The 70,925-nt window shown below is 44.6% G+C and overlaps 3 protein-coding genes across 10 annotated transcripts; 2 read left to right on the top strand and 1 right to left on the bottom strand.

The window, feature by feature from the left end:
* Positions 1-10,971: 10,971 nt before the first annotated feature.
* Positions 10,972-30,631, top strand: Pyroxd1 (pyridine nucleotide-disulphide oxidoreductase domain 1). 5 transcript variants are annotated; one of them, XM_035448822.1, is made up of 12 exons: positions 10,972-11,131; positions 12,986-13,066; positions 14,322-14,441; positions 17,677-17,805; positions 20,124-20,197; positions 22,482-22,642; positions 23,630-23,730; positions 24,485-24,617; positions 25,555-25,667; positions 26,144-26,266; positions 27,378-27,515; positions 30,499-30,631. In XM_035448822.1, the coding sequence occupies exons 1-12, from the start codon at positions 11,057-11,059 to the stop codon at positions 30,586-30,588; spliced, it is 1,338 nt and encodes a 445-aa protein (XP_035304713.1). In that variant the 5' UTR covers positions 10,972-11,056; the 3' UTR covers positions 30,589-30,631. The 5 variants fall into 5 exon arrangements, with proteins under 5 accessions (XP_035304713.1, XP_027285977.1, XP_035304714.1 ...); XM_027430176.2 differs by lacking the exon at positions 30,499-30,631 and adding an exon at positions 28,261-28,737 and having other exon boundaries at positions 10,973-11,131; XM_027430177.2 differs by lacking the exons at positions 10,972-11,131; positions 30,499-30,631 and adding exons at positions 11,402-12,274; positions 28,261-28,737.
* Recql (RecQ like helicase) lies at positions 28,652-51,294 on the bottom strand. Of its 4 annotated transcripts, none has more exons than XM_027430171.2 (15): positions 51,166-51,294; positions 48,969-49,082; positions 44,300-44,497; positions 42,873-43,052; positions 40,749-40,855; positions 38,698-38,896; positions 35,739-35,905; positions 34,964-35,045; positions 33,967-34,115; positions 33,758-33,875; positions 33,149-33,287; positions 31,925-32,016; positions 30,585-30,804; positions 30,131-30,260; positions 28,652-29,425 (listed from the first exon to the last, which is right to left on the bottom strand). In XM_027430171.2, the coding sequence occupies exons 2-15, from the start codon at positions 48,982-48,984 to the stop codon at positions 29,276-29,278; spliced, it is 1,947 nt and encodes a 648-aa protein (XP_027285972.1). In that variant the 5' UTR covers positions 48,985-49,082; positions 51,166-51,294; the 3' UTR covers positions 28,652-29,275. The 4 variants fall into 4 exon arrangements, with proteins under 4 accessions (XP_027285972.1, XP_027285973.1, XP_027285974.1 ...); XM_027430172.2 differs by having other exon boundaries at positions 48,969-49,016; positions 51,166-51,229; XM_027430173.2 differs by lacking the exon at positions 51,166-51,294 and adding an exon at positions 49,338-50,644.
* Positions 51,295-51,369: 75 nt separating this feature from the next.
* On the top strand, positions 51,370-64,915 carry Golt1b (golgi transport 1B). Its single transcript, XM_027430179.2, has 5 exons — positions 51,370-51,528; positions 55,939-56,030; positions 57,675-57,853; positions 60,532-60,613; positions 62,678-64,915. Exons 1-5 carry the CDS (start codon positions 51,504-51,506, stop codon positions 62,714-62,716), a joined length of 417 nt encoding a protein of 138 aa, XP_027285980.1. The 5' UTR covers positions 51,370-51,503; the 3' UTR covers positions 62,717-64,915.
* The last annotated feature ends 6,010 nt before the right edge of the window (positions 64,916-70,925 follow it).

Here is a 70,925-nt window from a genome sequence, read left to right as displayed (position 1 = left end):
ACCAGTCTTCCCATGGCAGAAAGCAAAGTGGATTGTTAGGTGGCATGGTTGCTGCTTGTTCCGAGTTGAGATTCTGTGTGGCTCCCTAGACCCCCGTACTGCCCTAGTACACACAGTAGTGAGCCAGACATATGTACCCCTCTGAAATTTGAATGAGGGTCTTGTGTATACACTCGGCACTGAAAAGCTCCTCACAAATGAGGGAGTAATCAAACAAAAAGAATGTTTGGGTACCTGGGGAAAGGAGGAATATATGTTACCCTGAATGTTGATCTTAGAATCATTAAGTGTATCAAATGTATCAAAAGGAGTTTTGTAAAATCCAGTGTAGGCTCTTGACTAATACCAAAATTTGGGAGGTAGAGGCAGGAGGGACACCACAAATTCGAAACCAGACAGATCCACACAACAAGCTCTCAGGCCAGCAGGATCCTGTCTCAAATGGCAACCCCAAATAAAGGAACATTGCATTGTGTATGTATTGGTACATGGGAAAATGAGTTCTGTATAGTGGATGATTTAAGAAAATTCCATCTCCTGCAGAGGCAAGCACATCTTTTTAGAAGGGCAGGAGCCACCTAGCTTTTATCTTTTTAAAATAAAAAAGGGAGTAATAACATGAGAAGCCAGGAAAATAGCTTCTAAGGAGTGGGATTTTAGTTTGTCGTGTTTTTAAGTCCTGTAAAATGATTCGATTTGTTTGATATCTGTAAAAGGCTAATTTAAAACAAGTAAGATAAATACAAACTATATCACATTAATAACATGTCACAACAAAGTAAGTACAAGGGTGGATGCGGCCAATATCACAAAGAAATTAAATCTATGTTTAGGAAGTTAAATGCTGGGGCTCTAAAGATGGCTGAAGAACTTGCTATTCTTGCAGATGATAGGAGTTCAATCCCGGCACTCACAGCTCACGGCTGCCTGTCACTCCATCTCCCCAGGATATCTGACAACCTCTTCTGGCCTTCAAAGGCACCTGCACACAAAGACAGAAACGTGCTCCCAAATAAAAATAAAAATAAATGCTTTTTAAAAAGGACATTAATATTGAGTTTACTAAGATGTTTGAGGAAATAGCAGAAAACACTTTTAGACCTTATTGTAAGTGTAGGTAATACACATATACTATAATGTACAGGTAATGGGCAAACTTGTAAATAAGATTCTGACTTGCCCTTTGGGCTGGGGCATTCCACCTTTAATCCTAGCACTCAGAAGGCAGAGGCAGATGGATCTCTGGGAGTTCGAAGCCAGCCTGGACTACAAGAGCGAGTTCCAGGACAGGCTCCAAAGCTACATAGAGAAACCCTGTCTCAAACAAACAAACAAAAAAGAAAGAAAGGAAGGAAGGAAGGAAGGAAGAAAGAAAGAAAGAAAGAAAGAAAGAAAGAAAGAAAGAAAGATACTGCCCTTTGCTCTAGCTCACATCTGATGAGGGCACTGTAAGGCCTCAAACTACAGGGCACATAGCTCCTTCCAAGAAAGCACACTTCCTGCACACTGTGGTTCTCCACAAAGGGGAGAAGAGAAGACTTACAGGATGGTAGGCCCTGCCCTCATCACAGGCTGCCTCTGGTTACTTTAAAGTGAGAGCAGTTTTAGCCAGCATTTAGAGGTAATGCCTTAGTCTGGGGACAGCAAAGGGAAGCTCGTAAAGGGCTCTTTCACAGAGTCAAGTACCCAGAGCAAGTTTCCACATCCATGTTCTGGGGGTCAGCAGAGACAGCAGGAAAATACCCATGTAGAGTGCAGTCCAGTGACAACCTCCACAGAGTGGGAAATGCAAACCTTTGGGATGGGAAGCAGAAGAGATAGTCAACCTGAGAACCCTTTAAGGGGTGAGAGGGTTTCTACTGAGGGCTGTTCTAGTCTAGCCGGCTGTGGTGATTTGAAAGAAAATGGCCCCCCTAGGGAGTGACACTATTAGGACACTTTGTTGGAGGTGTGGCCTTGTTGGAGGAAGTGTGTCGTTGTGGGGTGAGCTTTGAGTTTTCATATGCTAAAGCTTTGTCCAGTGTGATACACAGTCTCCTTCCCCTATCTGTGAATCCAAATGTAGGACTCTGGGCTCCTTCTCCGGCACCATGTCTGCCTGCGTGCTCCCATACTTCCTGCCATGACAATACTGGTCTAAAGTTCTGAAACTGTAAACCAGCTCCAATTAAATGTTTTCTTTATAATGGTTGCCATGATCATGGTGTCTCTTCTCAGCAATAGAAACCTAACTAAGACAATGGCATATTAGTGAACTACCAGTCTGTGGGCCATGTTTGGCTCATAATCTGTGTTTGTGTGACTTGTAAGCAAAGGACAGTTTTTATGACTTTAAAATAACCTTTTAAAAATATAAGACTAGTACTCTGTGGTCCAGAAAAATCACATTATGTGCACAGTGCTCTGTCTTTGGAAGATAAATAGGTAAGTGGATGGAGACATGTCAGGCCATAGAAGTGGCCTAATTTCTTTTGTTGTGTTTTGCTTTCTTTCTCTTGTATAACCAGTTTTTCTAGATAAACTGGGAACCCAAACATAAGATTGAGCACAGAAAAAAAAAAAAAAATTGACAAAAACATCTTTGTTCTCCTTAGCTGGAGGATCAGAGGAGGGGCAACCTGGCCAGACAGGAAACTCAGTGACATTTGCCTCTTTTCCAGATAAATACCAGAGAAATGGGGGTGACCACTGTGGTCAAAAGAGGTGAAGTAAAGATCCCAGCCTCAGTCCCTTCCCAAAATAATTCTCTTTGTGGTGGCATCACAGAAGGAAAAATGAGAGTCTGAATTGGCCACCTTGCCTGCCACCCATCATAGTGTCACTGAAGCCGGAACTTCCATGCCACACAACAGTAATGAACTGCTACTTTGTGTCTGTAGGCAAACCAACAGAAGCCTTGGGGCATAAAGACCTTCAGCATCTTCCAGGAGTACCAAGGCAACTCCCACTAAAGGAACCACATGGGAGCGGCAGCGTCCTTTCCCAACAGTAAGCAAGAGGCCCAACCCATCACCGAGCAACCAAGGGAGCCACAGGTGAGACTGATTTCATCTTGCTGGCTGTGAGTGGTAGCCATCCACACCTCTTCTCAAGGAGCTGTGGTGAAAACCATCTCAAACAACTATAACAATCAATTCATGCCAAAACCGAGACCTCCAAATGATTAAGGGAAGTGAAAGGGGGGCAATTCCAAAAGAGTATCTAGTTGCCTGATTCTATTTCTATAATATTGTGTGGCAGAATTACAAAACTAGAAAACAGATCGGAGGTTATGAAGGGCATGGACCAGGTGTGTGTGGACACGGCTATTAAACAGAAAGGAGGAATCGGCATGAGGAAAGTTTCAGTGCCTTGCTTGCACAGTTGTATCTGTCTGTGATGCTGTGCTGTAGCTTTCCAAATGCTCCCTGCAAGGAAAAGTGGGTAGAGGGAACATGGATCTTCAGAGAAAGCCAGGGAGGGGACGGGGGATATAGCCCAGGGAGTATACTACTCACTCAGCAGGGACAAAGCCCTGATCCCCAGCACTAGTATCCTTAAAGGCTAAAGGCATTGAGGTCCATGAGTGTAACCCAACACTTTCAGAGGTGGAAGAGGAGAATCAGAAGCCAGCCTCATGGCTACATAGCAATTTCTAGGACAGCTTGGGAGGGAGGGAGGGAGGGAGGAAGGGAGGGAGGGAGGGAGGGGGGAGGGAGGGAGGGAAGGGAGGGAGGGAGGGAGGAGGGGGGAGTGGGGGGGAGGAGAAAGAAAAATGGCCAATTATCTGTTTTTTGAGATGGGGTCTTTCCCTGGGACTGAAGAACCTCCTGCCTCTGCCTCCTGAGGGCTGATGACTCTATTTCATTCACTTACTACCCATGACTCTCCTTACATTTATTTCAATGACAGAGTCAGCAATTAATTGCCAGAGAGACAACATGGTTCTCCAAGCCACACAATTACTCTCTTAGCCTTTATTAAAGAGGAAATTGCTGATCCGTATAAATCAGATCAACACTGAACCCCAGAAATACGTATGTGTACATGCACATGCATGTCATACACACAAAAAAAAAAAATAGAAAAAGACAACAAAATGAAATGTGAACCCCTCTCCCATCATTAAATGATGTTTTTGTCCAGAAGATATTTTATTTTCATCTGGAGTAAACAGTGAAAAAACTGACCCATAGGGCTGGAGACAGGACTGAGACTTGGTGTCCAGCACCAACATCTGGTGACTCACGACCAGTTCCAGGGGATCTGATACCCACTTTTGGCCTCCACGGGCACTATTCACACATGGTGCACAAATGGACACACATACACATAAGTACAAAATATTAAAGTTTTAAGAAGAAAAACTGATCCATTTCTATCAGTTGTGGGTACAAAGTTCTAACTAGAGTGAATTTAAGAGAAAAGACAAAGAACGTTCTTTTCCAGGTCGGTATGAATGAGAATTCCTAGAAAAGTTGATTTGCCAATTGACGCTTCAACAATGGAAGCGGTTGGAATACCAGTTTCATAAAATATTAAAGTTTATCTTGGATAATCCTTAGCCTACTTTATGGCCATTCTTTGCTCCCCTCTGTGTGAAAATCTTCACAGTGACAGATGTCTCAATCATGCCGAGTAACCTCAATATAGAAAGGGTGGAAGAGTGGGATTTATGTTTCACAAATGGGCTATACCTTCGCCCAGTGTAAATCCCCTAACGGAGCCATTAACTCCAGTATGATCAAGGAGTACGATAAAGAAATCAAACTCATGCCATCAAGGTCATCACAGCCTTCCCTCAATACCATTCACATAATGGTGACTTCATCTATGTTTGTGAAACTCTAATCTCACAGGCACATTCCAGAGGGAGGAGGAAGCAGAAAAAAGCGCCAGGGATGGTACCTGGAGAGCAAAGGCTTCTCCTAGTTCCTGGCTCACACTCACTTGTCCATCAGGCAGAACTGTGCCATGTGACTATCTTAGCTAAAAGGGGGTGGGGGTAGTAGGGGCTGAGGCTACTCACACAGTTTTAAGTTCCATAAAACAGGAGGTGGGGGTACATACCTGTAATCCCAGCACTTGGGAGGCGAAGGCTGGAGGATCATGGGTTCGAGGTCAGTTTGAACTTTACATTTAGCTGCAGGAAGAACTGAGGCAAGTGCTGGAGGCCTGACTGATCCATGCTCTCAATGCTTCTGCAAGGAACCTAGATGTTGTCTATATTCTGACTTGAGGAAGGTGTAAGCGTCAAAGTTAACCTGTAAGCCCCACTTGCCCAAGGACAAGATGACTTCCTGGAATTACAAGCCATGAATTTTTGCTCCCCTAAACAAGCTTGTTTACCCTGGACAGGCTTGACTGGATGAGGGTAGGAGGTACACAGACAGGAAATGTCAGGATGTATGCTTGCCTCTGATTTGACCTCATGAGAAATGTAGTGAATTATGGATTTGGGCTCAAAATTGTGGAACTGGTTTTTCTCTGGAGAACCTGAGGATTAAGAGAAGCAACCTGGTTCCTACCGGTTAGCTCTGCTCCTGGGTGCAGCCTCTCCATCATGGATCTCTTCTCTGAGGATAGTCTATCTCACCAGACTTTGGCTGTTCCTAGAATCCAAAGGGACTGGAAGTTTCAACAATGGCTTATTGTTGTGCCCCAGCTTTGAAGGGAGCTGAGATATTAGATGAACAAACATTCCTTGAGTGACTAATACTTAAAGTATATAGAACAAGGAAGAAGTCTGACCCAAAGAAAATAGGCTCAGGAATCAGACAGCACAACAGGAGGCTTCCATACAGCATTTGTTACCCTATGAGCTCAAGTGAGCAGTCAGTTTTGTTGTTTTTAGAAGAATCAATTCCCAAGTGCCTGTTATAGAATGAGAATATTTCTTTTCATTTTTAATCATACTGTATTGAGTCTGGCATTCTCAGTGTGAATCAACACTATCGTATTTGTTAATTGTTGATTTGTTAATTGTTGACACCTAAAACTCAAATGTCTCACAAAATTCTGAAATACTTTTGTCTTAGTTAGGGCTACTATTGAAATGATGAAACACCATGACCAACAGCAAGATGGGAGGAAAGGGTTTATTTGGCTTACACGTCCACAGCTCTGTTCATCCTCAAAGGAAGTCAGGACAGAAACTCAATCAGAGCAAGAACCCAGAGGCAGGAGCTGATGGTCGTGGAGGAGAGCCGCTTACTTGCTTGCTCCTTAAGGCTTACTCACCCTGCTTTCTTATAGAACCCAGGACCATCAGCCAAGAGGTGATACCATCCACAATGGGCTGGGCCCTCCTCAATCAATCACCTATTAAGAAAATGTCCTACAGGTTTGCTGGCCTACAGCCCAATCTTATGGAGGCATTTTCTTAATCAAGACTCCTTCCTCTCAAATGAAGTTAGCTTGTATCAAGTTGACATGAAACTACCCAGCACAATTTTCAACAGTAAAAAGGAGAAGTATACTAAAATTTAGCATCTGTCTATGGAAACTTGAGAAAATACTCATGTTAGAACACTGTTACCTGAAACAAGGTCTTGCTCTGGTTTCCCTTTTTCCCAGGCCTTGTGACCTCGGTCAAGAGAACATACAATAAACCATGTAGAGTGGAGGATGGATGGAGTTTATTACAAGGTAAAGCTGAACACCATAAAGAACCAGAGTGAACAGAGGAACCACTGTGCCAACTTCCTGTTTAGGCTGGCCATCCTGAAGGGGTGCTTTCCCCCAAGGGACTGGCAGGCCCACTGGGACTCACTCAGGGGTGTGGTGCAATGATACGCTAAGCATCCTTCCAGTTATCCTATGACTTCCAGAGCAGCTCTGACTAGCATGCCTCCTCCCAGAGTGAAATGATACAGACCTCTTTCTGTAAAATTTATGGAAAAACCTATGTACCCAATATGGATACATCCTTTATGTATTTTTGTATTAAAATTTATCGACCTAAAGTGTTTATAAAATCTTTACTATTATTTACTCTTTTTTCCTAGTTTACTTTCTAGGTCATAGATTTCATTTTATTGATTTTTTTGTCATCATACAAAGTTATGCAAAGTATGAAATATTAATATATCTTTTGTTCCCATTTATTCCTCTTCCACACATACACTTTTCTTTTTTTCTATATAAATTTATTACTTTTCTTTCTTTCTTCTTTTTTTTTTTTTTTGATTTTTTGAGACAAAGTTTCTCTGTGTAGCTTTGGAGGCTGTCCTGGCACTTCCTCTGGAGACCAGGCTGGCCTCGAACTCACAGAGATCCGCCTGCCTCTGCCTCCCGAGTGCTGGGATTAAAGGCATGCACCACCAACACCCGGCCTTTTCTTTCTTCTTAACTTTCTTTTTTTATTATTCTGTCTTTCATATCGTGCATCTCAATCCCATTCATTTCCCGTGCCTGAGTATCTGCCCTCTGCCCTTGCCACCCCCTGCCACAGAAAAAAAAGAAAAGAAAAGAAAAGAAAAGAAAAGAAAAAAACAGAAAAGTGGAAAATCTTGTCATGGAAGCTGTAGTGTGATACAGTGAGTGACGGAGTAACCCCCTTTGTCCATATATCTTTACTGTCAAGTGCTCATTCCAAAGACTTATTGGTCTGGTTTGAGGCCTCTGGTTTCTGCTACACTATCGGTGCTGAGCCCTCACTAGGGCTTCTCTTGGAGATCTTGTTCTTGCCCTGTGTTGTGACTATCCTTCACATGTTCTAGCATTTCACAGATGGGGTGGACACTGGGGTGGGCCAACCCATAACCCTGGTTCGGGGCTTGGGTTGGTCAGCCCACTGGCTCTCCCTTGTCCTCACCACCAGGGTGAGCTCTCCTGCAATGCCCTGGCAAGTTCACCCCCTGCAGTGATGAGCAAGCAGGCAGGGCCAGCTCTCCTGCCCTTGTGTCCTCAGGGTGGGATCTCCCATACCCAAACCTTCAGGGCCAGCTCTACTGTGTTGTCCAGGCCTGGAGCAGGGGCCACTCTCCCAAGAGCAGCCACAATACTTTTATTCACAATGATGCCTGAGCCTCAGGAAGAGAATGATGACTGCAGATGGCACAATTGATACTGAGCTTGCCGTGTGTGAGGACCTAAGTTTGGATCCCTAGACCCCCAAATCTGGGTGTAACAGTACATTTCTGTAAACTCAGGGCTGAGGTTGGGGGAGACAGGCCAGTTCACTGGAGCTTAGTAGTTAGTCAGCTAAGCTGAATTGGTGAGTTCTTGATTCACTGAGGGATCCTCTCTCAAAAGTTAAGGTAGAAAGTGGTCAAAGACAAGAGCAGGCATTGAACAATGATCCTCACGCATGTGTACACACATGCATGTGTACCTGTTAAGAAAACTGAGGAAGGTCTGGAGAGATGGCTCAGTAGTTTAGAAGACTAGCTACCTTTCCAGAGGACCCAGATTCTATTCCTGGCACCAACATCACAGCTCATAACCATGTGTAACTGCAGTTCCAAGCAGGCAAAAGCCCTCTTCTGGCCTCTGCTGGCACTGCATGCACATGGTACACATAACATACATGCAGGAAAAACATAAATACATAAACAATGGAATTTTTAAAAAGCTGAGAAATTCTCTTTAGCAGCATAGCAGTATACACTTTTAAACGATTTTTATTTTCTGTATAAGTGTTTTCCTGAATGTGTGACCATGTACCATGTATCAGCTCCCCATTTTGGCAGCCATAACAGCCGAAAACGTACTTGCCTGACCTTGTCTTGGTCACTAGGAGGTCAGATGCCTGCCTCGTGGCAAGGAACCAATCAGAAGTTAGCTGGTGGTGCTATGCTTTACGGCTCTGGGTGTGCTTTATGGACAAGTGCACAGCAATGACGCACAGAGCATAGCAACCACCCTGGGAGGGCCTATGGGCCATAACAACCAATTGACCAATCAACACAGGGCAAAACCTCCAAGCTTGGAGGCACACCAAGCTTGTGTGTACCCCTAGACACTCCCCTTACGCTGTCCTATAAGATCTCTATGAAGTGGCTTCGCAAGCGTCTTTCCTAGCCATCTACCATGGTGTATGGATGAAAGGCCCGAGCTAACATGGGGTTAGCTCATTAAACAACTACAATAAAGCCTCATGCAGTTTGCATCAAGCTTTCGACTCTGCCTGGTGATTGGGGTGACCACGGTCCTGGGCTGAGATCCTGGGGGCCTGAGCCTCCGGGGGTCTTTCATAATATATATATATATATATATATATATATATATTTTATATATATATATATATATATAGAGAGAGAGAGAGAGAGAGGGAGAGAGGGAGAGACATGTATATATTACAATACTTTTTGCTATTTCATTGTAAATTCCAAAGTCTATTTATTCTTGAACATCCCTTCTCTGTTTTTTTGTTGTTTTTCTTGTGTTCTACGTAGAGTATTATAGTAACTTGAGTAAAACAAAAGCTGTGTAGGTCAGAAAGATCTATGACTTTTTTGTCAAATTGAATGCTGATTTTCTTACATTGGAAGGATGTTTCTTTATTTTTTTTAACTATTCACAATATTCTGCTTTTGTTTTGATAGAATTTATGTTTCTATAGCTTTATGTTTAACAATAGCTGGGTTAGGATTAAGGAGTTTATGATGCTGGTGGGGTTGAGATGAAATAAAGTGGTGTATGTTTTGAAGAGACCGCTCCCCATTTCGGCAGCCATAACAGCAGAACACGTGCTTGTCTGACCTTGCCTTGGTCACTAGGAGGTTAGGCACCTGCTTCGTGGCAAGGAACTAATCAAAAGTTAGTTGGTGGCTCTATGCTTTACCCCTCTGCTCTGAGTGTGCTTTACAGACAAGTGCACAGCAATGACACTCAGAGCATAGCAACCACCCTGGGAGGGCTCATGGGCCATAACCACCAGTTGACCAATCCACACAGGGCAAACCCTCCAAGCCTGGAGCCACACCAATCCTGAGCCTGTGGGTACCCCTAGACGCTCCCCTTATGCTGCCCTATAAGATCTCTGCCCGGGGTTTCTCAGGGTCTTTCCCCAGTCATCCGCCATGGTGGATGTGATTTTGGAGCTAACATTCGGTTAAACGACTGCAAATAAAGTCTTGAGCTGTTTGCATCAAGCTTTCACCTCCACCTGGTGATTGGGGTGGCCGCGGTCCAGGACCGAAATCCTGGGGGCCTGAGCCACGGGGGTCTTTCAGTTCTGTAAAAAGACAGAGGTGAGAGCTAAGCAGACAGAACACACCATTTCCTGCCAGAAGGCCTGGTAAGCTAGGAACAGAAACTGGAACCGAACCGTGCACATTTAACAGGGTAGATGACTTACAATGGATCACATTAGGGGAAGCAGTATCTATAAACAGGCATCCAAATGTTCCTATTATACAGAACGGCTACCCTCGGAGTTTAAAGAATTAAAGGGGCATCCACCAATCGCTAGCAGTAGTGGACGGAGTCAGCTGAGAAATACCCCAATATCACAGTAGCTAGGTAGGCCGTGAAAGCACATGGCAGCGAATACTGCAGAGGAAAAGCCTGGACCTAACTCGCGCGTTTCTCACAGCCATTCCTCATACAAATGAGCACCCAGCAGAAATTCTATTAACGCTAAATTAAAGAAATGCTGGGTGGGTGGGGTGGGTGGGGCGTGCCTGAAACGTTCTCTGGATGAGGTGGCGAGCCACTCTGCTTTTACTGCACACTTTGACCGCGCTCACAACTGGGAGCTGGAGGCTAACTTCCTGCGGGCAGCCCGATGGTGTGTGGCCCACACAAAGAACGCGATGGGGAGGATCCCGGGAGCGTCGTGCTCTCCGCCCACAGCACGAGGAGAGAGGGCCGCTCGGAGGCGCCCGAAGGCAGCAGCGTCCCGCACACCGAGAAAGACGCGGGCAACACAGGCGCGGGGAACGGCGGCGCCACTCCCGAGCTGTCAGAAGCGCCGGAAATACTCAAACGGACTAAGTGTGAGGCTTCCGGGCACCCGTAGTCCAGAGTCCACGCACCGGGTGCCGGAAGTGACTGTGCCGACAGCTTCCCTTCCGGGGGGACAGAGGCTCGCGGGTCACCAGTGACAGGCAGTCTCCTGCCGCCGGAGAGCATGGCGGCCGCGCGGTCGCTGGGGCCGTTCGTGGTGGTGGGAGGCGGCATCGCCGGCGTCACGTGCGCCGAGCAGGTTCGTCGGCGCGGGCTCCGCCCCCTTCCGGACGCCGTAGGCCGGGGTAGGGGAGGTTGGGGGTCCGGTCCCCTTCGCGGGTCGCGCTTCCGGCCCTTCGCCCCGCCCCTCCGCCGAGCGGGCCGGCGGGCGGGCTGGTGGAGCGTTCCGTGTCGGCCGGGCGGGTGCTGCGCTGGGGGCGGGCGGAGCGTTCCGTGTCGCGGCTGCGGGCCGGGCGAACGGGAGGAGCGGGGAGTGCGGGGTCAGACTCGGGGAGCCGCGGTGCGCACACCCGCGAGGGGCCCTGGCATTGGGACAGGGAACCCATCCATTCTTCGTATTTGCTCCACACATGAAGAAGTTTAGTTTCCTGACAGGTGCCACGTCCTTAATTGATGAAAGTAATTCTGGCGCCATACCTTGAACTCCCAAGATTTCACCCCCAGCAGAAGTTTGGGGCCAGGGAATACAGACGCAGAATTTCTGGCTATGATAACCAAAAAGTGAATCGGATGAGTCAGTATGGATGCGGGAATTGTTTCGTTGCTGTAGGCAACCACTTTAATCACAAGGAGTGGAAGAGATTTAAGTACTTCGAGGTTTTCGTCTTTGCAGGCCGTCTTGAGTTTACCCGTCAAGAGTTCTTCTTCCAGGCGATGCAATAAGGGTTTGCCAGATAAGAGAGAAAAATGACAAACTCCACAGCGTAACCTGCAGTGGAGAAAATCGTGACATAATTAATTAAGAGACGGAAGCAAGGAAGACTACCGGATCTCAGAGCATATAGGGTTCTATGGCATGCCAAGTGTTTAAAAAAAAATCTACAAATACGTGGTTTTGACCCGCCGGAGAAAAGTGTTCAAATGAAAGCTTTTGAAATGTGATTGGCTACAGTGTTTGGGACAGTGGCGAATGGCTGAGAGCAGCTGTGTGAGCCTGGAGACTAACTTGTAGATAGTTTTCAGCAGTATATAAAGTTTTGAGGACTTGATCCAGCAATGGAAGTAGAGATAGATTTCATAATATGAAAAGTAAACAAAGATGGAGAGAGATAATATTGTCAAACGTTTTGAGACAAAGGACCCTTCCGTGTCCTAAGGACATGCCATGAGGAATGGCAAGCAGAGAAGCAGAATCCAAAATGAACGAGTTCTTCCCTCCAAAGTGAGGAAGACAGGCGGAAATAATGAAACAACAGCACGTCAAGTCTTTGCATTTTGTTAAGCTGATGTTAACATGGCTTTGTCTTCCCAAAATATGTGCCATTCAGAGAGGCAGTGAGTGCCAAAGCCTGGAAAGAGTCATGCTTCGATTCTTTTTAGTATCAGAGACTTGTTTTAGTTTTATCCCCAGTGAAGAGAAAGTAAAACATTATTTTAGAATAAATGAAACCAATCAGGCATTGGTGGTGCACGCCTTTAATTCCAGCACTCAGGAGGCAGAGGCAGGTGGATCTCTGTGAGTTCAAGGCCAGCCTGGTCTTCGAGAGCTAGTTCCAGGACAGCCTCCAAAGCCACAGAGAAACCTTGTCTCGGAAATTAAATAAATAAATAAATAAATGAAACCAGGCAGTTTGTTATCAGCTGTGTAACCTAAAATTGATATGCAAAATAAGTCAAGCAAAGACACTGCTGAAGCGATTTTACTTATTCAGGACCTTGTTCACCTTTAACATGAGTGTGTTATTTATTTTAGCATTGTAAAAGTTTAACGTTTCCAATGCCATACCGTTATGAACAGAACTTAAAGTAACAGATTTTTAACCTTCAATACACTGAAGTTTTATTAGTTAGACTGTGTTATCACCGTATGACATCATCTATTCAGTAATACCTGAACTTATTTATTATTCTGTTGTTTCTCTTTAAAATTCAGCTAGCTGTTAACTTTCCTACAGAAGACATTGTCCTGGTAACAGCCTCTCCTGTTATCAAAGCAGTTACAAACTTCAAGCAGGTGAGAAACTGGACAATTAAATGCATTCAAGATATAAAGTACTGCCCTTTCACTGAATTTGTTGTGTTCTGGGAAATCTGAAACTTTTTTCATTAAATGTTTGTGCATTCAATGTATATTAGGTACAGTTTTTTTTTTTTAACTGAAATGGGGAATTCTGGTGTTTTTTTCTTAACTTATGTCTCTAATAAAGCAAATATCACTGTGTATGATTCACATAGGTCTCTGGGGTCCTTGGTAACTCAGGAGAATGTAAAAAGCTGAAAACAGGCTTGAATATTACAAGTCCTACAGTCAGATTGTCTTGCAGTATTTGCAGAGCAGCCAAGTTCCAACACTGAGCTGTGGTCTGTCACACAGACTAGGGAGTATGAACTATACGTGTTTGAGGGTTTGTTTGTGGTTGAAGATAGAGCAGCAGAGAACTAAAGGGTTTGGACGGAAGATGAAATTCTCCACAGGAATCTAAGCTGGAAAGGACAGAGGGAATCCAAGGAGATCGTGATGGTTTTACAGAAGGGTCTGAAGATGACCAAAACAGTTACCTGGTAAAGAGAGTGGAGAAGCTAGAATACTTTAAGAAAATCACTGTCTTGTCAGTTAAATGCCAGTGAAGTCAGTTGTGTTAGCTGGCGTTTTTAGCACAGCAGTGACAGGACAGTTGAGCTCAGAGCAGAAGAAGCAGAGCCTCGTCTTCATCTTCTGTATAAGGAACGCCTGTGTTAATCAGCTTTGGGTCACCATGACAGAACGACTGAGCGCATCAACGTCAATCAGAAGTTCTGTGATTGGGGAGCGTGGCACTTCAGGTTCTGTTGCTGGTTATGGAGTGCCCAGTGTGTCTTGGGTGCAGCACAGGGTGCTATTATACAGCAGGAATAACACACTTGCTTGTACGAGTTGTCAGTGTCATGGACAAAAGAGGAGTCGGTTCATGATTAGGTGAGAGAGCAGAGTGTCACAGTCGAAGCTTGTGGTCAACCAAAGCTGCCTACTTCACATAGGCTGGGGGACAGAGAGGAGGCACCGGGGCTGCAACACCCTCGTCTAGGGACCTGGCTTCCCCGCATTGGGCTCCATCTCCCACAATGATCACCAGGCCTTTAACTTGTAGGTGTTCGAGGGACATAAGCTCTCAAATCACAGCAGTGCAGTAAGCTAACCTTCTTGTTTGTAAGCATGAAACAGTCCTGTGTAAGACAAAGGAAACACCCTCTTAAAATGTGCACTTATAAGTCTTTTTGATCTCATTAAGGTTTCTAAAGTATTGGAAGAATTTGATGTTGAAGAACAGCCAAGTACTGTCCTCGAAAACCGTTTTCCCAACATTAAGGTCATAGAATCTGGAGTAAAACAGCTGAAGAGTGAGGAACATGTAAGACTTTTTCTTGTTAAATGATGTTTTTTCTAATGTTAAATCCCAAGTTTTGCTCCTCTTCCTTTAAGCCTACCTCTGTCATCACCATTGTTTAAGCCCTAAATTGTGTAGGCTAGTGGCATCGATCCCCGTTATTAGAAAGTCTAGTGTGGCCCTTCGGGTTCTGTTGATAGTTATGGAGTGCCCACTGTGTCCTGGGTACAGCACAAGGTACTGGCATACAGCAGGGATGCCACACTTGCTCCTACGAGTTGTCAGTGTCATGGGGAGTGTAGACATTGATTCTGTGTGATCATATTGTAATAGTGTGCGGGAGGTCAAGTCATGAAATTCCTGTCAAAGCTCAGATGCTGAGATCTAGTAAGACTTCACAGAGGGAATGACATGCTTGAGCATGGTTTTTAAAAGACGGTAAGTTAAGAGTTTTACAGGTAGACAGGAACAGTCTAAGAACTGCCCACCCCAGGAAGGAAAGGGAGGACGAGGCATTGACTAGTCATGGGACTAGGGTGTGGAAAAGGAGGCTGATGAGCAAGAATAGGAATAAGGTTGAGTGATACAGGTTTATTTTACAGTCAGATGAAATTGTAGATGTGTGGACAATACAGTATTTTAAGTAAGATGTATCTAACAGTAGTGTTGTAATTGGCCAACAACCAATTACAACATAGTTGCAGTTGTCCTAAATGCTGTAGGGTCTGGTTGATAGACACAGTATAATTGGAAAAACATTCCAGGTTTGAGCGACTCCACAGAAATCGTCTGGATGTTCCCCTCACATGTGAGAGCAGGTGAGGGGTCTCAGGGATGCTGTGTTCTCAGCTTTGTGAAGGATGGGGAGTGGGGTTTGCAGTCGTTTCTGTAAGTTCTAAGTTACGAGTAAAATGCAGTTCACTAAAAACAAAGGAAAAGTGCCTTGTTTCGTGAAAAAGAACCAGAGTTCCAAATCACAGTATGGATTCCTTGTTATGCTAGATGTCCCAGTTAGTTTCTGTTGCTGTGAAGAACACAGCAACCGTGACCACAGCAACTCTTATAGACAAAAACATTTCATTCAGATGGCTAGCTTACAGTTCTGAGGGTTAACCCATCAGTTGTCATGGGAAGAAGCATGGTGGCACACAGGCAGACATGGCGCTGAAGAAGGAGCTAAGAATTCTATATCTTGATCCACACTGAGCAAAGGAGACCTCAAAGCCCACCCCCACAGTGACATACTTCCTCCAACAAAGCCACACCTCCCAATAGCGCTACTCCCTGAGTATTTGGGGGCCAGTTGTATTCAATACTTTACAAATGGAAGCGAGCTCTCAAAGGTGTTGTAAACAGGGCACTTACAAGTTAGAATATCTCCCAGTGACACACAGATCATGCCAAGTGTGATTCTGATCTCCATCTCCTGTGTGTCGGCTGTTGGTGTATAGGAATGCTGGCTTTGGTCTCGTGTAGCTCAGGCTGCCCTTGAACTCTTGGTTATCTTGTCTCACCACTCAGCCCTAAGACAACAGATGTGTCACCACTTACCAGCTTGGACTTTCCTGGCTGTGTCCAAAAAGTCAGCGTAGCTAATAAAAAGGTTTAGTGTTTTAAGCTGTCTAAATGTGAATTAGTTTAAACCTTGGTCAGTGCCTCTGTCTTCTGTTTGTCAGACCAAATTCTGACCAGATTCTGAAGTTTCTGTGTGGACTACACTGTGTTGGATTATTGGGTTACATATTGGTGAAAAGTACTGTGGGTAAAAAAGGCCTCAGTGTGGAATGAGTACTGTGACTGCCAGAGTTTACACATCACACATGCAGTACAGATGTGAACTCATTCATTCACGGTCCACATTCTCACAGTGTCCAGTATTTATCAGTTATTTGCTCTCTAAAGGATACTAGTTATACGCATAAGGGAACAAAATAAGCAGATTTACCATGTCATTTTAGACTCATTAGTGTTGATAAAATTAATAGAAATAATTTTAAACCTAGAATGTGTTAGTTTTCAAGCTTAATATGCTTGTTTTGGATTAAAAAAACAAAACTCTTGTGTCCAAGCCTGGTGCACACCTGTGATTTGAGCACTTTGGAGGGGAAGCAGGTAAATCAGGACTTCAAGGTCATCCTCAGATACATAAGAAATTAGAGACCATCTTGGTTTGTATGAGACCCTGTCTCAAAAACACAACAAAAGCATTTTTAAAAAAATGCACACATCCTCAGAAATCTACGGGACCTCCTGTAGTTCAGTCCTTATCCCTAGCATAGGTGTGGACTTTGGGAGCCCATTCCACATAGAGGGATACTCCCTGAGCCAAGACACACTGGGGTGGGCCTAGGCCCTATCCCAAAGGATATGACAGACTCTGATGACCCCCTATGGAAGGCCTCACCATCCAGGGGGAGCAGAAAGGATATGTGATAGGTAGGGTTTTAGTTGGGGGGGGTGGTAGGGGAGGAGGGGAGGGAGTGGGAACTGGGATTGACATGTAAAACAATCTGGTTTCTAATTCAAATAAAAAAAAAAGATGGAAGAAAAAAATGCACACATGGGGGGCTGGAGAGATGGCTCAGAGGTTAATAGCACTGGCTGTTCTTCCAGAGGTCCTGAGTTCAGTTCCCAGCACCCACATGTGGCTCACAACTGTCTATGATGAGATCTGGTGTCCTCTTCTGGAATGTAAGCATAAAGCAGATAGAATGCTGTATACACAATAGATCTTTAAAAACAATGCACACATGTCAAATCTTCACTAGTAAAGCTAATAAATACTAGCAAAGCTATTGTTACTTACATTTGATGATAAAAATACTATTTTAATACATCTAATTTTTATTTTGAAAAAGACAAAATATGACTACAACATGCACTGCTCATTTGAACCCATAGCAAATGGGTTAAGGTTATTAATGTGTGATATGATTAGAGTCAGGTGGTCTTTTAGGAACTTCCTTCAAGATAAAAAAAAGTAAATATATAAATCTTCATTGAAACTTGTCCTTGGAAAAGAATTAAGGTATTAATTTGAAGTCAGCATAATCCTGAGATTGTGTTAGTGCAAACCTCTGTGTTTCAGAGAAGAAGAGGTAGTTTCCCATTAGACTCTCCACATGGCTTATGAGGGATGCTCATTACACTAGAGAAGGTCAGCGCTCCGTGTTCACTGTTACTGAGCATGGACCCCCTGTGTTTGTGTTTTGCTTGTCTCAGCCGTTTGCTTCTGCCTTTCTTTGCCCTGTGTTCACAGTGTATCTTCACAGAAGACGGCCGTCAGCATGCGTATAGGAAGCTCTGTCTGTGTGCTGGAGCTAAGCCAAAGTTGATCTGTGAGGGAAACCCATATGTGTTAGGAATCCGTGATACCGACAGTGCTCAGGTAACCTCTTAAGGGCAGGTCTTCGAAAGTGAAAGTGAGGGTCTCTTGGGAATGGCAGTGTTTCCCTGACCATTGACTTCTACAGTGTCACAAGGGAAGGCGGGTCTGGCCCACCATTCAGAGGCCACGGAATGGTTATCTTTTACTATTGCTGGCTTCACTTTGGCTAATGATTACATGGGTTTAGCTCAAACTGACACCCTGTTCTTTTGGCTGGGACACTCAAAAAATATAACGACAGTGCTGGCATTGCACTGTACGTCAACACGTTCATCATTCTTGTACTAGGAATATGAGAGCAGCGATTAAACAGTATAGCAACCATTTCCCCAAAGTACAACAAACAGATTCCCCAGTAATTTCCCAGCAAATAACAATAACATTTGCAAGACCTTTGTGGATGGATCCCATGGCTTGCTTGGGTTGTTGCTCTGCCCTGTGACAAGCAAACGCTCCCAGGAAGGCCACACTTGGACACTTCTTCTGTGTAGCATGGCACACCATTCTTAGCTGCAAGGGCATATCACCCCTTGTTACCAAGAAACTTCTGGCTTCGTCTCCACACCCCACAGGGACTGATCACACTGCATTTATATGATCCGTATTCTTTAAAGTGGCTACGGATTTTCTCCAGGCTGTTGTTGCCTTAATTCCTTGGGAATTTAGAGGAAACTCTGGCAGAGCTCAGTAGTTTCTTATGAACAATTAGGCTTCTTTTACCAGCACGTGCTTGTGAGTGCTCCAGCTGGGCCTTCTAGCCCAGGAACTCACTGGCTCCTAGGGACATGCCTTGTGACTCCCGGGAAACACTGCTCCAGAGGCAGCTGCACAGCTGAAGTAAGGGAAGGCGTGTAACATTAATTGGGGTGCATACCGATGGGGTTCAAATCGGGATTTATGGTAATGACTCTTTATACATTGCATACAGTACAGAGGTCACACTACAGTTGGGAGGGTAAGGAAGGGATGATCTCCCTATTCTAAGGTAACTAACTACTCAGTGCTCCCAAGTATGCTTATTCTGGGGTAACTACTCAGTGTACCCGAGTGTCTTAGGAAGTGTCTCTGTGAAGAGACATCATGACCTGGGAACTCTTAGAGGAAAATAATTCCATTGGAGCTGGCTTACAGTTTCAAAGGTTTAGTCCATTGTCACCACGGTGGGACATGGCAGCAGGCAGGCAGACACGGTGCTGGGTTCCTACATCTTGCAGGCAACAGGCAGTGGTCTGAAGGTCACACTGAGGGAAGCCTGAGCAAGAGACTTCAAAGCCGGCCTCCACAGTGGCACACTTCCTGCAACAAGGCCACACCTCCTGATAGTGCCACTGTCTGAACACATGGGGGCCAAATACATTCAAACTACCTCGAGTATGGTTACTCCAGCGTAACTACCAGTGCTTCCTGTGTATGGCTTACATGTTTGGTTTTCTTCTCCATACCCCTGCTCTTTATAGAACTTCCTTAAGGCCTGACCCTTGATAAACAGCAAATTAAAACTTCAGGGTTTATCTTGTAGAAGTCTAAGTCAGTTTTAGTCAGTGATGTACGTTTTTAAGTGAACTTAATGGTGGTAGTTACTTAGAAGGGAGGAATGAATTTCTTGTTCTGAAGGCATTCTAAAGCAAGGGACGCCCGTACTTGTGAAAGCACCCGCAGGGCCACAGACTGCTCTGAGCTCATCTGAATCAGGAGGGAAGGTGGTGCAAGAGGCATTAGTCACCATAAAATGGTGACATTTCTTCAATTAATCTTAGAAGTTGTTCCGTCCCTGCTACTCTTGAGCTTTGTATGTGTGATGTTGCATACATATCCCATCATCCTTACACAAACACCGGGAAATACAGTGACCTTTTTCCTTTTTGTAGTGGATACCATGGGACACAAAAGTTAATTAGCTCATCCCAGGTGTCATGTTAGAAACAGCTGAAGCCAGTGACTCCCAACTCATGTGCTGGGATTCTCAGTCCTGAGAGCTTAGGAAGTGAGGGGCTCCAGGGCAGCCTGTAATGGAACCTGCCTGCTTACAGTGATGGGTCAGTCAGGCACGAGGCGTGTGCTGATCCAGACAGTATCTCTCACTGAGGTTCACAAGGCTTTAAAATACGGTGACACAAAGGCAAGGGGGACTTCTGTCATGGCCACCTGGAAGCAGGTGGGGAGGCCATCATGCTAACTGGGAGGGAGTGTCCTGGCACAGGGAGGACATTTTATTTTGTTGTCCCCCTGTAAACTCTGTAAAATGCCCATGTTTAGGATATTATCAGTGATGCCTCTATTCTGTCAAAATGCTATCTTATCATTTCTTCCTAACACAGGAATTTCAGAAACAGCTTACCAAAGCCAAGAGAATAATGATCGTCGGGAATGGTGGCATTGCGCTTGAGCTGGTGTAAGTCTGTCTCTAATACTGAAGCACACCCTGAGATTGTGTGGTTTTTGGCAGATGAGAAAACACATCTTAAGACTCAAGAGAATATACATGCTTTCCCATATGTTTTCAAGGAGAAAACCCACTTTCCAGTTTAGCTCTTGTGTAACCCAAGTTGCAGGAATATTCCTCTTATGTACCAGGATCTAGGATGTGTCTGACCTGGGCTGATTGTGTGCACTGTGTAATAATCTACATATGCATACCATTAGCGTCACGGCTTCCACCCAGCATGCTTCACTCATACCCTACCTGTCTGGCTGGCAAAGCCCAGCATTTGTCATGCTGCTTAGGATTATATTATTCCCAGCTCTTGATTTGTGGCTTGGAGAAATGAGAACACCTTACTACAGATGTTTGCATAGTAAAACACTTCAAGTTCAGTGAGCATTGAAAAATGTTCCTCTGTCATGCATGGCATTGACTTGCTTCCCTTGTGAGTCCTGTCTGCTAGCCATGGCTGACAAGGAAGAGTGGGTGGTTTTCATGCTACAAAGTTTGGTCCAAACCAACTTGGAATTAAAACAAATCTGAATCAAAACTAGGAATTCTCAAGTGTTTGCTTACAGCATTCACTCCAACTCCCAGCCTGGTTTACCTGTCCTTTAGAGAACAGTCACGCCGCAGGGTACCTGAGGACCAGGGTAGCAATCCTTCAGATGACTGAGACAGTTGTGGTACTATGCGGGGAGATGCAGGGAAGCTGGGCTGACTGGAGAGGTGAAGGGGGAACCACACACGTCCCTCTAGCTACTTCCTAAGTCTCCTATGGGCTGTCACTGCATAGTTTACATTGAAAACATCCCTCCTGTTCAGTCTCTTAGCATCTGACTTCCTGGTTGCTTTGGAGACTGGAGACTTTACTTGAGCACACATACAGCCGTGCATTTGGCAAGCTCTGGTAGCTGGAGAAAAGTCTCTACCATGCTGCGCCTGATTCTGTGATCTGGGTCATCACTCATGATGGAAAGTGACAGTCAGCCCTTCCGTTCTGTGTCACTCTGTGCCCCAGAGGCCAGTGCTAGCTGCCTCCTCAGTATCCCTTTATCTCATTACTGCCCTGCTGCTCTCCAAAGGCAGTTTGATGCTTTTCCTTCCAAAGACACACAGCAGATAATTTTCATAAAGCCATAATACCTGGAAGACCTTTCTTTAGAGTGTTTTGTTTGTTTGTTTTTTAAGTGGAAGTATCTCCCAGTGTGTTGATATCACCAAGCTTTGGTATCTTGCTGAGAGCACTGTTGGCATTATGGGGAGTGGATTAGAGGGTGCTCTTGAAGGAGAGCTAACACAGGAGTCTCTCATGATTACATATGTGATGTGGCCTGCCAGTCAGTCATGGGGACGGTGTGCCTCACTGACTATTGTATGCTGTAGCATTACTTCTAGAAGTATGAATGACATGCAAACAAATTTCCACATTAGAAAAAGAAAAGCATTTCATAACCATGCTTAAATGTAAGTGAACTATGAAGTGTGTTCAACCCACATGTGTGTTCTCTGCTTTCTTCTGGTGAGCAATGCTCTATATGCAGCCTGAGCAGCAAGCACCAAATCCAGTGTCCTCCCAGGGATCAGAAACTCAGTGACTATGAATGTTTGTTGGCCGGGATGGGGCAGTGGAGTCCACCATATATCAGAACGTGTGACTTCCATGGACTGTGGGGTCACGCGCACTAATCCTTTGTCTATCACCTGGCTGTTGATTGGTCTTGACAAGTCATCGTGCCAGCCTATAAATAAAGACACAGCACTTTATACCATAACAGTGGGGAAAACTGGAGTGACATGACAGCTAAGCAGGTGAAGTGCAAGCCTTCCTACCTTCTGACATGAGCTCTATTTCTAGTTACCAGGCGAAGCAGTGTTTTCCATGTTTTTAGATCATATCGTCCATACATACATCTATACAAACATACATCTATATATACATACATACATACATACATACATACATACATACATACATAGTTACTACTTCTGTCACAGCCAGATCGTACCCCTGGAGCACACTGTTATGGCTGTGTTGTCCACTGAACACTGGAAGGACAGTCATTGTAAGACGTGTTATGTGGTACTCTGTCCACATCGTCACCGGGTTCTTTCTGTGCAGTTGGTGAGCTTGCTGTGAACTCCCCTCCTCTGTAGCCCATGCCCTTTGCTTGTGCTGCACAGGACAGGTGTTACTTGCAGAGATTTTTTTTCCCCTTGACCTTCCCACAGGAACCTGTAACATTCCTCCTAGGTATGAGATTGAAGGCTGTGAAGTGATTTGGGCCATAAAGGATAAAGCCATTGGGAATACTTTCTTTGACGCAGGCGCAGCAGAATTTTTGACTTCCAAGCTCATGTCTGAAAAATCAGAGGCTAAAATTGCACCTAAAAGAACCATCTACACAATTGAGGGTAAGTACAGTATCTGACTTGTTGCACTCACAGATGAAACTATGTTTTAACTATAAGAAAATTCAGTAAAAAGTATTTAGGGGGCAGGAATATGGATATTTACTTCTATGTCTTTATATGAAAGTTTCAGATTAGAAGATCCATGGGGGCTGGGAAGATGACTAAGTAGTTCAGGACACCCACTGCTCTTTAAGAAGACCCGAGTTTGATTCCCAGTACCCACAAATAAGCCCACAACCTCTGTAACTCACCCTCCCGCCTCCAAGGGAACCAAGAGCACAAGTGGTGGACAGACATCAGACATACATGCAGGCAAAACACGCGCACACGCGCACGTGCACACGCACACACAGCATGGTGGCATGCATCTTTAATTTTGGCACTCAAGAGTCAGTAGCAGGCAGGCTCTCTGTCTTCCAAAGAGGGCTATGAAGTAAGACCCAACCTCGAAACAAAAACAGAATCTGAACAACTTTTTTTTTTTTAACAAGTTAATTTAAAGTAGAAAATATACATTTAATACACAAGGGAATTTTAAATTAAGTAAATTAAACAGCCTATTTGCATCTTGGCAAACAGTTGCTACAACTGAGCAATGCCCAATATGACTTTCTACAAAATCCTCTGAGAATCATACTCACTGGTTGACATTTAAGAGCCTTCAAAGAATTTTGGCTCATGAAATTCAAAGTGGATTTTCTAAGTTTTGGGGAGGCTACAAATCAACAGAATTTAGATTCTACTATCTAATTTTCATAGTCTCATTAAATTAGCAAGTTGTGACACTGAGACACACTGGGTATTTACAGACAATGTGTAGGTGAGAGGTCACCTGTTCTGTCACTGTCACAGAACACTCGGTGGACGAAGCAGCCAATGTTGAGATGTGCCACCATGCTGCATGAGAATCAGGCCACTGCCCAAAGGCTTCAGAGATAACTGGTTCTCTGCGCAGCCATTTAAAAATCATCTGAGTTCATTTCTTAGGAGCAAGAAAGGAAAACAGAAGCAAAGCTAAAGCTGATAATGTGGGCAGTGCCCTTGGACCTGACTGGCATGGAGGCTTGGATCTGAAAGGTCCACAAGAGGTATGTTTCCATAAACTGATGAAACCCACCCACACACCAAATCTCTGGGTCCCTTGACTTTCTATGTCTACCATGCAGGAAGATCTTCAGAGCCGCTGGCCCAGTTGCCCAACCAAAATATTGAATATGAAATTTGTGTAAAGTAGATGTCCAACCTTCTTTCTAACTGCCGAGCTGGAGAGGTCCACATGCAGACTGCAGGGATAAACTGCAGTTCTGTCTTCTCCTGAGCATCTGTTGACTCTCAGTGCTCTTAAGAAGGTTATTTGGTGGAGTCAGATACTTCATATTTTAACTGAATAAGCAGATAACTTGCTTTCATTTATCACTTGTGCCTGTATTTGCTTTGAAACTTAGGCCTTTGGTGGGGAGAAGGAGAGCCGGCCATGGTATCTGACTGGTGTACAAATAACATGGACTCATTTCCCCCAGCATTCCTGGGGCTCCTAAGATGGCAGTGTCAACATCTGGGTTTTAAGATCCCTTCAGTGAATGCTGCTGTCTGTTGCCTCCTTGGTGCGTCTGTCACACTAATTAGAATGTGTCAAGCTCTGTGACTTTCCAGGCTCTCTCTTCCACTTAGCATGTCACACTTGGCATTTCGAGTGCCGGGCAGATTCTGCTCACTCCTGGAGCAGAGTCTCTGAGAGGCTTCTTTGGGACGTCAGCATGCTATATTTATACTACAGTATCAGTGTCCCTACAGGCTCTGTCTGCATTGTGCTGACCAGGGTTTATTTTTTTTTTTTCCCAGTTCTCACACAGTATTCACATCGAAACCAGATGTGAAGTAAAGAAAATCTACCTTCAAGAGGAGTTTAAGATTACAAAGAAAAAGCCCTTGGCTTTTCCAAAGCATCAGGATAAGTCAGTTACACTTGATAAAGGTAAAAGGAAAAATCCTTAAGTTAATCATGATAAAAATATTTTTGAGACAGGGTTTCTCTGTGTCATCCTGGCTGTCCTGGCACTCGCTCTGTAGACCAGGCTGGCCTCGAACTCACAGAGATCCACCTGCTTCTGCCCACCTAGTGCTGGGATTAAGGGTATGCGCCACCATTGCCGGGGCCTATATTTTATTTTCAACTTCATGTTTTCATATAAAATTTGGTCAAAAAATAATCAGTAACTTTGGGCCCTCATTTCACTACTCTTGGGTAAATTTTCTAGGAATTCCATGTTATGAGGCTTTCTATTTTATTTGGGCCATTATAACCAAACCCAGTAAGTCAGTCAGTATTTCACAGATCAAAACAAAATAGAAGCTTTCATAAGTAACACGAGTATAAGTTACACAATATCTAGATCAAGTTTAAAAATCTGTGTGTTTGGGACTAAATGCAGAAGCCTGGTCTCATTGTACATCATTCGAGAACTACTTCTCCCGACACACAGTCCTGTGAATTATCAGTACTGCAATCAGGCAGCTTATGTTCTGGAATCTTCTAGTTGTTTGTTTTTGGCAAAAGAATGGTACATTTGGGACTGTGGACCGTGAGGAGAAACATCAAGAAGAGCAGGAATAAATGCTGAGTAGTGACATTAAGTATTAATCAAATTGCTTCACAAGTAATTTAGAAAGTGATCATCAGTTTAAATTTACTTTTAATGTCTGTGCACATGTCCAAAGGACAGTGTTTAGTCCCCTTTAGAGTACTATGCTCTTGAAGCTGCCAAGCACAAAACAATGTCACTGTGCTCAGCTTGTCCCAGCCAGAGGGCCTTCTGAAATTGAGATGCATCTGTGTCTGTTACATTCACATGATACTGAGGATAACTGCTAGAGATGACACTTGAGAACTCAGTTCTTCTTTTTCTTTAAAGAAATGTGGCCTGTGTATGTGGAACTAACCAATGGGAAAATATATGGCTGTGATTTCCTTGTCAGCGCTACGGGAGTCACACCAAACGTTCAACCTTTTCTCCATGGAAACAATGTAAGGTGAATTCTGTCCACTTCCTAATCTCTATCATTTTAGTAAATTGTAACCTAAGATGGCAGCAACACTGCGTTTTATGTCTGACTTGATTGTCTAGTCTACTTGGCATCCTTAAGCAATTACCATCTAGCTTAAGTATCATCAGACATAATGTCCAATTTATTTATCTAAACGCTAGTGAGAGGCTGACCTGCATGGATTCTCAAGAGTAAATCTTGCAGATTGTTACGTTAGCGTCTTAGCATTCAAAGTGTTAAAGAATGTTCTTCTGAGTAGGGTTGGGGTAAACATGACTGTAAAACTCTTTTTACAGTCTGTTGGGTAGGAATTGAATCCCTGGCCAAGGTGTCTACACTCGGCAGCTGCTTCTGTCTTTCTGATCAGAGTTTGGTTAACACACAGGCTTGACTTTCTCATTGGCATGAAGGTCACGTTCTGTTTTTGTCATCCTTATGTAATGAACAACTGTTCAGTTTGATCTAGGAGAGGATGGCGGCCTGAAAGTGGATGACCAGATGCGCACGTCACTTCCTGACATCTATGCTGCTGGAGACATCTGCACTGCATGCTGGCAGCCAAGCCCAGTCTGGCAGCAGGTGAGCCCGCACCTATGACCGTGTGTTGTCAGATTCCGTTTATTTTCATAAAGCAGTGGATTCCTGTTTTCAAGGCCAGCTTTTCTACTCTAGATTGGAAGCCCTCGCTGCTGATCTGTGGACGCGTAACTAGATTCCCACTGTAAAGTCACTTCGTATTTCAGTAGACTGGAATGTTTTTCATGTAGAAAGAATTCTGGGTGTTACCTTTCTCTTCTGCATAACCCCTCCAGGACAAACTACATCCTTAATTTATGTCATAATCTGATACACGGGAGCAACAGCTCAAAAGAGCAGATACCCTTATTCTGAGGGAGTTTCATAGTTCCACATTCTAATTTGTAAGAAAGACACTTAATTAGATTTTTATCACCCTCAATGCAGACATAAGGGAGTTGCAGGTTCAAACAACCCCTGTCAGGTATTTCCAGTCCACAGCCAACAGGCCTGTACCCAGGATGGCTCTGGATGTGGCCTGGCATAACACTGTAAACAGACTCAAGTATTAGCACGATGACATGCTTGTGACCGTTTCAAACTCAGCCACTAAGTTCACCGAGGAAACCCTAGAGATGGCATCAGGTTCGGGTGTCAGAGGTTGGGTATGATGCAATAGTTTAGAATTAGCAAATACCATGTTGACTGGTCTTCAGTGGTGACCACTAAAGATGACACTCGCTGGAACAAACTCATCGGAAGTACACTGCAGGGAATTTGTAAGATTGTCACCATAGGGAAGATGCAGTATTGAAGTGGGTATGAAAGCTCTTGCTTACACAAGTGTGAAGAGCAGAGTTTGGGTTCCCAAAAACCCATGTAAAAGCTGGAGACTCCATAAGCCATTGTAACCCAGCACTCCTACTGAGAGAGCCAGGGGAGCAGCTAACCTGGCATACTCAATTGAAAACCAAACCACAAAACAGACCCACCTCAAACAGAGTGGAAAGCAAGGACAGACTCAAGGTGCCCACTGACATTCACACATGCTCGTGGCATGCATGCACTCATATTCATGCTCAATAAATATGCCCATAAACACCCACATACATGGATGATGCTTTTTATTCAGATAACTAGAAGTAATATAAAGTACCATTTCCCGATATTTCAGATGAGACTGTGGACCCAGGCACGACAGATGGGGTGGTATGCGGCCAAGTGCATGGCTGCAGCTAGTTTGGGACACCCTATCGACATGGATTTCAGCTTTGAACTCTTTGCTCACGTCACAAAATTTTTTAACTATAAGGTAAGATGATAAAGGGAAAAAAAAATAACCTTTATGCTTGAAAGTATGGCAACTGACTGCCTCTTCTCAAATAATTATCTATGGTTTAAACTGTGTTATCAAAAATGATGTTTTGGGGGTCTGGAAAGATGGCTCAGCAGTTATTGCTAATCTTGAGGGGATTTGAGTTCAGTTCCCTGCTCCCACGTCAGACAGCTCACAGCCACCTGTAACTCTACTTCGAGTTACTGACACCCTCTGCTGGCCCCCATGGACACCTGCATACCCATGACGCAAGCACAGGCATTTATACACAGATACACACACACCAAGAAAGAACCAGGGGCTCTGACAGATGTTTCCTTTTTTTAGTTCTCTTGATTCTGACACAGGGTCTCCACTTTCCTAAACTAGACATAAGGGAAAACCTGCCTACAAGTCTGAGGAAGGGTCGGATTCAGTTGCGTATTCAATCTCTAAGTCACGGTTCCAGGGAAATGTGGTTCACTCTGTGTGTGTGTGTACACTTCTAATGTTCTTAAAGACTGAATAGTATACCCACATATATTTTCTACTTTTAATATTAAAATATTAATGATGCCAATTTAATGTGACTAGGCTATATGGCAGTGGGTCCCTCCCACTATGAAACTGTTTCGTTTTCGTTTTTTCTGTTTAAGCTAACATGACCCAGATAGATGAACTTACGTTATTTGTGGGGAATTGGAAGGAGCTACTCACAAGTGACCTTTTCATCCTCATGCAGGTTGTACTGCTGGGAAAATACAATGCACAAGGCCTAGGCTCAGATCATGAGTTAATGCTGAGGTGCACCAGAGGACAAGAGTATATCAAAGTCGTCATGCAGAATGGACGCATGATGGGAGCTGTCTTAATTGGTGAAACTGATTTAGAGGAAACATTTGAAAATTTAATTTTAAACCAGATGGACCTTTCATCATATGGAGAGGACCTCCTAGATCCAAATATCGATATAGAGGATTATTTTGACTGACAGAATATCTTCAGGAATACTAAGTTCAAAATAAGGAGGAAAGAAAGAATTGGGAAAAATAACAACTGCACCAAGTAAATGACCCCATAAGTCGAGAATGCAGAAGCCAGAGTCCTGGTTCAGAAGAAGTCAAGAAAACTCCTAGGATGAACTTAGTTTATTGATTAATTAACAGATGAACATTCCTAATTACAGAGTTGACAATAAACCTTGACTCACACAAAAACACTCGAGTACCAGATCCTTTCTTTGCCTGAACATCAAAGTTAAGGCCAGGGTTTCAGGAGGCTTGCTATCTTGATTTACTTAGACTGTGAAGAATCTTCTTGATAATACACTTGGTACTGATGACCTAACTGTTTATATCTAAATTATAACAGCAGCTTTTCTAATTCAAAATCATCTACATTACTTAGTTTAAAATGGCTCCATCTTGGGAAGGTGTGTACACTGTGTCAGCATAGTGTTGCTTTAAAGGAGAGTCACACAGAAAACAACAGCTAGTCATGGCAAGGCAAATGAGTTTATGACCGTCCACATGGACTTAATCTCAGATATATTACATTTAGGCAACTTTGCATAAAAGTAAAATACAATTCTCAAATTTTCAAATGGTCCTGAATACGCCCATCTTCAGATAAGCTCTGAAAATATAGCTTTATATGTGTAAGATACAAAATTGTTTCAAAAATTAAACAATTAACTATAAAAGTGATCCAGACACGAACATACGTAAACAGTTATTTTGTGCAAGATTAGGTAACACTCAGGCATCATCAAGTTTTCTTTTCTTGGCTCCTGTGTTCTTAGAACCAGATGGCTGAAGCCTTTTTGTAGACTTCTGGAAGTTTCCTGAGCTTTTCTCTTCCCCTTTTGCATCTGCGTGTTCCGAATGGCAAGCCTCAGATGATGCAGCCTGCAGCACAATGACAAAGGAACACCCTGTCAGTGAATGCTCAGCTCCTCAGCTTTCTCACGAGTCTCAGAATACCCCTTGGGTATCAGGCAGCTCTTTACAGGGTCTGGTCCCTGTCTACAAATTTCTGTTCAAATGTGGGCAACTGTCTTCCGTAAAATAGGGATATTGTCAGAAACACCCTGAAGAGGACATGCAGTTCCCAAAGGCTGCACAGCACAGACTTCACAGCGGCTTGCAACCTCTGGAGAACACAAGACTTCATTATTTTTTACATTTATTATTTATTTATTGTGCACATATATGCACACCATGGAGGTCAGAGGACAGCACACAGGAGTAGAGCATCTCCTCCATTAGATGACAGCTCACTGGAATCGGGTCCAGGGATCGGACAGCAGAAAGGACTTTTATCACTAAGCCATCTTGCTAACCCCAGCAGAGACTTCTTAACCAGGGGATCTCACCCAGTATTAGGAGGGAAGCATCTCACAGAATTAGACTTTAAATTAGAGCCCTCACATTCCAAGTGGTTGCAGCCCCCCACTCTATACTGGGCCAGTCTAAAGCCCCCCACTACTTATCTGTCCAAATTCAAAACCCAGGAAGAAAACTGACATCATTTGTGTCTAACCAAACTTAGCCGAGAACTTCAGAAAAGCACCCCAGAGGCTTGGCAAATATTGAGAATTAACATCCAGTTACCCTGCTGCCGCTCTGTGTGGACCTCGTCACCTGCAAAGTGACAGCATGGGCTTCGTTGCTCAGAAGACTAGCTCTGGATCCAACCTTCAGATACGAGATGGTAGCGTAAGCTGTGAAGCTGTAGTCTTCTCTGTAAAAGAAAGGAATCAAGCAGAAAGCTTGCAGGAGTCACAGAAAACACATTTAGAAGAGTATAATTTCAAAAAACACTAGAACAACACAAATAGAATCCTTAAGGGAAATAGGTTGGGTTTTGGTTTTTCTTTTTTCCCTTGGGTGTGGTGGTGGTGTTTTGTTTATTTTTGTTTTTTAACTTTTCTGATTTCATGATCAAGGTCTAAGACTATTATGTAACCTGTTTTCTATAGTGCTTAACAGTTCACATCAAAAAATGCAAAGCTTTTGACTCTGCCCAGTTTCAGAGGAAGACACAGAAGACAAGTGGGCTGTGTACTTGAGATACTGCTGCAGGAGAGCATGTGCAATGATTTTCTCCAGGTCTTCTCGGGGAAGGACCGGGGCGACGACACCAGCCACTCTCAACTTGGGGGCTCCCTTCCCCATCCAAGCATCCATCAGCTTCAGTGGAGTGAGCTTTTCATTCAGTTCCTCTGCCTGCTTCAGAATCTTGACCAGGTCTCTGCAGTGCTGGGTTATATTCTTCTTCTCCAACACTGCAAGGACAGAGAATGATGGGCAACTGGGATCTAGAGGTGAGGGTGAGAAGCCAACTCTGGTTAAAATAGCTTAATTAGTACTGTGGCCCTTTACACATACTTCTTTTAATGTGCTCAGAATTAAGAGCAGGGTGCTCCTCAGGCTCTATCACCAGACTAAATTCTACTCCTAAAACACATGGAAGGGATTACAGTGATATAAAGACAATGACCTGTCAAAGGCTGTGTGCCCCAGGAACAAGTGTCTGCCAGACATCACTGTGAGGTGTGCAGTGCAGGAGAAAACCTGCTCTTCACACTTTCTTATTTGATGCTGCTAATCACAGCATACTCTGAAACCCAGTCTGGGCTCCAAGGGAATGTTCTGATAGAAGTCCCCAAATACGAGACTAGCACCCTTACTTACATGTAGGATTCATGAGTTTGTTCTCTATAAAAAACAGCCTTGTGAACTAGCTATCAAATTAGTGTCTGTAGCTGTCAAGTTAAAAGCACAGAGAACTCTACCCACTGAAGCATCAGAAACCAAGGGCCTCCCAATAAGAACTACTCAGTCCAGCTCTTCAAGAACACAGCACAGACCAGAAGTTAAAACTGCATTGAGACAGGGGTTCGTATGTTGTATCAAGAACAGAGACAATGAAGTATAGAGACTGTCATGATGTTAGCCTTTTCTATTCAGGGGAATTCTAATTTTTCCCTATTTCTTAAAACTTTGATGTCCTCAGTATAGCAATATAAAATGGTATGCATACACATTTGACTTACCTTTGTTTCAAAAATTTATATCACAAAAAAAGTAAAAATTAAATAAAAGACAAAAAAAATAAAAAAGAAATGACTGAAGAGCTTGCCTGGGATACAGTATGAAAGCCAACAACTTGGTGTTTTCTGAAGGTAGATGTATCTTTCTAAAAGCAGACACAATCTTTTGTTTTAGAAAAAATTTCAAAAATAAAACATATTTCATGATCAAAAAAATTTTATAGCACTTTTGAATGTGAAAAATTCTAATCCCAGTTTGCCTTTGAATTCTATTTGGTTTTAATTGTACTTAATTCACTTCCCACATGCAGCCCCGATGCCCTGAGCTGCTAAGAGTCTAAAACAAGCTTACAAAGGTCTTTACAGCAGTTGTCACACATTTTGTTACAGGCGTCTGCATTCCACACTTCATCAAAATGTTGTGCGATCAACACACGACGACACCTGCAAACGAGACAGAGAGAGAGAGAGAGAGAGAGAGAGAGAGAGAGAGAGAGAGAGGTCATTCGCCTAGTCAAGCTTTTAGCATCTGCTTCAGAGGAACACATACCCTGCTGGCTTTCTACTGCTGTCATGGTAGCCCACAGATGTGGTGACCAGGCCAATGCCAAGTGTTATCTTACCTCTGTGTAAGAAATCTGACAGGGTCAAAGTCAAGGTAGTGGCAGGCTGGATGTCTCTGGAAGCCCTAATCTCTGTGCTTTATTTAACACGGTCTAGAGTTTGCCCACACTCCTCAGTCCCTGGCACCCTCTGCCTTCAGAGCCATCAACTGTGGGCTGAGGCTACTCTCATCACAACAAGCTGACTTCTTTACGCCCGCTGCCATATAAGGAACCCTGTGACTATAATGAACCCACCCAGGGAGTCTCAGGTGATTCCTATTTTACCAGCAGTGTGTTGACAATCATCACTTCAGAAGTTATCTGTCTCACTTTGAGGAGAACGTTCTTGATGCTGTAGTTTCTTCTATTTTAGACTAACCTGAAAGTTGTCTTCCGAGGAGTCTCCTGGACTCCCTGAAAAGAAATTTCTACTATCTCCTTTCTTTTGACTACTGTGGCATTAGTTGGAAAGCAAATGAAGTTTTTATCACTGGCAGGTCACTGTTTACTTGGACACTTTTGAGCTCTTTTGTGACAGGATGGTTTCGGGCCCTGGGGCCCCAGGGCCCCAAGGGAGCTGAGTGTTATAAGCAGAGATTGATTGTATTTCTTAATGAGAAACTTGACCCCGCCCTGGATCACCCAGAGACTCAGCACCAGGGTGGACATGCCTGAACTTACCTCCCCAGTGCCTATCTTCCCACACACCTTTCCAGTCACTGTAAGCAGCTACACACCAGAGCCAAAGGAAAGAGGCTTCAGTCATAACCTTCAACAGACTGGCCTCAAGGAATACCTCAAAGACAGACAGAGCCTCTCTTCTTAGAGGAAGGCAGTCAGGGGTCCAGGTCTCTCCACCACAGGCATTTACCTTTACAGTGTTCTGTACTAATAGCAGTGTATTCAGTAGGCACCCAACCACCACACAACACACACATGACATGCTATCTACACGAAGGCAGGTTGCTCACTTGCTTATATTCTGGCAGTACGACACCATCTCATACAACTTCTGCTGCCCTACGTTCTCCATGACCACCATCGAGCTGATCCTGAATATGTCTCCAAAGCCGTAGTACAGAATGCAGTCTGCTCTCGAGTCATCGCGACCTGTGCTTTGGGGAATCTTGAGTTTGCATCACTGCTTTCAAAAATCCATAACATGCAAAAGTATATGTCAGTTGGCTGACAGCTTCACAATACAGCTAGAAGTTTTTAGCTATGAAGTTAATCTGTAAGAGCTACCCTGAGGGTTTTAAATGACTACAAAGAGGCTCATCAAAAATCAGCCTATTAATATAGAAAAAAGAATGTTCATGAATAGTTCAATTATTTAGGTTGTATATGTGAACCTACTAATTAAAATTCCAAGTGGTAGACATGAACATTATAATAGCTTACAACACATAAGAAACAGTTTTAACACCTCAACAGAATGTGTGTAAATAACTATAGATCTGGTTTTTAAAAAGACGTGTTCTAAAAATTACTATATATAAGCAAGCATTGAAAGCACACAATTCTCAGCATGTGCTCTGCAAAGCCTCCCGAGATTACTTTTGGATTACAGCCCTACATACCTGCACGCCCACTCTCTTGATAGTAATTCTCCATGGATTTGCTCATTGAATGATGGATGACAAACCTCACATCTGGCTTATCAATTCCCATGCCAAATGCAACTGTAGCTACAACCACCTAAAATGTGTTAATACTTGATTAGTTAATGAAGTCACTTAAATCTTTTTACAGCTAAGTTAGGCTTTCATAGAAAACACATATACTTAACCTGAAGTTCATTGGCTGACCACTGTGTATGAACCCTGGTCTTATCTTCTGGTTCCATATTGGCATGGTAAGTGCCTGCACGAATTCCCAGTTTTTGTAAACTAATGGTAACTTGTTCAGAGTCTTTCTGAGAAAAACAGTAAATGATTCCTGCAGTAAAATATGACCAAGTTATTAGGGATGTATGCAAAGCACCATGCTCAAGACACTGAACTGTTACAAGGCAGAAGGGAAAATGAGTTATGAAAGCCCACGCCCCTGAGCAGATACTGATTGTTGGGTATATCCCAAGGTTTGATGTCCAGCTTACCCTAAGCAGAACCTAAGCCCTGGGGTTCTCATGCCCAAAGAGCTCTGCAACTTTATCCCCACTACCCAGTATTCCTTAAACTGATGTAATCTCTGTGAGCTGTTCTGAAGAGTGAGTCTGAAGAATCTTCGAAGATTCAGTCCAACTGGCCTTTCCATGGGGGATGGGGGGGTAAGAGACAGTGATAGCCCCTAGTGTGTAGGCGCAAACTCCAGGAGAGACGAACAGCTGCAGCCTCTCCCAGATTTGACTCAGGAGCTCCTTTTCCCAAGTACCATTACTCTCTCCTAACCACCTGGAGGACAGTGCTAGGCACTGGTGTAAGTCCTTAGCTTGGGAACTCAAGAACAGATGTCCCCAATGTCACCCTGCTTAATCTGGTAAGTATGCCCAGGACCCTTCCTGTAAGAATCTGTTGTCTTGTGTCTCTTCAGAACGTCACTGCTCACACAGGAAGGTACACAACAGACACCAGCTAATGTGTCAACCATACTGTCACTGGGCCTACGCCCCTGTAGGCAAAGCAGGCAGCTTTGACTCCAACTGTGACGAGGATGCCACACACAGCCCCTAAGACCAGACAAACAGATTTGATCTCATTTTCAGTTAAGTCAGGTGTCACTGGAGGGATTGATGCCGTTTTATAAATGGATTCTCAGCCCCCAAGCTGACTTTTTTTTAATATTACCTGATCGCCCTTTGTATCGTCCATTAATGAGCTTTACAATGTCCTCAATAAAGTCTTCAGCATTTGGGGGCTTTTGCCGAACCTACAAAAAGCAGTCTTGTTAAAAAGTAGATTCACCGGTGCCATCTAGGTTGTACCTGCTACAACCTCTGAGGTGCGAGTCCTCATGGGAAGTATCCCTCCCTGTCACTCTTGCTGACCTCATAGCATTCACCCATCTGACTCATTCCTGCCTCTGCCCAGCCTCTCCTTGATTTTCAGTCCCTAATCTGCCACAGTGAGGAGGCATAGAACAGCAGGTAACTTGTGAAGATGGGTGCTTTTCTATTGTCTGGTGCTTTAATAAAAACATAAAGCACAGTATGAAAGCAATGAAAATGCAAAGATTAAATCTGTCCTTAACACAGCTTGAATGAAATCAGGAAGCCACTGGGATGTTTTACCTCCAAGCATATGTATCAGATAAAATCCACATGGGAAATACTGGTGAACTCATTAATGTGTATACATGTTTCGATTACTTAGTTACACAGAAGTCAGTAGGCCTCTTGATTTTACCCCTCCTTGCTCTCAATCCTTGTGCAAGAAATAATCTAACAAATATCCCACACTTGCTCAAATTGTGTATAAAAGACAGTATCACTTAACACATCTAATGCGGATTCTGGTGCACAATAAAGCACTAATGAATGTCATAGTAATTACTTCATGACATTAAAAATGCTTACACTGTCATTATAAATAAGCACAATGAAGAAACACAACCTCTGTATACCTCATAATAAAGATTTGGTCGGTTGAAAGATGCTGTAAAAGTCAAACACTTTTCCACACACAGGATTTTCTGTGCATCCTTCAAAACATGGTTAGTTGCTGTTGCAGTCAGCCCAATCAGCGAGGTGTTGGGAAACTGGCGCTTCAAGATGCCGAGTGCCTTATAATCTGAAAAAGATGGCAAGGTCTGTCTCTCTGTGATCCCTCAGAGAATGAGAGTAAATCAGATGCTCAACACCACACGGATGAGCAATGGCTCCCAGTTTTACTTGCAGAGTTAACTATAACTACATCTGAAGGGCCTGCCGCTCCTAAATTCAGAGGCTTTACTGCACTTTTCTTCAGAAATAATGTTCTTGGCAGAGGTCTGTTAACAGCAGGTGTTGTGGAGATAGTTCCTCTAGACTGAAACATTTGTGGGTGGAAGGCCACTCAGGCTCAAGAAACTCTAGTGACTGGAAAGGTGTTTCCATGAGGTTGTGTAAGTAAACAATTACTGGGACAAGGGAGGCTCTCCAGTAGTGCACTGCCAGTCATCCTACCCAGGACTCCCTCCTGAGTCGTCACCCAAGCTGGGGGAGCTTTTCAGTGACAGGCCCCCAAATCAGCCGTGTTTCTGTATATAAACTAAACTCCATTGCTTCACCAAGCTGGAGTTGGGTGGAACTGTTTCTTTGATGTGTCATGGCCTTCTCTATCTGGGTTGAACAGCAGTGATAGTCCCAGAAAAGGTCATGCAGTAAGGGGCACGAGGCATGCTGTGCTGTCAAGCAGTGCACTGTGGTATACTTGTTAAACAATAGGCTCAAGAGACAGTGGGAAAATCAGAACTCTTGATCTATTGCAACCAGCAAGCTAGATGAAGCCACCAGTCGTCCGTGTGATCATCACAGGTCTACCACCCAGTACCACCCAAGAGTAGCAGTTCATAGCAGAAGACAAGGTAAGGCCACTGCTTTTGGAAGAACCTGTTGCTGAGACGCCATTCAGGCTGATACCTGTCATACACTCAATCAGGACAAGAGTGGTCCTTATTCCCCTTCAGTACTTAAAATGTTCAGAAGAAACTGAAAAAGAAATGTGGTAGGAAGTGGGCTTGGGAGATGACTGCCTAGGGAGTTGTAGACTTCAGAGAGAGCGTTTGTGTCAGGTCTGGAACAATACACAGGGTCGAGCAGGAGGACAGACATAGTGCTAATTACTGTGGGAATTACCCAGCAAGCAATTCAGGGGTCAGATCACAGGGTATAATCTGGATGAACCTACTTTCCAATGCATTCAGGGAATTCTACCTCCCAGAATTCCTACCAAGAGCAACTTGTCTTTGAGCATCTTCCAGGCAAGTTCTAGTCAACCTAGTCCAATTCTTCCTTGGACTCCTCTTCCAACTGCAAGCTTCAACAAGAACAGTGGTAGACCGTACAGCAGGCTCCACAGATGCTACTCAGAGGACAAGGCCTCAGGGGAGGGGGGCTCTCCATCAACTTCCCCACTAAGACCCCTTGGACACTATATGTGGCCCTCCCAGCTCTGGTTGGACCTCCTTCACCATGGACCATAAGATCACTATCATGGAAGAAATTTAAAGAAAGGTAAAGGCAGAATAGAACTCTAGAGAACACTGATATCTAAGGAAAAAAGTGAAAGAGACAAAAAAAAAAAGGAAAGTAAGAAATCCAATAGTGTTTGATAGTGTTTGTTACATGAGAGTAGGCAAGGGAGAAGAAAGTGGTGGGATGGGAAGTGGCCACTGTGACCACTCTGAGGGAGTAAAACCAAACACTGACAGGTGCAATTACTGGGAGGACTGCAAACAGCTAACAGGGTAACTGACCGACAGAGAGCTGAGCTGTGGTGGAAATGGTGCAGAAACGTGGACATCAGGATGGGAAAGCAGGCCTCACCTGACACAGGCTGGCAGAATGGCCACAGTCCAGGGCAAGTGCAGAGAGGCAGGGGCTATGGCACAGAGACTGCATGGGGAAAACATAGGACCCATGGACAGACAAGCAGGCTGACCCAGGAGGTCCTTGAGAGTGAAAAACCCCCAAAGGAAACGTGGCCAAAGCAAGGAATAAGAATTCTTAATTTAAAAAGTTGTGGCCAAAGAAGACTGCACAAGCCTTTACTTCAAGCACATGGGGGGGGGGAGGGACACACACACACAGAAACAGTCATATCTCTGTGATCTCAAGGCCAACCTAGTCTACATAAGGGAGTTCCCAGACTACACAGAGACCCTGCCTCAAAAAGAACAAAACAAAACAAAACAAAACAAAACAAAACAAAATAATAAATTGTGCATGTATGTATGATGTATGTGTGAACACATCCATGTAGAGGTCACTGACCACCTTAGGTGTTGGTTCTTCACCTTCTACCACTGAGGCAATGTCTTTTTTGTTGTTGCTACTGTGCTGCATATGCCTGGCAAGCTGGCCCACAAGCTCCCAGGGATTCTCCTGTCTCCCCCTCCCATCTGGACGAAGGAGTTCTAAGCTACTTGAGTCAGCTTTCCTGCGTCCTGGGGATTCACATTCAGGTTCAGACACCTGGAAAGGGAACACGACCACTGAACTATCTATCTCCTTAGCCGAGATCTTTTCAAATGAAGTAATGATGAGTAACTTTCTCTAGGATGACTATGGGATTAAGTTGTCAGCTCAAGTATTACTAAATACTGCATCTCATCAAACTCCAACTGCTCCAAGTTGGGTGAGACACTGAAAAACCCAGAAAGACGAGAATAGCTTTAAAGTCTTGCAAATTCCAAAATAAATAAGAAACAGTCAAGAAACATGTACTACGGGCCAGAAGACAGGCATCTCACAGGCCAGCACAAGGACATGAGATGCTGCAACCCACCACACAAGTGAACAGTCTCAACAGAGGCAGGCACTTCTGCCACGCTGAGCTGAGCGAGAACCCCGTCAGTCCCCATCGTGAACAAGCGTGCGTACCAGGCCTGAAATCATGTCCCCACTGACTGCAGCAATGCACTTCATCCACGGCTATCCGAGTCAGTCTTCCAGCTTCATACGCTTTCTCTAGTCTGGACATGAACATCTTGCTTTTTGCAATTTTCTCTGGAGTCACATAAACCAGCTTTAATTGGGAGTTTTTATTCACCATTTCAGCATGAACCCATTTCACATGCTCCTGGTAAAGACAAAACAATCATTGTAGAGTCAAGCAGGTGGGCCATGATACTACATGAAAAATGGGTATTTGTTACTGAAAAGCAACAATCTAGGGCTCTTCCTGGAGCAGATGCTGGCTCATTAAAACTGAAGCCACATCCCTCTGGAAGCTTCATGGCAGCTGTGCCAACAGTAGTCTAGTGACTCACTTACTCCAGATGGCTGAAGTTAAAATCAGTCACTTGGCAAAAAAAAGAGGGGAAACACGAATGTGATAAAATTCTGCAATAAAGAATGTGCATAATTTTAAATTGTTAACAGAACCCAAAATGTGAACCAAATACAGTAGCTGTGTCCATAATGGTCGGTTTTACAAGTTCATTCATTACATTTATAATTATACACCTATGAATAAAAATATTTTTTAATTATAGCTATTTTAATGAGGTTATCAAATATCTATTTAAATAGATAGACTCTTGGGTACACTCACCATTCCACATTCTATCATATTAATACTTTAGACAGAATGCTGTCAGGGTTGCACTGAGCTTTCTTTTTTCACTTCTTTAGAGGTACGTACAGGGACCGGCAAGATGGCTCAGCAGGCAAAGGAGTCTGCTGCTAAACCTAAGAACTGAGTTTGGTCCTCAGGAAACACATGGTGGAAGGAGACAGTGACTCCTGCAAGCTGTCTTCTGACCCCCACATGTATACACTGTGGCATGTTCACACCCTACTCTACTGACACACAAATAAGTGAAACAAGACAAAATAGTAAGAGTTATACACTGAAAAATTTCCAATCAAAACACGAGGCCTTGGATTTATTCTATTAAGGGTATAGATGAAGAATGGCAACTATACAGCAACTTCTTTTTCTTTTCTTTTTTCTTTTACTACTGACACTCATTTGTGTATTTTTAAAGAGTTGGAGAGTAAAATTTACAAAGAACATCTTGGAAGTGGTCTGTCCTTGCAGATAAGGATAAGATGGTCCATTTCCTCACACATGTTCTTAATAACTCGTTTTCTATATTAAACTATATTAAAGGTTCTTCTTTGCTATTTATGAGTGTGTTGTATGCATGTGGAGATGCTCACATGTAGCCAACATCAGAAGTCAGAGTAAAGTTTCCTCTTCTCCACTTTATTTCTTGAGACAGTCTCTCGCTGAACCTGGGGCTCATCAATTAGGCTGGGCTGGCTGGCCAGCAAGCTCCAGGGCCCTCCTGTCTCCACCTCCCCAGTTAGGCTAGGCTGGCTGGCCAGCAAGCTCCAGGACCCTCCTGTCTCCACCTCCCCAGTCCTAGGACTACAAGTCCTGAATTACTCAGCCTGCTCTCATGCTGCAAGCACTGTCCCCACTGAACCGTCTCCCCAGAGCCTCCTTGCTCGTTCATAGTACATAACACAAACGTGTTAGCAAACGCTTCCTCGGGAGTGCTAGACATGAGGAAGGCTGCCATGTGGAATGCGTGTTCACCACCACCACCACCCAACTCTGAGTTGCTGCAGGAGGGAAGCAGTGCCTAAGAAAATGGGCTTGCCGATTCCAACAAGTTTACTTATGGACACGGGACTCAAAATCTCTGACTTCACATGTCATAGAACCTGCTGGTTTTCACTGTTGTTTCATTGTTTTTCTTTTCCTCATCTTTATAAGTATAAAGGGTATTTTTTAATGAATGGGGTACACACACACACAAAAACAAAACAAAACAAAAAAACAGACAGTGTCCAGAACTAGCCTGTGAGCAGAAGATTGTGACTCCTGATTGAGGGCTTGTAACTTAGAGGCAACTCGGACACAGCTGAGACCCAAATCAACTAAGAGTTTATAACTGAAAACCCAAATCATACTCACAGACCTTAGAGCTAGAAGCATTCAACATAGTCGCTGAAATTCCCAACTGTTTTAAAACCATCAATTGATCTTCCATAAGAGAGATGAGTGGGCAAATCACAAGTGTAAAACCTAAAAGAGAAGAAAAACAAAACCCACTTTCAACCTTACACTCGAGCCACGATGGGCTGCCCTACTCACTCTGTGCACCCTGTGGGACTATCTACTCACTATTCATGGTGTTTTTGATGCAGATTTGTCAGCATAACTATTTCTTAGCTGCATAAATAAAGGAGATGGGCAAAATAAAAGACCAGACAGACCAGACAAGATGAATGTAAGCCAAATAAAATACAACATAACCCTGGGCTGGAGTGATGGCTCAGGAGGTAAGAGCTGAGTCTCACACGCACCGGGATTCAGTTCCCAGCACGTGGTGGTTCACAACCAGCTGTAACTCTAACTGCATGAGATCCAATGCCTCTTCTGAGCTCAGAGGACTCCGCATGCATGTGGACACAGACATTCTTTCTCTCTCTCTCTGTCTCTGTCTCTGTCTCTCTCTCTCTCATTCTCTCTCGCACACACACATACACACACACACACACAAATGAAAACTAAAATATTTTTTTAAGATAACAGAAATCTCTACCTTTCTTCAATCCCATAGAAACACAGATTTCACTATTTTGAATTTGTTGCCCTCTTTAACAACCAATACAGAAAATCTCAATGAAGTAACACACCAGGCCTAGTACTAAAGTGCTTTAGCAGAGAAACATTACCCCAAAGCTGTCCAGAGGACACAGTGTGCTGCTCCGAAGGCAGGCACATGTGGGTTTCACTCTGCACATCAGTCGGCCTAAGTGCAAACCAGTGAGCAGCACGGTGACTGAACAAACTCTGCAAGTCACTTTACGCTGTTAAAATGACACAACTTTTACATTTCTGCTGTTTGTTCCTCACAAGAATGTGGCAGAGGAGAGACAGGTTTAAATGCATCTACTCACATTAGGACCTGACCAGGGCTTCTGCCCTGTCAGCTACTCTTCCTCTCTCCCACACCGTCACCTTCTTCCTTCTCAGGCACACGCACTCACTACACTAAAGCATAATCATGCATCCCTCATCTTTCAGAGATCCTCAACACCTGCAGTGATCTAAATACTACCGTCCCCCTGAAAGCCTTGTTGGAACCAAAGACACACTGTGTGTGGTGGTGTTGAAAAGCACAGCCTTTGGGGAAGGGAGGAAGTCAGGAAGGCTGTGGCCTGGGATCAGTGCCCCCATAAGCAAGGAGGAAGGGACTGGCCCTGTGACATGAGGGTGCGGCAACACAGGACCTTTCTAAGGGACAGGTCCATTCCAGACATCAAACCTGCTGTCCCCTTGATCTTGGCTTCTGTGGCCTTCAGAACTGTTAGCAATAAACTTTAACTGTTTAGAAATTCTGCAGTCTAAGATACCTCTCTCTTCTTTCCGAGTAGCTGTTCTTTTCAGAAAACCCCACCCTCAGAAGCCTGGCTTCCCAGTCACTCAGCCTCACTCGGACTTGCTGGCTGGACCCCACCCAGCCTCTGCCTCAATTCCTAGCCAAGTTCAAAGACTAGGCCTGGACGTTAACCTTGATCCTTTAGGTCCTGCTTCTATGTGACCTTCCACAGGCAGACATCACAGGTAACCACCTCCTCCGCCTTCCCTGTGCCTAGACTGATCCCAGCACCTTCTCCTGATCACCCCTCCCCCCCGCCCCGCCCCGCCGCCTGGCTACTCCTCAGCTCCCTGCAAGTCCCTCTGTCTCTCCGCTTCGGGTGCCATTGAAGTCCTCCTCTCTCCTCACGCCCCTTGGGAGGTCACAGTTCTCTCCAGCGGCTCCAGAGACGTAACTTATGGCAGCCTAGCTCATCTGGCCCAGAGCTATCTCACCCCACGCCCCCTTCCACTCCAGCCCGCCTGCACGCCTTTAAGCACTGTGGAGTCCGTAGGCCCTACAACAACCTCAGCATTTCTCTCCCCAGCCTCAAACAAGTCCTTTCTCCACTGGGAGCCGTTTTAGTGGATAACTGGTACTGACAGACAACTGAAACAAAGACAGTCTACTGAACGTTGTTTTCAGTCACTTCCATGGCAGCCCTTCCATTGTACACACCATCTGAGCACAGTGCCGGCAGCTGGTAGCACAGGCTCTTCCCACCTCCTGTGGGCATGACCAGAAAGATGTCCTTTCTAGCCATGGTGACATTGACGGTTTCCAGCTGCAGGGGTCTGAACTTCTGCAGTTTCAAAACGTTTTGCAGTACATCTTTAACCTTTCCAGACCACGGGAAATCTAGAAAGAGAAAAACAGGCTAAACAGACTAGAATGATCTAGGCTGTAAATGAGAAACGAATATAAATGTTCACTTTTTTCATAAAGCAACCAAAATATATACAAATCACACAAACACACATGAAATGTTTAACATCTATAAACCACCAAATGTTTAAAATTTTTTGATTAATATAACTAAGTAGTCAAAACAAAAGCATATTGACTATTATATGGTTATTACATCAGAAACCAATGAATCACTGGCCAGTAACTGAAACTGGCCCATGTGAAGGAGGTTCAGTCAGGCAGGCACAGTCAGGCAGGCACGAGAAAAACAACCCTAATGGTGCCCAGGGAGTCACAGTGCCCGAGACTCAAGCCTGAACAAACTAAGCAAAACTCAAATTTGGATATAAATATTTTGCATTTAGAGACCAGTACCAGAAAACAATGTACACACACACACACACACACACACACACACACACAAAATTGTAATTCCTAGAAATATCCCACTAAAGTGAGTAATAAATATGTTTTGTACAACAGTTTTAATTGTTTACATTAGATGCATGGTGTTTGCCTGCATATATGTCTGTGTACCATGAGTGCTTGATGCCTAGACACATCTAGACACCCTGAGACTGGAGATACAGATGTTTGTGAGCCACCGTGTAGGCACTGGGAACCAAACCCAGCAATCAGTGCTCTTAACCACTGAGCCATCTCTCTAGTCCTTCAGTCATGATTTCAAATTAAGGATGGTTTATTCTGGGCTGGGTGTAGTGGTGCATGCATTTAATCCCAGCACTGCAGTCAGATCTCTGTAGACCAGGGCCAGCCTGGTCCACAGAGTGAGTTCAGGACAGCTACGGCTATGTAGAGACTGACTCAAAAAAGGGGGGATGGGGGTTGTTCACTATGGCAAGGTTTTGGCTAACTCTTTCTCTTTGTTTTAGTTAATACTTAAAAACTTAGCTGATATTCTATTCACTTTTTAGACACTGATTGCTACTAAAACTGTATGCAGGGAAAACCCTGATTTTCAAGTCTACATATAAAAAATTCAAGGACCTGGATAAAGAATGTTCTGCCTGAAAGTTCCCCATTGCCCCTTCACACACACACACACACACACACACACACACACACACACACACACACACACACACACACGAGCCAGCTCTATCTCCTGGTATAGACTGACCCACATGGAGTGACGCGACTCTACATTACAGCAATCAGAAGGCACGAGGCTGGCAAACCTTCTTTATTCCACTCAGCTGGTGAGGAGTCACAGTCACTGCTCGCCTCGGCGTCCGAGCCCTCTAAGCACTGCTTGATTTTCTTTGTCAGGACTGCCTTTTTCTGGACGAGCTCTTGCTGCCTCTCTGTGAGTTCTTGAATCTGGATGTCAATTGCATGGAGCTCATTGGTTACGGATTCCAACTCCTCCGTTAGAGCTGTGGGAGGCATGGGGAGGAGGTGGACGGACAAGATAGAATGGACAGTATGAGATTCTGGAAACTCCTCACTGTCTAAGTTACAAGCCTAAAAGTGAAGAGCAGAGGGCTAAGAACGTGTTCTAAAGTCACAGAGATCTGGGGTTAGTCCCCCCTGCTAAATGACCTGAGAAACCCTTGCCAACATCTCAATCACCCCTTCCGTTGAATGCCCAACATGTCCGATTATTAAGAACAAAGAACTGCTAGGAAGAGTTAAAGAGGAACAGCGCACAGGAAGTTCTCTACAGGGACCTGGTCAGAAACTAAACGTGTAACAAATGACAGTTGCCATTCTTACTATGTCACTCAGAACTGGTTTAACAGTCTCTTCAACCTCTCCCAGCCAGCCACCTGGTGACTGAGCCATTACTTCACAAGCACCTTCAAGTTTCAGCTGATGCTGTGGTGTGATAATACCCTGCCAGTCACAGACAACTCAATGGAATACGAGAAATGAAAACCAGTGCTGTGGTAACTTGCTCCACAATACCACGGTGACAAACTTATCAGTCTCTGTGTGAAGCTCCACTATTAAAGTCAAGTATCAATGCAGATGTTGAAGTCACACTGAAACTCTTTTGCTAGCGCATCAATGGAAGCAAGGGAAAGTTTAAAGCTAATGGTATCAAGTCTGCCCAAGCAATCAGTATAGTTTAATGCCTCTTCCTGAGATGCAAGCTTGTGGTCATGATCTGAAAGGAAGAAATGAAGCAGTGTCAGGGCTGCACTGGGGTGGCAGGCATAGGGTCAGGTCTCTTGCATGTCAGGTATCTGCTGGCGCCCTTGTTGCCATGGGTTACAAGTCAGCTCCTCCAGTACCTGCTGAACGTTAATGGAGCGGCAAGTGGCCTGCAACTTGTCTGTGTTCCTGGAAATTTGGGGTGGGTTTGTTTGCACATCTGTGTGGCTGAGGTCTTCAGCAGGACAGAGTGTCCTGGACATGCTGGCATGGTGATGCAAGTCCCAGTGAGCACCAGGCGAGTCCCATGCTGTCCTCCTAAGTTCCAGCTTCTCCTACAGGCTGCAGCCCACCCGTGCAGGTTTGAATGCACCCCTACCTTCCCACGCTTCACACCCATCTCCCTTTCTCACTGTTGGCACAGCTAACCAGCTTTAGGAAGCAGTGGCCCCTCCTACTCTGACCTTGAGTGAACCTTCCTCAGCCTTCCTCAGACTTTGGATGCTGCTGAACAGGGCTCCATGGGGAACCTCCACCATTCCCATAGTCCTGTGATAAAGCCATTACAAAGTGACAATGTTGACTCTAATAAGCACACCAATAAGAGAAGTCTCAGCCTAGAAAGAAACCACAAACAGTTCAAGTAGAAAGCTGGAGAGGGCAATACTAAAACACCAATTCTGACCACTGACAGACCACCAAGAACAAAACACCCATACTACGTCTTTCTCCTTCACTTTGCTTATTGGCTGCACTTGGGGCTTTCTGTTTCTGATTTCTTGGTTCCTCTCCTATTTCCCAAACACCAAACATAAAACGATTAATAGTAGTTAACCTCCTACATCAGGCTGAGAGCCTCAAGTTAAACAAGAGGATGCGACGGAGACAATGAAGACAAATCAGTGCTGTCTCTGGGAGGCTCTACAAGGAGAGTTTCGCCACAGCAGAAGCACGATTGCAACATAGCCTCCTGTTCGTTCCTAAGTTCCACTAAGACAGAGGCCAAGTGGTGGAAGCTGCACTGTGCTGCCTTGGCCAGGGTAGAGCTACACTGCCCAGAATCCCCTTCGCTGAGAAGTTCTAGGGAACTCTTCTTTCCACATCTACAACTCTAGATGAGTGTCAGATGAGGGCTGGCTGCCTTCCTGACATGGAGCTGCTGCAAGATAACCTCAGGGAAGCAGCAGGGCTGCAGGGCCTGCAGAGCCCATCCTCCCCCAGCTCTGGGAACCTTCAGCCAGGCTGTGTGCAAAAGCACAGCAGCTCCATGACAGTCTCCCCATCTTCCCAACTGTGTGAGAGCCGTGGAACCAGTAATGTGCTAAGAACTCACAGTCCATCTTCACAGACAGTAGTTTGCCTTTGCTTTCCTCACATTCCAGGTCTCTGCTTATTCTTCCTGCCATCCAGCCATCTCAGGCCTACTGTCAGGCACACAGATAACATACAGAGGACTTAACTACTTCCCACAGTCGTGTAAGGGTTAATCACTGCAGAGAATCCCTTTCAACAGACATGGCACTTCTGCTTCTCTGGTCAAATTCTGCCTCTGGGTGTTAGTGCCAACCCACGAAACAAAGTCAGCACCAGCAGGCAACCCTTACACAAAGTCCTGAACGTAAGAAAATTTGGGTATTGAGACATACTCTTTTGATACTGTTTCTAAAGCCAGCCTATACAATACAGGTTACAGGTGAGAGTAATACTCACGCAAATGACTTGGGCAAGTCACAAAGGGGAACAAGGACAAGAGCACAGGGCATGCTGCTGCTACTTTATCTAAGAGCATGTCAAGGTGAGTGGGTCACACCCCTGTGCTCCTAAGCTTGTGGTTCACAAGTGGACATTCTAGCAATGTCCCAAGTTGAAACTAACAAGTGGTTCCCTCCCATCGAACACAAAACAAACCAAAGGCAATTTCAAAGGGCATTTCAAACTCAGATCAACAGATGGGTAGAACAGTAGAGGAAGTAGACTGACTAGCCTCTTAAAGTGGATCTGCTCCATTATTTGGTTAGTTTTAAATCACACTCCATCAGGAGAGTTTAAGTCTGGGTAATAAAGTAAGATGTGGAATCCAGCCATGACCACAGCAAACCTCTGCTCAGCTACACCTGTTAGTCTTTACCCAGAAGTACAGACTTGGGTAAGGACCTAAACCAATTATTACCACTGATCACTAACCTGCGGCCTGTGAGAATGAGTCCTGAGACAAAGACAAAACCTTGAGTGGTTATATGTCCACACTGACACTTAGGCAAATTGTAATGTTGTATGCCAGTTTGTGTGGCAGGTGTGTTCAACACAGAAGACCCTGCTGAGTGTTTTTCTAAAGAGAACTCGGTCTTGTTTCCCAGCTGGAAGGGTAGCATGCAGTAAAGGTCATACCACTACACTAAAGAAAAGACTGGAGAACCATCCTAGTTTAAGTTCCAGCCAGTGGGTCACCTGCCAATCAAACCAAGAGCAAGATCTTACTATCTATCAGAGCGCAGTCTAGTCATGGGAACCCTGCAATAAAGGGAAATACATCAACACACTGACAGCTCATCTGGGGAAGATGGATAATGTAGGGACTGCCTCTGGGAACTTACAACTTACAGAACTACTCAGAGAGCCACACAAAGCTTTAGATTCCAATGTGTTCAATGCCACACTGTTCATATTGTCAACATGGATAGAGAGCAAAAGTTCAAATAAGTAACGTCAGTTTTTAAAAGCCACATTTTGGGCATTGAAAATAGAATAATTAAACTAAATAATTTATTTAGTATCACATCTGTAGTCTATATTCGTTTTCTTTTTTTTTCCCTCAGTCTCCTAGACATCAGTCACAAACATTCTCAGAGCCTTTATGCATAATCAAGGCAATCACTGTGCAAAACAGCTCCAGCTCCTCAAAACATTCAACACTTGATTCGGCAGCTCCAATTCCAGGGACACACTCAGAACAGCTGGAGAGATGGCTCAATGGGTAATGGTTGCTGTGCTTGCCTGATGGCCTGAGTTCTGTCCCTTGAATCCACAGTGGGAAGGGAACGGATTCCAGAATATTGCCCTCCAACCTCTCCACGGATGCTGTGGCACACACACACCCACATTCATACTACACACACACACACACACACCCACATTCATACTACAAACGCACACACACACCCACATTCATACTACAAACACACACACACACCCACATTCATACTACACACACACACACAATTAAAAGTCCACTGCAAAGAGGAACTTAAGACATTTCTATACTGAAGGTCACATCAGAATTATTCCTAGTTGTCAAGTTTGGCAAAATAAAAAATTAATTATTCATCAACAGACGAATGAGCAAACAAAACACGTCCCATACAGACAGTACAGCACTGTGGTCCTTAAAGAGGAAAAACACTTTGGCACCCATTACCTTGAAGGTATAACCCACATGAGGTTCCAGAGACACCCCATGGAGGGGGCCAGAGAGAGAAAGGAGAACGGTAACTCTCCAGAGTTGAAGGAAAGGAGGTGTGAGGAGCTTTGTGGACCAACATTCGATCTGGGGTGGTAAGAAGGTTCAGGAGACAGACGACATGAGTAACCTGTTTGCTGACTAATACTGAAAGGGGACATTCTGTTGTGTGCATAAATAAAACAGCCTTTAAAAAGTCATTTCTAGAATCAGAGTTTTTCAAACTTTTGTTAACCAAAGAGCAAATTAAAGTAGAATGCAGAAACACACAAAGAGTAATTCCATCCACTAACCTGAGACAGATGCCATTCTAAAACTGAGCTGGCGCTCCAAACGTCCTTCTACAAGTGAAAGAACAAACACGGCAACATCTTCTGACAGCAGTACTGTGGGGCGTGGCACAGGTCCTGGTCAGGATGCACAAGCATCAGTGATCAGGCAAGGCAGGCACTTTTGGGGGGCAGATTCCTCCACAACACACTTCCAAAATCTGCTTTACTATCAGTTGAAACTGTTGTGCTGCACCCTGGTTATGTGCAGGAATGTATCCTTCCCAACTCTTCTGCCCCCTATGAATACGAACAGGCCTCCCTAACCAGTTTCTAACCTACCCTTTGTTCCTGGAAAGCATCATTTTCAAAATAATCCCCTGCCCTCCCTACCTCGTAGTGGCAATAAATCCTCCAGTCTTTCAAGTCTTAGCTGTGTTTGCTCTGGCTTTGTGTTCACCAACTTGTGAACTCGTGGTGTTCAGCTAAACAGTTTAATCTCCAGCACCACAAAACAAAATGCAAACCAAACCAATACAATGAATAATTCTCAGTCAATGACAATCTGTCACTATTGTGTACAAAAAGAGTTTTAGAAAGCAAATATCATTTTTTCAAAAATCCTATAGAGGCTGGTGCCAAATAGAAGGTCAACAACACTCTCCAAACGTCCTACAGTTGCAAAGTATATAGAAAAAAAAAGCCACATATTAAATATATCTGCCACCAGGTCCATGTGGACCTTAGCAATATGACACACTGTTCCTCTAAGCCTTTCCCTGGGTCATGAGTTCTGAGTTAGCCTGTGTGCACAGCCATGCCTGGTAGGACTTCTTTTACAAATAAGAAGTCGGATAGATTCAAATATCGCAGATAAAGGAAAAAACATAAATAAATCAACCACTTAGCATTTTACTCAACACTTGTTAGAGAGTTACTGTTAAATTCACCCTTAAGAGAAACTAGTATTCCAAGCAGGTCATTTCAGGACACCCTCTCTGCGACAGGGAGCTTATGCCACTTCTCTGTAAAGTTTGCTCACTTACAGAGACAGAGAGTGGGGGAGCAGCTAGTATATTGGCTTAAAAGAATCTGGAACGGTTAAAAAAAAAATGGGCGATAACATAATTAATACTAATTTTAATCGCTAAAACTTAAACCTGAATATGTACTTCCCCAAACTGCTAGGGACAATTTTGCACAGTCCATGACAATCTGTCACCATTACTTAAAAAAACAGGAAGCATGTTATATGTTGCTTAATTTTAGATTTTGCTAAGTCTAAGAGTGCCCTCCAAAGACAAATTCTACACCTGCCTATTCTCACTTGGACTGCTAGCTTTATCCAATCGCACCCTTCCTGTTGCGGCTGTTAAGACAGGTTGAGCCTTGATTAAACAGTATGGAGGCCACACATCACTAACTGCATTTAATTATGAGTGTAAGTCAAGACTCCTCCTTCCTCAGGTGTACACCGGCATCTCCTCACCACTTCCTAGACTCTTCCTTCCTGGTGTGCACACCGGCATCTCCTCACCACTTCCTAGACTCTTCCTTCCTGGTGTGCACACCGGAATTTCCTTAGCACTTCCTAGACTCTTCCTTCCCGGTGTGTACCGGCATCTCCTCACCACTTCCTAGACTCTTCCTTCCCGGTGTGTACCGGCATTTCCTTAGCACTTCCTAGACTCTTCCTTCCTGGTGTGTACACCGGAATTTCCTTAGCACTTCCTAGACTCTTCCTTCCCGGTGTGTACCGGCATTTCCTTAGCACTTCCGTCCATGGACCGTGAGGCCAGGGCACAGACTGACTCTATTCACTTTTGTGATCCAACAGCCTTAGCAAAATGCCTTTCCCAGGACCTGAAATCGGGAGCTCTCTCTTCGCTTAGGGGAGATACGACCCACGCCCATCTCCTCCCATCATTTAAAAAAAAAATCAGATGTCGTTGCCAAAAACCTGTCCCGCAAACTATGTCACTTGGCGACAGCAGACAGCTCAGCACGGAAGACACCGGGAGCTAGTTAAGAGACGAGAAGCCCTGCCTGTCCGTCCAAAGCGGGAGCCGGGCTGCCCGCGGCGGAGGAAAACGCAAGCTGAGCCGGAGCGCGCGTCCCTCCACCCGACGGTGGGCGGCCAGGGCTCCGGGAAGCGACGGCGGAGACGCGGCCCGGGCTCCCACGCGCGGGGCTCGCCGCCGCCACCGCCGCCGGCACGCACCTGACAGCCGCTCCGCCGTGCAAACTCCTTCCCGCCACCGTCCCGCAGCGCCCTCCCTTCCGGCTCGGCCCGCTCCACCAATCACAAGCCAGGGCCTGCTCTGATTGGCGGCGCCCAGGCGCCAGGCGAACAAGAAGGTGTCCCATTGGCTACGCTGCGGCCAATGGAGCGCGGCCCGGCGGCCTGGCGGCGACGGCGGCTGCGTGTTTCCGGAAGACGTGGCGGCTCGGGCCGGGCGGCGTCCCCGTGCGTGGCTCCTGTGCGGACTCGGCCGGCTTCGCAGCGTGGGTCCCGAGGCGCCGCGGTCCCCGCCCGCCGCCGCCGCCTCCGCCGCCGCCATGATCTCCCTCACGGACACGCAGAGTAAGCGCGCCTGCCGGGGCCCGCGGGGGCCGCAGCCCCGGCTCCGCCCCGCAATGAATGGAGCGAGCGGGCGGGCGGGCGGCGGCCTGCGGGGCGGAGGGAGGCGGGGAGGGGGCCCCGGGCTCGGGCGCTGCCGCCGGCGGGCAGGGTTTCCGGGGCGGGGGCCGCGGAGAGCCGGGATTCTTGCCCGCAGACCCCGCCGCCCGTGCAGTTTCCCAGCGGCTCTGCCGACTCTCGGGCCGCCGTGCGCCGAGTTAGGGCGCGGGCTCCCGTCCGTGCGGCGTCGGTCAGCGAGGCCGGCCTCTCTCGCGCTCTTTGTTGTGTGCGGGCCCGGCCTCCAGCTTGTAATCATCCCCCTGCCTCGGCCCCTTTCTCTAGGGCCCGCCGGGATGGCGAGCGTGCGGGAGCCGCCACCCCGCCTGACCCCCGCCAGGTAGACGGACGGCGTGCGGCGCGTCTGTTGCTGCCCCGGTTGCTGCAGTCGCCTTGGCCGTCTTGCCTCTTGTGTGTGTGCGCGCGTGTAGCCCCCCAGAGATCAGAGGGTACTGTGGCCAAGTGTTCTTCCCACCTGGCTCCCTCGTCCTTCTTGATCGCCTTTCCTTGACAGTCCTAGTTGTTGTTCTGCTTAACGACCCTACCAGAACTGTTTACTTTTTTTTTAAGTTTTTTTTTTCTCTCTCTTTATGAGCATGACATCTTTTTTGCTTTTGGTCGTGACCTTTGCTTCTACTAACTCTAGTTCGCCTTAGATTTTTTTTTTTTTTTTTTTTTTTTTGGTCAAGGTTCTCCAACATCCCACTCAACCGAAAGGAAAACTTCCCTTTAAGTTATTCTCAGGTGGAGTCTGAAGATTGAAATTCAAGTCATGGCACACCGGAATGCCACACATCTTAAATGTTTTCCCTGTGCACCGTAGCAGCCCAGTCATGCCCACTGGGTGTTTGCTTTGAACTAGCCAGGGAGCGTTGCCTGTTGGTCTGTCCGCTTCATTTGGTTCTAATCAGAAATAAAAGTGTCCCCCCCCCTTTTTTCCCTACTGTTACTAATATGAAAGTGTTTCTCTTTCTTTTTAATGTCAGGTGTTAGATATATAGATAACAGTGGGCATACTTTTTCTTTTAACGTGTTTATGTGGGGGTATTGACATACCCATGTGGGTGCCAGAGGAGGTCAGAGCCATAGGATCCCTTGGAGCTGGAGTTATAAACAGTTGCCAGCTGCCTGGTGTGGGTGCAGAGAACCAGACTCGGATCAGGAAAGCAGACATAGGACATTTATAAATTGTAGCATGTAAGACATTCATTTACACACACACGCACACGCACGCACACACACACACACACACACACACACACACACACACACACACACACACACGCGACAGAAAAAGTCCACGGTCCCAAGACTGCTGGCTCAAAAGCCTTTGTTGTTTTCACTGTGCTTTATGGCTTCTAAGGAGACTTTATGCAAATGTCCACCTCTGGGGATGGTACAAGTCTGTAGTATTTAAATTACCCTGTGCACAAGGCAGAGACCTTTAGTCTCCAAAAAAACAAGACCGTGAGGAATTGGACTCTGTTGAAGTCGTTTTCCCACCTCATTTTATCAGATTTCTTGGGGGGTCAACTTCTCTGTTTTTACTTGCTGATGCTTGAGGTGAGAGGATGAGTTAGTTCCTAGTTCTTAAGGAACCAGAGGATTTTTTTTTTCCAAATTCAGATTGTATCTGTGTCTGTGTTTACTGCGGGATTGTACAGTATCACCCCAGAGAGGTGCCAACATGATTCAGGGCTTTCTGTTCTGAGAAGGGTGGATGCCAGACAGCTCATGGCTGACTTTAAGACACTATAGTAGCACTCTCCTCATTCCAGCAGTGCCTAAAGAAATGCCAAGGCTTTTGATGGGCACAGCATACTGTTACATCTGGATTGTCAAATTAAGTGAAATGCTGCTGTGGTATTTGTTTGACTTACTGAGATTCATACCTGGTTGAACTTGCCTCTTAAAAGACATAATGGGGGTGGAGAGGCTGCTCTCGGTCTCTGTGAAGTCACCGTCAATAAAATGTCAGCCATGATTGACATTTATAAAGTTTCTGAAGTAGGCTTTTTTTTTTTGGGGGGGGGGTCCGAGACAGGGTTTCTCTGTGGCTTTGGAGGCTGACCTGGAAGTAGCTCTCAGGCTGGTCTCAAACTCATAGATCTGCCTGCCTCGGCCACCTGAGTGCTGGGATTAAAGGTGTGCACCACCACCGCCGGTCAGTAGGCTTTTTTTGAATGTTATCTAATTTAACCTCTCAGATTGCTTATATCAAGATTTACTTTTTATGGGCAGGAAAAAAAAAAAAACTGAAGACAGTATATTACGTTTTCCCAAGTATGATCCTGGCAGGAAGATAATTGCACCATACAGTTCTTTTGACTTCAGAGAACTTAGGGATGGATAAGGACAGTAACAAAGGGAAACCTGGAGATGAGAAAGGGTTGGTGAGGTCTTTGACCCATTTCAGTGGGGGTATTTCTGGCAGCATTGTGCTGGTGCTAATTTGGCAAAGATTCCACAGGTGGCTGGCCGCTTCTGACCTGCTGCACTTGATGAGGTCGTGGGAATGTTTGGGTCCTGGGCTGTAGACGGATTGTGGACTAGATCTGAAGTCTGCCTGCTGCCTGTGACGTGGTTGCTATCCACAGTAGTACAGTGTATGCGGTACAGTAATGCAGCAGTCAGTAATCAGATGGGAAGCTTAAGTCATTGCTGCTTGGTGCCTCAGAACTGCACTGTGATGAGCCACACGGGCCGTACTTTTCCAGTGCAGCTAACTAACTATCAGTAGTTCTGGTACCTCCTGGGTTGTTCTAGACTGAGATTAAACTTATGTCAGTTACATCATTCTGTGTGCAGCCCAGGACCCTTGAGTTTAGTAAATGCATTTTTACACTATGGATAAAAACATTTATATGGTTAAAATTGACCTGGTTCAGATATTTAACCATAGTTGGATTCGGGGCCGCTTAAATCCCGTCTCAAGGCATCGTCTTCCTCCAGCCGTAAAGTGATGTGATTTGGGGGGGCGGGGGTGCACTTCATATGCTCTGGGAAACAGCTCACAGTGCCTGACTCCTGGCAAGTTCTTGATGCATACTTACTGTATTTCCATTTCATTTCCTCCTTTATTTATAAACTTGGGGAATGCTTTTACTTTGTATGTGCGCAGTTGAGGCCAGATTGACATTAAGTCAGTCAGTCTCGGAGAGGGGGTGGGGAGGGAGAGATGAATATGAATGGCAGGGCCTCTCAGTGAACTTGGAGCTCCCTGGTTTGGCTGGACTGCCTAGCCAGAGGCTTCAGTATCCTCCCGTCTCTGCTCCTAGCCCTGGGATCACCACCATGTCTGGCTTTGTAGGTGGGTGCTGGGATCTGAACTCAAATTCTCCTGCTTGCACAGCAGGCCCTTTACTAGTTTTATTTCCTTTTCCATAAACAAACATCTTGGATTTTGTATAATTATTAAGATAATCTGTGAACATAGAAGTCACATTTGGATAACTTGGCAGTTATGAATTGCTCCTAACTCTTAGTTGCTTAATAAAGTTTCACTGAGCAAGATGGTGTTAGCCTGGGATTAGGATATTTGCATCTGAAATACATGGAGATGTAGAGAGAGGTAAAGTTCATGAAGTATTGGTTCATCGGACCCTTGTTGTAGTTCAGTCTTAATTTTGTTGATTTGTAATGTGTATGAGGGGGGCACGAAAGAATGGCCTGGATTTTAGCACTCTAGAGCTGAAGGGAAAATAATAAGTAACCGGTCAGAAATCACTAATACAAACAGGAGTTCTGAGGAAAAAGAATAAAGTTTACCAGTTAGCCTATAATAGCTAAAGCAGGACAATCAAGAAGTAAGTGGCAGATTTTGTTTTGTGGCAGTAGCAAGAGTGTCTGTCTGTGGCCTCAAACAAAAGATAGGACCTAGAAAATGTAAGGTCAGTAAAGCATTTTACATGCAGGGTAGACCTCGATTATACTGTGTCCACGACTACATTTAGTACCTACAACAAACACCCCTTGGTCTCTAGTAGTTGACTGACAAGTCTTAGTTTATAAGTGAACAAGTAAAACTGTGGGCTAGGTTGTGATTTCAGGTTCTAGTCCTAAGCGTGTAACAGTGGTAGTGTGAAGTTTGTAGGAGACAAATAGTTAAAACCTGTACATTTTTGTCTAAGACCAGAGAGGTTTTTTCAGCGTGTGTGTGTTTGGAATCTGGACCTGTCTTAGAACTAGCTGATGCTGCCTCACTTTGTTAGCCATCTTGATTCCATTAAGAAGCTGACCTACCTCCGGGATTTTTGCTGGGTTTGTGGGATTGTCAGGACCTGGTTCTCTGCCTTAACCATGTACTTTGTGTTACAGAAATCGGCATGGGCTTAACAGGGTTTGGAGTGTTTTTCCTGTTCTTTGGAATGATCCTCTTTTTTGACAAAGCACTTCTGGCTATTGGAAATGTAAGTTTTGGGTATGTGCATTTTAAATTCATCAAGTAGACTTATCTATTAGTGACTGTTGCTTGCTGATAATCATAGGTAGATGAATCTCAGGTTCACTGTTTGCAGTGGCAATGAACCCCATCAGCTGTCTGTGTGAATAGAAGATAGACTTAAGGTTCCCACTTGGTTGGTCAGCTACTCTGTGGTGTGATTTACAGTGGAGTAAATGAATGCTAGCCCTGAATAGGAGTTGGAGGCAGAAGACCTAGCCAGGCATGATGGCTCAGACCTATAAGCTCAACACAGAGAAAACCAAGGCAGGAGGATTGCCACCAGTTCAAAGCTAGCCTGAGCAAGGTGCTGTCTCAAAAAATAAAGAAAAGAAAGATGACTTCTTAGCCCCTTGTCTTACTAAGTTTATGAAACGATTTTGGATGTAAATGTCTGGGACTGTGCATGTGATTAAATTGCATAAACAAATTTTTAATAATCAGAAGCTTTTAAAAAGTACATCTTTTGCCGAGCGTTGGTGGCACACGCCTTTAATCCAAGCACTTGGGAAGCAGAGGCAGGCGGATCTCTGTGAGTTCCAGGCCATCCTGGTCTACAAAGTGAGTTGCAGGACAACCTCCAAAGCAATACAGAGTAACTCTGTCTCGGGGGTGGGGGGGGGGAGAAGGAGGAGGAGGAGGAAGAAGAAGAAATAAAAAAAGTCCATCTTTTGTCATGGGATAGCTCAGTAGGTAAAGGGGCTTACCACCAGCCAATCCCTGGAACCTCCATGATAGAAGAAGAAAACCACCTAACTCCTCTAAAAACCTTCTAACCTGCAAGCACATGCCCATAGATAGTGAATGAAGCCGTGTGATTATCTTTTTGAATGCTTGGGTGCTGTGTTCCTGACTAGAAACGGAGTGCTTTGATTGCTTGCTTGTGTACGACCCTGTCCATGTGTCAGGGTCAGACAGGAGTTCCAGGGGGAAATAACCCCCTTGTGAGAAGATGGAAAAGTCACTGAATGGTGTTGAAATGTTTTTGGAGACTGTGGCTTACTTTAATTGAAAAGAAAGGAAAACAAAGTTAGTGATCTCTGAGAATATAGCAAACACTTAGCTGGTGGGCTTGGTGTGTATTAGTAAGGAGTAACTTCCCCTGAGGAAAACTGGGGGAACATTTCATACACAGTGTAGGAAAATCATTTCTTACTCTGCTGCTGGCTTTTCTCCTTGGCTTTGCACTGATCCTCTGCCGTCTGTAGCCACCACTGAAATCACCCACCTGTAGAAACCGCGACACCCCACGGTGACTATCACAGAATCAGAGACTACATTTGGTGGCTAATTAAAGCAAGCTGGCCATCCAGGCCTTACCAGCTGTTTATTTAACTAAGCCGTTTACTTTTCCATCCAGGCAAGCTGGGGGAACCGTTGCAGATGTGGGTCTTTCTGTCCCATGTCATCATCTTTCTCCATTGAATGGAGTTAGACAGAAGATGAGGCCAGTGAAGACAGCCAGGACTTAGCATGCATGCACCATGAGTTGACTCTGGCAGTGCGCACTGCAGATCCAAGCAAACCGCCGCTTCACTGCTGACTCATCTCCTGGCTCTTCACTTGATGAGGTGTTTAACCTTGTCTGTGTTGTGTTGTCTTTCTCTCCTAGGTTCTGTTTGTGGCTGGCTTGGCTTTTGTAATTGGTCTAGAAAGAACATTCAGATTCTTCTTCCAGAAACACAAAGTGAAAGCCACTGGATTTTTCCTGGGTGGTGTGTTCGTGGTCCTCATTGGTTGGCCTTTGATAGGCATGATCTTCGAAATTTATGGATTCTTTCTCTTGTTCAGGTAAGCCATTATTTCCTTCTTTTAGTGAGCCGGTGTGTCAGGTTACTATTGCAGAACCCTGGGTAGGTGAGCTAACATGGGAGGGCCTCTTCCTGAATGACCGCTGTTCAGACTAAGTCTTAATTTTAGGTCCGTCAACTATAAAAATGTTTCCTGAGTGTAAATGGCTGCCTGAGGAAGGTCATGAAGTATTTGTTAAGTGACTTCAATGCTCCTTCCTCAGGTGACTCTAGCTTGTGTCAGATTGACACACAAAACTACCCCGTACAACTGACCCCTTGTCACCTTGACACAAACATCACTGTTAAGCCACAACCCTTCCTTTCTTATTCATCCCCAAGATCTTAAATAACTTTAAAAGTCCCATGGTCTTCAAACTCAAACACATTTAAAATTGCAATTCCTTTAAAATAGCCAATCTCTTTAAAAATAAAAAGTCTTTTAAAAATTCAAGTCTCTCAACTGAGGGCTCCAATAAAATACTTTCTTACATCAAGATGGACAAAAAAAAAAAAATCAGGGCACAGTCACAATCAAAGCAAAACAAAATTTCAACCATCCAATGCCTGGGATCCACTCGTGGTCAGCCGGACTCTTCAGAAGGCTTGAGTCACTTGTGTGCCCTTGGCAGCACGCACAGCTTATCTTGTAGGCACCAGCCGGCTCTGCTCCACTGTGGCTACTGTTCTTGGTGGTCTCCCAGTGGTGCTGGCATCTCCAGGATGCCGGGATCCCTTGCTGCAGCGGGGCTACACTTTCACCATGGACCCTCATCGGGTCCCCTTGTGGTGCCAAGCCTTAACATCTCTGCATCACCCCTTCAGTCCTGGGCCTTCAACTGCCACTAGGGCTGCACCTTCACCAATGGCCTCTCCTGGCCTCTCACAGTGCCAAGCCCCAGCTGCTCTCCATGACCCTTCATGCCTTCAAAACCATTGCCACCTGGGTGACTCTTACACATGACCAAGTATGGCTGCCGTCATAAGCTACAATCTTGGCTGCTTCTGGAACAGTTTCTGTGCTCTCAGGAAACACTTCCCAGAAGATTTCACCTCAGCGATGCTGGTCTCTTCTCTATCACCACTAATTTTCTTAGCTTAGCCAGCATCAAGTATTCCACCAAAAATTTCGCCTTAGTTCTGGTATCTTGTTAGTTACAGCTGATTGATTCTCCAGCCCCAGCTAAGCAGAACCCCCGGATCTTAATTCAAAATAACTAATGAGTCTTTAAACTTCCCTCTGAAACTTTGCCAGTCAGGCCTCCATCCTCTGTACTTCTCAACATTCTTATATTCCAAGTTCCTAAAGAACACCCCCACGGAGCTCTTAACACCCAAAAGTTCTTCTAGCCCAAAGTTCCAAAGTCCTTCCACAGTCCTCCCAAAACATGGTCTGCTCTTGTCACAGCAACACCGCACTCTTGGTACCAGTTGTCCTAGTTAGGATTTCTGTTGCTGTGACTAAACACCATGACCAAAGAGCAAGCTGGAGAGGAGAGGGTTTATTAGGCTTACACTCCTGCGTTGCTGCTCATCACTGAAGGAAGTCAGGACAAGAGCTCAAAATGGCAAGATCCCAGAAGCAGGAGCTGATGCAGAGGCCATGGAGAAGAGCTGCTTACTGCCTTGCTCAGCCCACCTTATAGAACCCAGAATCAGCAACTCAGGGATGGCATCACCCGCCATGGACTGGGCCCTCCCCCATTAACCATTAAATGAGAAAATGCCTCACAGCTGGGTCTCAGCGAGGTGTTTCCTCAGCTGAGGCTCCTTCCTCTGATGACTCTAGCAGGTGTCAGCTTGACACACACAAGCACCCAGTACAACATGGTTTGGTATTTAGCAGGACGTGGATAGCCATGCCATTTTCTTATGTAAATGTGTTGCTTTATTGTGGCTGCTTCTTGACCACAGCATGCTCAGTTTATGTGCACGGTGAGAGACCCAGCGCTGAACACATGGGAATGTTGATCCACTGCTGTTTGATGGGAACAAGTTAGGCAGTAAGCAGAGCGTGTATGTGAGAAGATAATGTTCATATTTTAAAATGCCAGGCACCGTGTCACCTAACCCATGAAAATGAATTAAGTGCCAAATCTGTCTTAGGAAAGCTACCATTTCTGTTAAAGAAGACAAACTGTAAAGGTCTCAAACACACAGTGATAATGGTATGACAGGGTACAAAGACACAGAACTTTCAAGAGCAAAGCAAAGGGGGGACCTTATCTAGGGAGAGCCAGTTCAGTTAAGCTGAGCCCTTTCTCACTGTACTCTCATCCTTGTGAACTGCATTTCAAGAACCACATACATGTTATTTCTTGTGTGTTCTTAAACTGCTTCTTAGCTTAGAAGTGGCCTCACTCACCCACAGATAAACTAACTAGAGGCTGTGTTGCTTCTGTGGGCATATATCCACACCAAAAAAGGACAAGATGTGAGGCTGACCTTCTGAGAGGTGTTGTTTGAAGAGTTCACACGTACAGTCTCAGCAGTGGAGCAGAAAGCCCATGGTCTGATCACAGCACAGCGAGGTCCCATTGTACTCTGGGCACCATTTTGCCAGTAATCAAATTGTTAACTGTTCATTGTAACTGGTGACTCTGAAGTCTCTGTTTCCCTTGGCTAGTGGTTCCTCCTGGTAGAAAGCTCTGATGTGACAACCTGTCTTCTGCCTCCCAGGGGCTTCTTTCCTGTGGTTGTTGGCTTTATCAGAAGAGTGCCTGTCCTTGGATCCCTCCTAAATCTACCTGGAATAAGATCAGTAAGTAGTCACATGTTTAGCAATACATTTTTAAAATCCTGTAGATGGATAGATTGTGATGCCTTTTTACTGGGAGCTTGAATCATTGATGTGAGTGAGTCATTATGATATAAATGATTGTGTCACTTAGATCCTGGTTACCATGAAAACCAGAAGCTAGTAAGTTCGTAGGTCTGTGAAACCTGACGTTTTGTTTGAACATGCCATTTTCAGTATTGTTTTCTATTTTGGGTGTTACTCTGGTTGATAATGCTAAGCTACTTTTGTGAATTGATAAGTGAAACCCATCCTGCTTTCAGGGTATGTTCTGTGGATGTGTAATACTGACCTGCCATGGGGGCTCCATCCATTATGGGGTCTCAGAAGCCTCTCAGGCTTTACCTGCCTTCCCGACTCCCTATGGCAGACTGAGGATGGCTTTGCCTGCCTTCCTTGTATACATCTCTATCATAACATTTACCTGTTTTAGTTATCAAGAAGAGAGCTCCAGGGCTGTGATCCTAGTCGTCATAGCAGAGTGGGCAGAGGGCTGTTGGCTGTTCTTCTCCAGGTCCCAGCATAGTGCCTGCCACTCACAGGAGAAATGCCAAACACTTTTCCCAAGTCAGTTGAATGAAGGCTGACATTTCACTGACCTCAGAGATCCAGTCAACCTCATGACAACTTTAGGTGACTTCTGTCTCCCTTCGTCTGAAAACTTAGTGAGATCCTACAATACGGAGAGAATGCTGGAGATGGACTCCAGCTGAGAGGGAGACAATCCTTTGGGCCCTAGAGCTTACCCATAACAGAAGTCACCTGGGGAAGAATCTTTGTTCCATGCTCATTCTGAAGAGCCAGGTTAAAGTACAGAAGGTGGCTGAGCCCATCTGTCTGTCTGGAGATTGCAGGGAGAGCCACAGTGTCCCCTGAGTTCTTGGCTAACAGATACTTCCAGGAAAATGAGCAGCACTGTAAGCCCAGTCCTCTCCATAGCAGGACAGTCTTAGAGGCAAAGCACATTTATCTGTGGAGAGCAAAGACAGTGTTTTGACCACTGAAATTTGTTTTAAGGGTCTAGTGAAGCTACAGATATTATCAGTCACCTGTTGATCATTTCAAAGGTTGGTACCTCAGCTTGGGGTGGGGTGGACCCCAGCTCCATTCATTCTTATTACGAGACTCAGCTTAGGTATTATTTATATATAGAATGACGTTTGAATTTGCTAATAAGACTGTAGTTCCCATAACTTATTGTGTCCTCAGTTACGAATTCTATAATGATTGGTGTAAATGGGCAGCCAGTACAGTAGGAGTCTATAGTCAGTACTAAGTAACAAATTTGAAACCTGAGTGCAGAGGCACTGCTGGCCAGAACTCTCCGCAGTGCCCTACCTTGCAGCATTGCCTTGATTGTGTAGCTGCTGCAAGCTGTACATAGTCACCATCTGGGATGCCGAAGTAAGACAGACTTTGTGATTTGGGATGGAGTAACCAGTCAGTAACCATTTACATGAGTGTTCGTTGACGTTCATATTTGACAACTATACATTTACGTTGGCAACACTGAATGTTTCGGTGTCTTTGCCCCCTTCAGTATGATGTCCAGAATGCCCATTTAACATAATTTTAGTTGATAGCTGTTGTTTATTACTGAACTTAATTGAGTTAAATCTGTTTGTCCAAAGACCACATAGGCCCAGAAGAGATCCACAGGAATGGTCAGTGGAAATATCTTATTGGGTTCATTAATGCATGAGTGGCTGGCATTTCAGTCTTTTCTTTTTGTTGAGCTAGCGGTGTCAGTGTCATTTTATACATTATTTTATTCATTGTGTTGCATTTTTCATGTTTCACCCTTAAATTCATGTGTATGACATGTCATGCAAAAGCAACTTTGAGAAAAGTAAATTTTATACACACCTCAGAAGGTGGTGGTGGACACCATCCAGTTAACCACTATGTCATGCCTTGAATTCCCGCAAATCTTGCAAAACTGGATGTTTTAAACCAGCATTTAAAGTGTTAGTTCAATACTGTACAATGCCTGAGCTCCCTTTAATTATGTTTTTCTTCTCCTTACAGTTTGTAGATAAAGTTGGAGAAAGCAACAATATGGTATAACAGCAAGGGAACTGAAGACTTTAAATATTTTATTATTTATGAACCCTTTGAAGACTATTCAGCACAAAGTTCAATTTCACAAACTAGCTTGTAAAGTCCTTCAGAAGTTTAAAACACACACCCTCCAAAGTTCCAACAGTTCCGGCAGAAGCACTGACAGCAGGCTTGTGACCAGGTCATCTGAGCGCAGCGGCTGGAGAGGGTGAAGCCTGTTACGATGCTCAGTGACTTAGTGGCTTGCTGCAGCCTGAGCAACAGCCGTTACAGAGAACCGTGGTGTCTGTTACTTTATTTTGTTTGTTTTTAGAAGATTCAGGAACACCAGTAGGCATTTGATTTTTTTTTTTTATTATGTTTCCAGATATTTCTAGGTGTGCTGGGTCTCTGATAATGATGCCTGAATTGGATTGGATTATGTCGTCTCCATGTATCAGCCCAAGGAAAGCCCAGTTTCATGTGTGAATCACTTTTTGTAAACATGAAAATAAAACTTTTGTGGTCCTTTTGAATCTTAATATTTTGGAGCCAGATAAAAATCTGAACTAGATATTCTTTTTCAGAATACACAGAGGTCATTTTGAGCTGTTACTTCTCAGTCATAGCTGACCAAGTGCTTTCTTGACTCTACAATACTCTGGATGCACAAATCTCTTGAGTATGTCCCGGGTGTGTTCGTACAGTCTGCTGCACACAGACGCCAAGCAGAGAGCATTCTGACCATGGAGTAGTCTGCTATGGCGGGTGTTGGAATCAGTTGTTGAGATGCTAAATGATGCACATCAGATGGCTTTTCCCATGTCATGATGTAGTTTTTCTTATGGTTGTGTTCTTATGAAATTTGGCCACAGTTTCCTACCTTGATTTCACAATTTATGATGACATTGAAGGTGTGTGACGTGTTAAAGGCATGATTCTGTGACTGTGAGAAGGGCTGCTATTTCATCTTAATTTTTCCTTCTATCTTCAGCTTTATTGTAACACCCAAAAAGCAGCAAGCATCACATCTGCTTCCCCCACTATTCTCCATCTTGAGTTAGGAGGAAAGATGCCCCATTGACATGCAAAAACTATTACATTATAACTAAACTTGTGGGGTTCCTCAGAAGTGGGGAATCTTGTCATTCCCTTCCTTATCTGGTCATGGGAGCACTTCCTCAGATGTAATACTATTTATCTTACCACTAATGATTGAACTATTTATTTTTAACACTTCCAATGCTTTTTAATCCAGAAAATCATAATTGAAATTGTATTTATTTACAAATGTCTTTCTGTGAGACATTACCATGTGTGTTGTTTTTAGTTAAATTTCTTGGTGCCAGGAGAATCCCCAGCCTTGCCAGTCTGCAGAAGGAAGGACTGGTTTGTAGTGGGATGGCTCATTCTTGTGGAATACTGTCGTGTTTGGCACTTGCATATGGTGTAACCTGTGAAAACTCGATAAATGGAGAATCCTACCTCAATAGCTCATGGGATAATGAAAGACCTGGCGCTGTGTCTGATGTTCCTCACACCTTCCCTGGAATCTCAGTGCTGTGCTTTGAGAGCTGACTCGGGTGAGATGCCCTTAGACTCCTCATAGGCTTTGGTCCATATGATTTGATAGTGGCTAATGTCACTCTGTTAGAACAGGAGTCTGCCATTTAAATCCTTCCTCAACGTGACCCCATCAAAGCAAATGTCCCCTTTCAGCAGTCTGGTTTCAGAACACACTGGACTTGAGAAGATGCCAGAAGCTCATAGTTCCTTGTAAGGCAGAAGGCTGGGGTGGCTTTCAGTTTCAGGTGAGTTCGGTGGACCTGTGAATGCTTGACTGCTAACCGCCACTGCACTTCTTAGTCAGAACCTCGAGGAGGCACTGTCTTTAAAACAAACCAGCCTTTTGACTTCTGGAAGCCCTATTCTTAAGGGTTCCCTCACCCCACCCACTTCTAAAATCAGCCTTTTGTCTTTGTGACAAAAAAAAAAAACAACCCTTTGGTTATTCCCCCAGATGGAGGAAAAGTTCCAGTACTCAGCCTTAAATGTTTCTGTCATGTTCAAATGTGTCTTCTGTAACAGAAACATGCCTGCAATGTTGTCCCCTACAGTTCTCTGGAATTCAGCGGCTTTAGAAGTCTCATGGTCAAATTCTATACTCTAACAATGGCGTATTGTAAATACACTTGTCTTACCTCAATAAAAGGGTACTTTTCTATTCATTGGTGGTCAAGTTTATCATTGAAGCTTTAAGACTTAAATAGCACTATAAAATAATCTATCTTCTTTTAAAATTCAGGCCAATGTGCAATTTTGTCAAGTGGCCTCAACGTTTTCATTTCTAAATTTCTTAAGTACAGTCATAGGACAACTAAATTAGCAAAGCACATTTGAAAACCAGTAAAATGTATGAAGAATATTGAGTGGATGGAGATAGCCCAGAGGTTCATAGCTCTATCAGAGCGTCCAGATTTGGTTCCTGGCAACCATGAGGCATCTCACAACCTTCAATCATGCCAGGTCAAGAGAATCCGGTGCCCTCTTTGGGCCTCAGGCACCAGGCATATGCATGATAAAGGCACAGGCAGGCAAAACACTCATACATACAGCTGTTAATGAATATCCATTGTCTTGGGCCATATGGTGTTTTTTGTTTTGTTTTGTTTTTTAATGGACATGTTGGTGCAGCCTTTAATCCCAGCACTCAGGAACCAGTGCTAGCAGATCCCTGTGAGCTGCAGGCAGCCAGTCCTACTCAGGTATGTCCTCAAAAAACACATTGAACTCAGAAGTCTGCTAAGCATTTGGTTATTCAACAGACATTTTCTGAGTGTCTCTTGGGAGCTTAAAGCCCATGACCAAATGTTAGCAATTAGAAGAAGAATATGCCCTGTCTACAAGGAATTTTTAACTCTTCAGCTCCAAACTTACTCTTGAGTTGCACTGAATCAGATGGTGGCAAAGTCATGTCCAGACATCCACGCCTTTCATTTTCTTCCACTTTGAGCCTCCAGCTATGTAATAGACTTGTGTTTTTTCAGATGTGTGTTGTGTATTAGGGTTTCCAAAGAAACGGGACCCATAAAATGAGCATGTCACAGTAGTGTTTAGGTTGGCGATCAGATTGAGTCTAACCATCCCTGTCTGCCCACTTCGAAAGGCTAAGAATCCTGGAGCTTCCCAGTCCTTGAGGCCAGATGCCCGATACCCTATCTGATGCTGAAGGCCTCAGGGATTCCTGGAGAGCTGCAGTTCTTCAGTCCATGCTGGAAGACCAAAGGAACTGAGTTCTGATACAGCAAAGGACTGAAGCTGCAGAGAATAGATGATAGCCTGGCCAGCAGAGGAGGGCAGGCAAAAGCAGCTGCTTTTCCCTCACACCATCTGGCCCACTGCCAGAAGGTTCTGTTCCTCTTGAAGGGTATTCCCTGTTTTCCTCAAACCTTCTAGGTGATTCCCTCACAAGCCTGCCCACAGGTGTCTCCTAATTGATCCCAGAGACAGGATCATGTCTTTGGAGGACAAAAAAAAAAAAAAAAAAAAAAAAAAAAAAAAAAAAATGCTATCAGCATTAATTTGGGGAGTTTTTCTCAAACATGATTTCTTTTGCTATTCTAGAAATGTATTTATTGTAGGGTGAGGGGTTGGGTGTTGAAAGACAAAACCTATGTTTCTTTTTTGTTTGTTTGCTTTTCGAGACAGGATTTTCTCTGTATTGTTTTGGAGGCTGTCCTGGAACTCACAGAGATCTGCCTGCCTCTGCCTCCTGAGTGCAAACCTTTGTTTCTTTTTGTTTCAATGTAAATCCCAAGATTCAGAACTGTCACTGCTACTGTGGATTTTCTTTCACTACGTGTAGCCCAGGGCTTTTTAGGGAAATCTGTTGTGGTTGCTGCCATTAATTACAAAATTTAAAATTAGCAGTGAATTTTAGAATGAGTGGGATTAATTTTCTAAGTTCAAAGGGCTTACAATATTTTATTTTCTGGAAATTTATTACACTTGAATACTTGTGATAACATGGATGAAGCGAGTCTTCATCAACAGTGGTATCAGCATAAAATCTGTTATTATAAGCAAAAAACCATGGGCCAGTGCACCACTAGCCTGACAAGTATTTACTGAATCCCATATTAAAACTTGATTACAGTTCATAGTCAATGGGAACTGAGTATCTGGAGTCTGTTACATATCTATCCCACCACTTGGGAGACTGAAACAGGAAGATTGCTAGGACTTCATGGCCAGCCTGCCCTAAATAATGAAACATCTTGACTGACAACTGATAGATAATTGAGGATGGATGGATGGATGGATGGATGGATGGATGGATGGATGGATGATCTAGCACAGCTCCCAAACCTTGTCCAGGAGCCACAAGTTCCAACTTGAGTCCCGTTGTTGACTGAAGTAAGATGTGTGGACATCACTTTCCTGTGGCATGACTCAGTTGTAAGGACATCACTAGATGCGTAGCTCCCCTTACCTATCTGCTGGGCCAAGACAGCTGGATCTTTCTGGGTCCTTTCCACTTTCTACTTTTACACTGATTTGGTAGCAAATGATTCTTAAGGCCCAGTGTCTTACGATGTATATCCATCCCTGGGTTTCCTAGGCACCAGGAAATGCTGAACCAATCAAATGCAGTTATCCAGCTTTGTTGCTGTATCCTCTAGCCCCTAGTGTGTTGAAGTCAGTTTTGTGGAATTGGAAGGTCTCTGTCAGCCACAGTGAATGAGATGAACCCTGCAGAAATCTCTACTTCACATCCTGACCTTTACACAAGGTAACTTGTGACTGGAGAGGATGGGTCATCGAGGGCCGTCTGTCTTCCCTAGGAAAGTGAAATGCCAGGACAACGGAAGCCACTCTTGATGTCTTCAATCAGGCATGAATCATTGGTCACCCTCTTTGTCATTGTTAAATAAAGGGGCGGGGGAAGACTTTGTAAATAGAGTTGATACTATGAAGAAGTCCCTTAAGGTGAAAGTAATGAAGTAAACTTGCTCCCTAAGTGAACATATCTGAAAACAGCATGCTTCAATCTCTGCCATGGGAAACTACTCATGATAAACAATGGCATTCTTAAGCCTTGAGTCTTCTGATGTGGTGCTGTGACTGGAGTTTTAATGCAAAATCCCAGCTGTGGCAGCCCCAACAGACTGGGCTGGCAGCTGGTGTCAATACCCAACTGAAAAGATAATCATGGAAATCGGAGAAAGGAGATGTTTCTCTTTGTACATTAGGAAGGTGACTAAAGGGGCTCAGTGGTCCCCAGTTAATCTTTGGGTAGACTACTATGAGTTCCAGGTTTCAACAGAGGTAGAATTGGGGCAGGAATGCGAGAGGTATGCAGGCCTGACTGCAGAGTGGCCCAGTAATGCTGTCTTCGCTCTGATTCTACAGCATCTAAAGAAGTCATGTGCATGCTGGCACATACCTGTAAATCCCAGAATAGGCAGAGGCAGAAGGATCAGGCTGCAATCCTGTCGCAGCTGGGCCTCAGTGAGGAGTCTTCTCCCTAGAAAAATGAGCTTCTAAGAGCCTCTTGTGCCCGTGAGCTTGTGAGGCAACTCTGAGTTCAGAGATGATGTTAGCCCTGGTACTGACATTACCCTTGGCTGAGCAGCTAATCAATTCCAATATATGTCACTTTAAACAGTGACAGGTGATTGTTGTTCAGATGGTACCTGGACATACTAGAGCCAGGTTTCAAAATCCAAATTGCCTTAGTGAGGAAGGCATAATGATCTCTAATGAATATACCTCTAAGGAAGGCATGAGAGCCCGTTTGATTGGCAGCCTGCTTGTGCATACTGTCAGCAGAAAAGGTTCAGTATTTTGACCGATCATATTTTGAACCAAGCAACAGGGCTCTCTCTCTTGATTCAGAAGTGCATCCGTTTTTAAAGCCTGTGACCTCGCAGCAGTATCTTCCTGGAGGTGGTGCCCTCTGTCAGGCCTTTTCAAAGCAGCATCTGGCATGCTGTCCATGGTGAGATCCTAGTATTGATAACATGTCAGAGCTATTCCCTTTATTTGTTCCACAAAATGGGAAATGGCAGCTTTGACGTAAAACACCTACTTAGAGATTCACCAGGTAAACTGAGTGTGATTGTTCCCCTTAGACCGGAAGTTTTGGTGATTCATTTTCCTGATCCTCTTCCTAAAACTTCCATGGTTTGTTTGTTTGTTTTTGTAAGATTTTTTGCTGCATTTCTTTATCTGTGTGTATGAGAGAGAGAGAGAGAGAGAGACAGAGAGAGACAGAGAGAGACAGAGAGAGACAGAGAGACAGAGAAAGGAGAGAGAGAAAGAGAGAGAGAGAGAGAGAGAGAGAGAGAGAGAGAGAGAGAGAGAGTGCCACAGCAAATATGTAGAGGTCAGAAGACAGCTTTTCACCTTATAGGACCTGGGGATCAAACTCAGGCCCTCAGGTTTGCTGAGTATCGCTGTACCCACTATACCAGCTCCCTGGCCCCTAGTGCTTGGTTTAATCTGTCTCCTAAGACAGTGGGTACAAGCCACCACTTCAGCAGCTCTGGCTGCTCTGATGGGAGAACAGGCTGCAAATCCCTAAATATGAACTCTTGTCTGTTTTCCATTCTCATTCACTAGCTATAATGGATGGTCAGTTGTCAAGTTGATGAGATCCAGAGCTTTTGGTATGGTATCATTCCTTGGGCTCAGATCCTGCACTGTGTATAAGTGAGCTGAGCACAAGCACTCATTACTCTCAACTTCTCTGGATGCAGTGTGACCAGCTGCTCTCAGCTCCAATCCCCTTGGCTTCCCCACTATGATGGACTGCATGTTTGAACTATGAGCCACAATAAACACTTTCCCTTTTTAATCTTATGGTATCTCAGCATCAGGAACAGTACCTATGACACTAGTCAAACCTCAATTTTCCTGTCCTTATCCAAAGACCAACCTGAACATCAAGTATCTAAATCTCAATCTCATTTCCAAGAATTAGCAAATAATATCCACTCTTTAAACATCAATCCCCACATTCCACATCCAGGCAAAACCACACACACACACACACACACATACACACACACATATACACACATACATACACACATACACACACATACACACTTACATACACACACATACACACATACATACATACATACACACACACACACATATAGACACATACATACATATACACACACACATACATACATACACACATACATACATGCACACATACATATATACGCACATACACACACACACATTCATAATGGGACACATGTCCTTATAACAGAGATCACAGGAATTTGTTTTCCTCTTCCAGCACATGAGGACACAGAAGAGAAGGCCCTTACCAGAACCCAACCAAGCTGACCTTTGACCCTGTCGAGCTGAGTAATGAATTTCTGTCACCTACGGGATACCTATTTATGGTAGTCAGCTCTCTGTCACTGTAATGGATGATGAAGATGATACAGCTTATGGAGTGAAAAGGTTTATTTGGGGCCCACATTTTGAAGACCCCACTCCACAATGTAGCAGACACTGTTGTGCTTTGAAAGAAAATTGCCCCCCCCAAAAGAGTCACACTATTAGGTGTAGTCTTGTTGGAGGAGGTATGGTCTTCTTGGAGGAAGTGTGTCACTGGGTAGGTGGGCATTGAGGTCTCATATGCTCAATCACCACCCAGTATCTCAGACCACTTCCTGTTGCCTTTGGATCAAGAGGTAGAATCCTCAGCTCTTAGCCTGCACACTGCCATACTCCGGGCCATATTGCTCCCTGCCACGATGATAATGAATTAAACCTCTGAAACTGTAGGCTACAACCTCAAATAAATGTTTCCTTTATAAGAGTTGCTGTGGTCATGGTGTCTCTTCACAGGAGTAGAAACCCTAACTTAGATTGACACAGAGCCTTGGGCCTCTCTCAGCCCATGATAGTAAAGCATAATTGTTCATTAAAAGGCAGAGAAGAAAAAGAAGAGGAAGAGGGGTTCTGACTATCCATGTCAGGAGTGCACTGGAAAGACCCGAAGGCTCCACCCCATCCCCAACCCCACCCCACCCCAAGCCCTCTGAAAGTCCCGCCCTGTAGAACAAACTTTCAACTCAAAGGTCTTTGGGGAACATTTGAGACCCAAACCAGGACATCAGTTCACTGTATTGTTATGCAGCCTACATGGACTGACAGAAGCCATCTCACACACTCACCTTTCATGTGTGTAATAGTGTGTGGAGTG

Source organism: Cricetulus griseus, chromosome 8, assembly GCF_003668045.3.
Source record: "Cricetulus griseus strain 17A/GY chromosome 8, alternate assembly CriGri-PICRH-1.0, whole genome shotgun sequence".
Classification (NCBI taxonomy): domain Eukaryota; kingdom Metazoa; phylum Chordata; class Mammalia; order Rodentia; family Cricetidae; genus Cricetulus; species Cricetulus griseus.
The sequence above is the reverse complement of the archived record's forward strand: the minus strand, read 5'-3'. Positions and strand labels throughout refer to the sequence as shown.

Coding starts and splice junctions, on each gene's coding strand:
- Golt1b (XM_027430179.2), top strand. CDS start 51,504: ATGATCTCCCTCACGGACACGCAGA. Junction 56,031..57,674: donor CACTTCTGGCTATTGGAAAT/GTAAGTTTTGGG, acceptor TTTCTCTCCTAG/GTTCTGTTTGTGGCTGGCTT. Junction 60,614..62,677: donor ATCTACCTGGAATAAGATCA/GTAAGTAGTCAC, acceptor TTCTCCTTACAG/TTTGTAGATAAAGTTGGAGA.
- Recql (XM_027430171.2), bottom strand. Junction 33,876..33,966: donor GGTCAGCCAATGAACTTCAG/GTTAAGTATATG, acceptor AACACATTTTAG/GTGGTTGTAGCTACAGTTGC. Junction 30,261..30,584: donor CTCCTGCAGCAGTATCTCAA/GTACACAGCCCA, acceptor TTTCTTTTACAG/AGAAGACTACAGCTTCACAG.
- Pyroxd1 (XM_027430176.2), top strand. CDS start 11,057: ATGGCGGCCGCGCGGTCGCTGGGGCCGTTCGTGGTGGTGGGAGGCGGC. Junction 24,618..25,554: donor GTCAGTTACACTTGATAAAG/GTAAAAGGAAAA, acceptor TTTTCTTTAAAG/AAATGTGGCCTGTGTATGTG. Junction 25,668..26,143: donor CTTTTCTCCATGGAAACAAT/GTAAGGTGAATT, acceptor ACAACTGTTCAG/TTTGATCTAGGAGAGGATGG.